Consider the following 72089-nt stretch of genomic DNA (forward strand, 5'->3'; position numbering starts at 1 on the left):
TCAATGATAAAGAAAAAATATTATCTGATTATTTCATCCCAGATGAACATTGAAGCAACTAAATATGGCTACAATATGAATATGTGTTAAATAAAGGAACATATTTCGAAAGGAATTTGAAAAGGATTGATATAGGTAACTATCCTAAAGTCTGCAAAGTAGATATTATGACGTTTCTTATTAAAAATACTGAGATTTCATACGTGTAATTATCGCATAGTGCGGCAATTTTCCTTTGATCTTTGCAGCATGTTATACATAGTAACACACATTATTACTACAAAACTGTGCTGATATCTTACAAAACTGTTGCGATATATATCAACACGGAGATCTCTATGGAGTTTCATAAGAAAAAAAGTGTTCCAATATATATCAGCACAGTAAAACTGTTCCAATATATATCGGAACACTTTTTCTCTATTGAGGCCCTATCAAGGGAGTATAATTTTTTCCTTTCAAAGAAAAGATGATTTTAGCTCCAATTTACAGTTCACAGAGAGAGAATTGTCACAAACACATACATTTATAAAGTAAAAGAATAAATAAACTAGAATATTTCAAAAACTTGATAGTTATTGCCAAATTCAGAAATACATGAAATATATGAAATTCTGAGATTTCTCAAATGTTTCTTTTTCTTTGATTTTTTTTTTTACAAACAAAACAACAAGTTTTACAATATGTCTGGCCAATGAAATGCAACGATTTAAAACCAATGCAGAAATTTGTTGGGTACTTTTATCTGGGGAACACATTTTCTTAAACAGAAGTTTTAGTGTTTCAGTCAGCGAGGCGCAGAAAGGGAATCAAAATAGTAAAAATAATAATAAACAAATTTTAAATGAAAATGATATATAAATTTTTAATGATAAACTATGCGATAAAACAGTTATAATATGTAGTGCTCGTGTGTTACCAGGATATATCAGAGCTAGGGGTACATCTCGTTATTTTTCTCTTCACATATCTGTCTCGGCCTACCGGCCTCAACGATATGTGCAGAGAAAAATACCCTCGATGTCCCTAGCTCTGATATATTATGGTTAACACACCTACTGACGATCTATAACTTTAGTGTAGGATTTTGAGCTAATCAGTGGTGCGGGGGTTTATGGGCTCGACAATAAACGGCTAGTAACCCGGACTTTCCCGGGTTAAGTTGATATACTACTGGTGATTTATTTAAAGAATTGGGGACTTTTAAGTGGTTTTTGGGCCCCCGTGAGCCCGTGGAAAAGTTCCCCCGTCCACCCAGGGGGGTGCTTTTTCGACTACCCTAAATCAAAAATTTTTTATAAAAACTGCTTTCTAAAATTTTGGGACATCCCGTTTTTAAAAAAAATTTAAAATCCCGGTAATTAACGTGAAGCCAGAAAATGATTATTTATGCCTGAGATCTTACTCGACGATATAAATTTCTTACTGTCTACGTGTAATGGGGTTTGGAAACCAAAAACTGCCTTCACAACAAATGTAGAAATATAAATCGGTTTTTTAATAATAATTGTACATAGCTAATTCGACTTTTTTAATACACCGACTTTAAGAGCCGGGTGAGAGAAAATTACGGTGGGAAAATTAAAAATTTAATCGGTGGTGTGGGGGTTTTTTGAGTAATTAGCGAGGGGTAAGAACCCATAAAGATAGCTAAGGTTTTTGGAAAGTAAACCCCGAAACAAAAACTGAGGACATTTAAAAACAAAATAATCGGTCAACTTACTCATGTGCACATGATCCGGTTTTTAGGAAACTTGAAGTACTGCAATAAAAATTTTAAAATGTCAAAACTGTAAATTATGTTTTTGGCAGTTCCTGTGGAAAAATGTGATTAAGAGCAAAAGAATGGTAAAGTGATGGATGGTGTTTTTCTGGTGGGGCAGTGATTGGAGGGTTTTTTTTTTTCCCGGGCCCAAGGGAAAAACTTTTGGACCGTGGTGTGTTTGGTGCTTTTTGGGTACGTTTTTTGGCGTACATGTTGTTTACGTGTTTTTTTCTTTTTACATGTATGTAATATGATGGGGTTAAATGTTAAGGAAAAAAATTTATATATTTTTTAAGGGGAGGGAAAGGGTGAAAATAATTAATTTTAAAATTGAAAAGCCATTTCAAGCCCTTTTTTTTAAACCCAAAAGAATTTTTAAAAACGGACCCCTATTGAAAAAGTATGGCAGTTTGAAATTTAAGGAAAGGTGTCATGGAGGCGCCATTTTAGTGTGTTATACGTCATTTACACACTGCTGAAACTTTATTTAGCAAATGACCTTTTTAAATAATAATTTTCATACTTTTTTAGTGTAGGTGTAAAACATGATAATTTTTTTTATTTACTGGAAAAAGTAATAAATTTTTTACTGAAATAATAAATACAGTTCAAAATGTTTCAAAATTTAAAGAAGCGCCATTTTGGTTTTTTTTGCCATGAAAACAAAATGGGCCTCAATTTTCCAAATATTTAAATGCTCATAACTTTCTCATTTTTATTCCGATTTTGAAAATTCTTTCACTTCTTTAAATGTTTGCTTACGAAATTAACATGAGAACAACGTTGCCTTTCCCTTTAACTTATTTTTGAAGCAAGAATGCCTTGAATGGGATATTTACAAAAATTTATTAATCCAGTCAATCAAGCCCTTGAGCTAGAAAATGATGGTTGTAAGAGCATGCTCCGAATTAAATGTAAGATTTCTTTATTTTGACGAGTACAAGTTGTATATTTGTATGAACATTTACACCCTATCTGATATCCGCAGTAATTTTCTGTTTATTTTACTTGCAAATGACCGATGAATATGTTTCAGGTTTCTGGTCGGGCTGCACTACGTATGTTGCCATCAGAATGACAGTGCGTTATATAAGAGATACTCTTAAAATGACTTTGGTGGAGTAACTTTCTTGTGCAATACGTGTTTACTTGTAAATAAATGTGAAACAACAGCTCCTGTTCCATTTCTTTTACTATCTAATACTCATGTAGTGAATGTGATATCAGAAGCAGTTTTGACCAAAATTGGTCTACCACTTTTTTATGATTAAAACAACAAGCACAATACCCATCCACCATTGCAACTTACAGCATTACTATAAGAAACAAACGCCGCACCATAAATAACTCATCGTTTGCTGTTTCTAGAAGGACTCTTCATATAAATCGGCGTTCCATATTTTGTGCTATAGGACCACAATGTCATATTTAGTGGGCTAACATGTAAAAACTTTGATACGAGGGGTGTTTGGAAAGTTTCGGGACAAGTACCGTTACATTCTTATTTTTAAATACTTTACACAATTCTTTAAACAAACATAGCTCCATTTACCTTTTACTCATTCTCAGAAGCAAATTTACAAAATTAAAAATAACACGCTAATTATTATTACCATAGCAACGTTAGGTAAACGTGAGCGGGGCAACTAAATGTGTAAATAATTGCAGAAAGTCTATGCCGTAATGTCGGACACAATACACATGTCAGATTTTCTCAAAATTTTCCCCTAGAGTACTTCACACACTTCTCGTGTCTGTGAACCAAAGATTTAAAGCAGCTGTTGAAGTTTTCTGTTGGTATTCTCCAAATACACTCCCGAACAACCATTGGTAGGTCTTCGACGTCGTCGAAACGTGAGCCTCTCAATTCGTCCTTGATGGTGGGAAAAAGCCAAACGTCATAATGATGCTAGGTCTAGAGAGTACGGGGGATGTGGTTTAGTTTTAACATCTAGCCCAGCTAGTGTTGTCTTGGTTACGACAGAAGTATGGGATGTTGCGATGTCATGGTGAAGATAGAATTTGTCGACAAGCTCCACCATCAAGAACGAACCGTTAGGGGTCATCTACTCTACTTGTCCAATCATCCTATGAAGTTTCAACATTCTGGGCCAAATGGTTCTCGAGATACTGACCAGAAATTGTTTTCCATGTTCAGGGCCCTGTGACCTTAACGTTTGATCTAGTAACATCAAAACTAATAGCGGTCATCTACTCTGTAAGCCCTATCACCCTATGAAGTTTGAAGGTTCTATGTCAAATGATTATCCAGTTATTGAACAAAAATTAAGTGTAAATACAGGCAGATGGTCCCTGTGACCTTGACCTTTAGTTTAAACAATATTTATTTTGAATCAACATACACACAACATGTACAACAAAAGTTTACAGGTCAAATACATGGATTGGAGAACAAGATAATAGCTTATATAAATTCCTTTTCTTGACCTTTGATGGAGTGACCCTAAATACAATAGGTGTCATCTACTCTGTAAGTCCAATCACCCTATGAAGTTTGAAAGGTCAAATGGTTCTCAAGTTACTGACCAGAAATGGACTAACATGTTCTGGCCACTGTGACCTTGACCTTTGATGGAGTGACCCCAAAATCAATATGGGTCATCTACTCTGCATGCCCAATCATCTTATGAAGTTTCAACATTCTGGGTCAAGTGGTTCTCAAGTTATTGATCGGAAATGGTTTTCCATGTTCAGGCCCCTGTGATCTTGACCTTTTAACAGAGTGACCCCAACATCAATAGGGGTCATCTTCTTTGTATGTCCATTCACCTTATGAAGTTTCAACATTCTGGGTCAAGTGTTTCTCAAGTTATTGATCAGAAATGGTTTTCCATGTTCAGGCCCCTGTGACCTTGACTTTTGATGGAGTGATCCTCAAAACAATAGGGGTCGTCTACTCCATAAGCTCTGCCACACTATGAAGTTTAAAGGTTCTACGTCAAACGGTTCTCCAGCTATAGACCGGAAATGAAAGTGTGACGGACAGGGCAAAAAAAAAACATAATAAGAATGTCATGGCACTTGTCCCGAAACTTTCCGAACATCTCTCGTATACTGAACCTAAAACAATAGTGTTAATCTCCTGACTACAGACAACCATACTATAAAGCTTAAAGTTAGTAGGCCCAAGAGTTCTCAAACTGTTTCATTCTCGAGGTCACCATGACCTTGGTCTTTGACCTAGCGACCTTCAAATCATAAAGGTACATTTACTTATCATAGACAATCATCCTATGAAGTTTGACGGTTGTAAGTCAAAGTATTCTTAAGGTATAGAGCAGAAGCAATTTTCCGTTTCGAAGTCACTGTGACCTTGATCTTTGACCTACTGACTCCTAAAATAATGGGCTCATCTATTAACCACAGGCAATCATCCTGTGCCATTTGATTGTAGGTCAAAGCAACCTATATTGAACAGAAACAGTTTTGAGGTCTTGGGACATTGATCTTTGACCTACGGACCCCAAAACAAGAGGGTTCATCTAATGAGAAAAGACAATCGCCCTCGGCAGTTTGACTTTAAATCTCTTATTTTCAGTCTCGAGTATAATGTGACCTTGATCTTTGACCTGACCTACTGACCTCAAAACACTAGAGGTGATTCATTCACTGACCATAGACAACCACCCTATGCAGTTCAAAAACTGTAGGTCAAAATGTTTTCAGTCTTGGTCATTGTGACCCTGGCCTACATATCCACAAAACAACACTGAGAGTTATACTGTAAAGTCTGTCCAAAGTGAGACCAAGCATTCTGCAGTTATTGTAGAAAAGCACAATGTGTCTCTCAAAGCATAGTATTAATAGGCAAGAAGTGAATAGGGGACAGGAGCGAAAGTCAAGAGACAATGACCGTTGGATTAATGACTGAAATACAATAGGGACAATCTACTCAGCATGTTGAATCATTCCATGAAGTTTCAACATTCTGGGTCAAGTGGTTCTCAAGTTATGAATTGAAACTGATTTTCCATATACTGGCCCCTGTGACCTTGACAGATTTTGATAGAGTAATCCCCAAAACAATAGCAGTAAATCCTATCATCCTATGAAGTTTGCAGGTTCTGGGTTAAATATTTTTCTTTTTTTCCGTGTTCTGGTCCCTGTGACCTTGACCATTGTTCAAGTGGCCACAAGAAACAATAGGGGTCATCTACTCTGCATGCATGTCCAATTACCCTATGAAGTTTCAACATTCCGGGTCAAGTGGTTCAAAAGTTATTTATCAGAAATGGTTTTCCAATTGATCAGACATGAAGTGTGACAGATGGACAGGTCTCCCCCAGTGGGAGTGGGGGTACACTGATATAGCCTCCCTAAATTTTTTTACAGTGGTATGAGAAAGCCAAATCGTTGTTTTTGTTGTGTAAAGATGATAAAATCTGGTTTACAATATTTTCTTTTTTTTAATTTTTATGCAAAATAGAAATGTATACATTTTATATTTATTACAACAATTCCCATCTAGGGTCATTCAATCCATACGTCAACACAAAATATTTGCATATATAAGAATCCTTTTTCACACAAATTAACAATGTGCAAAACATCATGGCAAAATCTCTCACTTGCTTGAAAGTACACAAGCAACACAACAATTGCCCTTTTCTAGGACAGGTATGTTTAAAAAAGACAGCTGATCTAAATATATACTTCTTCTACATAATGTAATTAAATATAAGTCATTTACGCAAGTCCGATACAAAATGTAAATATTACGTTCATTTATGTTCAATAATGTGGAAATTAAATCCTCAAAGAGTAAAACATTACACTACTGATAACCCAAATTATCTTAACGAGTTGGCATTGATCAATCAGGTCAGAGATTTTTCCATGTCTGTAGTTTTTCCAAGTAGAAAGAAGGCCCCTTTTGTAACATCTTCTTGCATTGAGTTTTATAGTATCAAGATGCATTCACAAAATAATGTTTAAGTATAAATGTACCAATTTCCTTTAAAAGTAAGCTACTTCAGATGATTCTATTCAAATATAAGAAAAAATAAGCCAATCAATTTGTCTCTTACAAAAGAAAAGTGTCCAAAAACATAACAAATCATGTACTGATGTTTCAAGTATTCCAGTGGAGAAGTACAGGTCCTTAAAATCATACTGGTACAAAAATTAACAGTTGACTAAAACCTAAAACCATTTCAAACAATTTCTTTAATATATAAGAATGTCACATTACATTGACAGAAATCCAAATACTAGTAAGACATGTACACCTTAAAAACAACTTGCTTCTTAGACTGTCTTCTTAGACACGCCCCCCCCCCCACACACCAACAAACAAGAGGACCATGATGGTCCTGAATCGCTCACCTCTTCCCACATGACCCAGTTTTGAGTATGACATCGTTTTTTCTATTATTTGACATAGTGACCTAGTTTTTGAGCTCATGTGACCCAGTTTTGAGCTTGACCTAGATACTATCAAGATAATAATTCTGACCAATTTTCATGAAGATCCATTGAAAAATATGGTCTCTAGGTTTTTCTATTATTTCACCTATTGACCTAGTTTTCGAAGGTACGTGACCCTGTTTTGAACTTTACCTAGATATCATCAAGGTGAACATTCTCACTAATTTTCATGAAGATCTCATTAAAAATATGGCCTCTAGAGAGGTCACAAGGTTTTTCTATTTTTATACCTACTGGCCTAGTTTTTGACCGCACATGACCCAGTTTCGAAACTGACCTAGATATCATCAAGGTGAACATTCAGATCAATTTTCATGATGATCCATTGAAAAATATGGCCTCTAGAGAGGTCAAAAGATTTTAATAATTTTAGACCTACTGACCTAGTTTTTGACCGCAGTTGATTCAGTTTCAAACTTGACTTGCTAGATATCATCAAGATGAACATTCAGACCAACTTTCATACAGATCCCATTTAAAGTATGGCCTCTAGAGAGGTCACAAGGTTTTATTATTATTTGACCTACTGACCTAGTTTTTATGGCACGTGACCCAGTTTCAAACTTGAACTAGATAACATCAAGGTGAACATTCTGACCAATTTTTATGGAGATCCATTCATAAGTATGGCCTCTAGAGAGGTCACAAGGTTTTTCTAGTTTTAGACCTACTGACCTAGTTTTTGGCCACACATGACCCTGTTTCGAACTTGACCTAGATATTATCAAGATGAACATTCAGACCAATTTTCATACAGATCCAATGAAAAATATGGCCTTTAGAGAGGTCACAAGGTTTTTCTATTATCTGACCTACTGACCTAGTTTTTGACGGCACGTGACCCACTTTCGAACTTGATCTAGATATCATCAAGATGAACATTCAGATTAACTTTCATACAGATCCCATGAAAAATATGGCCTCTAGAGTGGTCACATGGTTTTTCTATTATTTGACCTACTGACCTAGTTTTTGACGGCACGTGACCCACTTTCGAACTTGACCTAGATATCAACAAGGTGAACGTTCTGACCAATTTTCATGAAGATGTCATGAAATATATGGCCTCTAGAGAGGTCACAAGGTTTTTCTATTTTTAGACCTACTGACCTAGTTTTTGACAGCACGTGACCCAGTTTCGAACTTGACCTAGATATCATCAAGATGAACATTCAGACCAACTTTCATACAGATCCCATGAAAAATATGGCCTTTAGAGAGGTCACAAGGTTTTTCTATTATTTGACCTACTGACCTAGTTTTTGACGGCACATGACCCAGTTTTGAACTTGGCCTAGATATCATCAAGGTGAACGTTCTGACCAATTTTCATGAAGATCTTTTGAAATATATGGCCTCTAGAGAGGTCACAAGGTTTTTCTATTTTTAGACCTACTGACCTAGTTTTTGAAGGCACGTGACCCAGTTTCGAACTTGACCTAGATATCATCAAGATAAACATTCTGACCAACTTTCATAAAGATCCCATGAAAAATGTGACCTCTAGAGTGGTCACAAGGTTTTTCTATTTTTAGACCTACTGACCTAGTTTTTGACCGCACGTGACCCAGTTTCGAACTTGACCTAGATATCATCAAGATGAACATTCTGACCAACTTTCATGAAGATCCCATGAAAAATGTGACCTCTAGAGTGGTCACAATGTTTTTCTATTTTTAGACCTACTGACCTAGTTTTTGACCGCACGTGACCCAGTTTCGAACTTGACCTAGATATCATCAAGATGAACATTCTGACCAATTTTCATAAAGATCCCATGAAAAATGTGACCTCTAGAGTGGTCACAAGCAAAAAGTTTACGGACGGACGCACGGACGACGGACACTGCGGGATCACAAAAGCTCACCTTGTCACTTTGTGACAGGTGAGCTAAAAATGACAAGGAAACAATTTAAAAGACATTTTTTGATACAAACAAGAGCTGTCTCCATAGGATGACATATGCCCCCGATGGCACTTTGAATGAGTAATTATGGCCGATGTTAGAGTTTAGGACCTTTGACCTACGGAGCTGGGTCTTGCGCGCGACACGTCGTCTTACTGTGCCACACATTCATGCGTAGTTATTTTAAAATCCATGCATGAATGACAAAGATATGGACCGGACACGCCCATCAATGCACTATCATGAAAAATGACCTTTAACGTCTAAGTGTGACCTTGACCTTTGAGCTACGGACCTGGGTCTTGCGTGCGACACGTCGTCTTACTGTGGTACACATTCATGCCAAGTTATTTGAAAATCCATCCATCGATGACAAAGATATGGACCGGACACGCCCATCAATGCACTATCCTTTAATGTCTAAGTGTGACCTTGACCTTTGAGCTACGGACCTGGGTCTTGCGCGCGACACGTCGTCTTACTGTGGTACACATTCATGCCAAGTTATTTGAAAATCCATCCATCGATGACAAAGATATGGACCGGACACGCCCATCAATGCACTATCCTTTAATGTCTAAGTGTGACCTTGACCTTTGAGCTACGGACCTGGGTCTTGCGCGCGACACGTCGTCTTACTGTGGTACACATTCATGCCAAGTTATTTGAAAATCCATCCATCGATGACAAAGATATGGACCGGACACGCCCATCAATGCACTCTCCTTTAATGTCTAAGTGTGACCTTGACCTTTGAGCTACGGACCTGGGTCTTGCGCGCGACACGTCGTCTTACTGTGGAACACATTCATGCCAAGTTATTTGAAAATCCATCCATCGATGACAAAGATATGGACCGGACACGAAAATTGCGGACAGACTGACAGACCAACAGACTGACAGACGGACAGACGGTTCAAAAACTATATGCCTCCCTTTGGGGGCATAAAAAAACAAGCTATTTTTAACAGCAACATTCAAATTTGCTTTACGTCATCCACCTTTATATATATATATCAGCTTTACTTAAAGAATTCAAGAAAAATATCTTTAACCACATTCATTGTTTTAATCAAAAACTGCCATTGACTGAAATAAAATCAAGTACTAAAAGGCACCCCTTTCAAAAAGAGTATATTTTTTGGAAGAAAGAAGATTTATATACCGGTACTATGGCACTACCGTATCACTATTATTCATACAAATGAAACAATTGTACAAAGATAACATTACTGACCTTCACAAATTTTAAGAAAGAAGACATGTAATAACAATCAATAAATGATTTGCTAACATACTCTCCACACGCAATTTCCGCCATTTGTGATTGTTAGGAAAAGACGTGCGCTTGAATTAGCTTCTGGTCCAAGAATGCAAGAATTGTATTAGAAAATGTTATCACATAGGAATTCCCTATTGCCAACATGGGACAACTATTTAAACTTAATGGTTATCACTATGTTTCTAAAATATAAGCATTGTCTATCTAGATTGCCAGGAATTACATACTGTCTAATACACGGTGCCATTTCTTTTCTAAAAAGAACCTTTCGTTTCAAATGTCCAGTAAGATACAACAATGAAAAAAAAAATACAAGGGTTTTTAGAATACTATTCAATAATTAAAAAAAGTAACATAAAAACCCCTGATATATTCGACCTAACACTGTGACAATGATGTTTCAAAGGTAACCATTTATGTTTCATCAACCTAGTCTGTAACACCACTTTTCATGATTCTGCAAGAACCAGATATAAACTACATGCTGAGGCAGTAGTAGGATCTTTTGGGTTTTTTTTTTGTTTCTTTTTTTGTTGTTTTTTTTTTTGTTTTTGTTTAAATATCCTTAATAATGTTGACTTTTGGTAAAAAATATAATTTCTCATTGCAACAATCTGGCAAAAGAACAATTTCAAATAATTTTACAAATTGCTTTCACGGAAATATTGCTTTCTTGCTAAGATACAAGTTTTATAACAAACCATTCTCACTTAAAGTTAAAATCGATTTCTTTAAACATTCTGGTGTCAAAATCTGCTGAAATTTACCAATCAAAATTGCCTCTTAACAATAAATCCAAATTTAACAAGATACTTTGATAAGTACTTTTTATATTGAAAGAGATATCAAGGAATCTAGCTGATCAAACTGTGGTTAATGATAAAGTGATTCACCATTTTAGAAAAGATGTTTCTTTTTCTCTTTTTAAAATGGATCAGTTCATTATCATTTTAACAGCAGCTTTGTTTGTCTTCTAATATCTGTCTCTACATACAACTCTATTTGCAAAAGTGTCATAGAAATTGTGTTTTCTCTAGACTTTCATCACAAAAACTTGTATGAGGTCCAAATTTTTCAAACCAATCCAGCAAAAAAATTCAAGTACATGTATATGACCCTTTACAATTTGCAGAATTTAATAATAATACCCTTAGGTTTTATCAAATTATAGAAAAAATCTTGATCTGAACATGCATAACAACCTATCTCTCCATACAGTAACAAAATATGAAACCTCATTTACCCGACACTGATCATGGAACATTTCTCCCTCAATACTGACACTGTAACAGATATATCTGAGTCAAAGTTTTCTTTTCGACAAATCTTGTAGACCCACTTAAAACTGCTGCATAGATGCACATCATTATCAATAACAAAAACCTTCTCCATGAACAATAAAGAAATCACTCATAACTCTGTACAAAAACACTGTCATCACAATAGACTTCCTATGATATGCAAAAATGAATGTATATTAACAGATGGTATGAGAGTATACAACTGTTATATTACATAATTACACTGTCTAAACAAATTATTAGAGTTTTTGCAGCAACTGCAAATATAAACATCACTAAATTCATACTTTTTGTTAAAAAATTTTGATAGAAAGAAAGTTCCACCAAACATAGACTCAAAATGAAGTAGCATTTCCCAGTTCTCAAATTTTAGATTTACTTGGTCGCCTATTGGTAAGAAGTATCAGGTACATGCATTCTTCTTGAAGAAATATATTAAACTTAGTCTATATCTTTGTCTTCTATCTGTTAAAATGAATAACAGCTTCTAAAGTTGCTGATGTACCATAAAAAAAAATTGTCAGAGCATAATTTAACTGAATCTCTCCAACAGGTATATATTATAAGCTTATTAATTCTTGCCAGGGATAGATATTACTGTCTTTCCTTTTCTAAAATGGTATGAATTTAAGTGACATTATCCTACTAGTCATCCAGGAAATACCCAAACCGATTTCCTTACTGATCTATTTTTAACCTGATAGGCAAAAAACAAGAGGGCCAAGATGGCCCTAGGTCGCTCACCTAAGAAACACTCCATAACAGTGTAAAACATGTTTAACCTAGTGATTTCAAGGAAACAAATATTCTGACCAATTTTCATTAAGATTGGACCAAAAAATTAGTCTCTTGCGATAAAACAAGCATTTTCTTAGATATGACCTAGTTTTTGACCCTAGATGACCCATGTTCAAACTCGACCTAGATTTTATCAAGGCAATCATTCTGACCAAAATTCATGAAGATCAACTGAAAAATACAGCCTCTATCACATACAGAAGTTTTTTCTTTGATTTGACCAAGTGACCTAGTTTTTGACCTCAGATGACCCATATTCAAAATTCAACCTAGATTTCATTAAGGCAATCAACCTGACCAAATTTCATAAAAATCAATTGAAAAAAACAGTCTCTATCGCATACACAAGATTTTTCTTTAATTTGACCTAGTGACCTAGTTTTTGACCTCAGATAACCCATATTCAAAATCGACCTAGATTTCATCAAGACAATCATTCTGACCAAATTTCATACAGATCAATTGAAAAATACATCCTCTATTGCATACACAATGTTTTTCTTCGATTTGACCTAGTGACCTAGTTTTTGACCCGAGATGACCCATTTTCGAACACGGCCTAGATTTTATCAAGGTAATCATTCTGGCTAAATTTCATGAAGATCAGTTGAAAAATACAGCCTCTACTGCATACACAAGGTTTTTCTTTGATTTGACCTAGTGACCTAGTTTTTGACCCCAGATGACCTATTTTGAACTTGGTCTAAATTTCATCAAGGTAATCATTCTGACCAAAATTCATGAAGATCAATTGAAAAATACAGCCTCTATCGCATACACAAGGTTTTTACGTGATATGACCTAGTGACCTAGTTTTTGACCCCAGCTGACCTATTTTCGAACTTGGTCTAAATTTCATCAAGGTAATCATTCTGACCAAAATTCATGAAGATCAATTGAAAAATACCGCCTCTATCGCATACACAAGGTTTTTCTTTGATTTGACCTAGTGACCTAGTTTTTGACCCGAGATGACCCATTTTCGAACTCGGCCTAGATTTCATCAAGGCAATCATTCTGACCAAAATTCATGAAGATCAATTGAAAAATACAGCCTCTATCGCATACACAAGGTTTTTCTTTGATTTGACCTAGTGACCTAGTTTTTGACCCGAGATGACCCATTTTCAAACTCGGCCTAGATTTCATCAAGGTTATCATTCTGACCAATATTCATGAAGAAGAATTGAAAAATACAGCCTCTATCGCATACACAAGGTTTTTCTTTGATTTGACCTAGTGACCTAGTTTTTGACCCGAGATGACCCATTTTCCAACTCGGCTTAGATTTCATCAAGGTTATCATTTTGACCAATATTCATGAAGATTAATTGAAAAATACCGCCTCTATCGCATACACAAGGTTTTTCTTTGATTTGACCTAGTGACCTAGTTTTTGACCCGAGATGACCCATTTTCGAACTCGGCCTAGATTTCATCAAAGTTATCATTCTGACCAAAATTCATGAAGATTAAATGAAAAATACAGCCTCTATCGCATACACAAGGTTTTTCTTTGATTTGACCTAGTGACCTAGTTTTTGACCCGAGATGACCCATTTTCGAACTCGGCCTAGATTTCATCAAGGTTATCATTCTGACCAATATTCATGAAGATTAATTGAAAAATACAGCCTCTATCGCATACACAAGCTAAATGTTGACAGACGACGGACGACAGACGACGGACGCCGGACGCCGGACATCGAGCGATCAGAAAAACTCACCTGAGCATTGCTCAGGTGAGCTAAAAAGAAGATCTCACGCGTCTGCCTGTAAATAACAGCATTTTCCCCACACCTGGAACAGTAAGGACAAGATACACTGCAAACCTTCAGTTTCTCATTCTGCACTGTACCACAGGCTAGTAGAACCCTGTCTTACACAAGCAGGCATGTAATATCTTTGTAAAGTTAAATATCTACTCTGGAAAGTAACCATTATGAAACATTACCATGCTTTCCAGTACCATAGGTTTCCGATTGTAAGATTACATATATAAAGCAATGTTTCAATTCTTTCATATATAAGTTAAGAAATATGTAGTCAAAATTCAAACAAAACTAGATGAAGCAGAAAGACTACAAGACAATAAAATCATATCTAAAATACCAGTCTCTAGCTAAATATTACTTTAATAGATTAAAAATGTTATATGGTGCACATATTGGGTTATATTGTAAAAATAGCCATATGGAACAAGTATAAAGTTTTCTAACGTGAGAACAAATGATTTTCAAGACTGTCAAAAAGTCTGCCAATCAGATTTCATAAACTGACCTGACATTAACCAATCAAAATACATGAAACTGATTTCAAGTAAGTCAAAAAGGCAGCCAATCAAGTTTTACAAATTCAAACAGAAAAATAACCAGTAAAAATGCCAGAAACCAAGTATGGCAGTGAAGTAGCCAATCAGATTCCTTGTATTTATTACAGGCAGCCAATCAACAAGCAAGAGACTGATATCTTAAAAGGTTCTGCGTAGCCTTGTATCTACTAAACTACCATCATTGCAAAAAAAGCATAAATAAATAATAGCACAACTAGAACCCAACAACAAAATATATATCCATAACAAAATCAAATAATTATTGTAACAAAATCAGCTGTGATGCTCACAACTCATATAGTGAAGACCAAAGATGCCCACTCCCCCTTGATTTCAATGTAATTATTTCTTGAATTTTCCAAATTTTTACCAAATGGTTTGTGCCATGTCAATTATATCTGATAAGTCCTTGCACAAAGAAATTCTGAAAGTGTTGTTTTTGCATACAAAAATAAATATCTTTCTTCTAGACTGGTTCACAATGAAGGGGTAATGTTGTTTTTCAAAACTATATGGCTTATAGGAGTTGAAATTGACCTTAACTTGTAAGAAAAAGTAACCATTATTAGAGAAACCTGTCCCAATCATACTGGCTGGGTTTACTGCAAGTATACAAGATCAAATATACACATTAAAATGATCATGTCTCTAATCTTTGATTCACATATCATGTAACAGCAATTTTTGATACTTTCTGTACAATTTCAAAACACCTAGATAAAAATCATGCATAGTCTTAATTGGCAAAGTCCTGAATTTAGACAGCCATTAAAGATCAAAACAAAACTGTAATAATTACGATAATGAAAAGGTTTACAAGTTTTCGTCATTGGTATTTTTTAAAATGACATACACAAGTGAGTCACTAAAAATTGATGTTATGCAATATGTGAAGGACACATAATTTTGTATAAAAAGCACAGAACTGTGATAAAAACATGAAAACCAGGTCAACTGGCCGTACAATATGAATATCACAATGTAAAACTTCCAGCTTTATAGTAAAATATATTATAATATCTTTAACACTCCAAAATAACAATGACAAAGGAATTGTACACATGATTTGGTCTAGATTGTGTAAACATATATGCACCGCAAAGAAATTATTCACATCACATCCCCAGTGTGAATAAAGCAAACCCTTCAACAAATATCACTGGCAATGAACTATAAAAACTACATTTTTCATCTGACATAAGACTAACCATACCATGTGAAATCTTTGTAGAATATGCTTTAGTGGTGGCCATTTTACATGTGTATGTGTACATGTAGTAAATCCCTTTACAGAACAACAAATGTCTGCACAAATTAAGAAATGGGGTCAATTACACATAAAAGTAATGCATTAAATTGTTGGTCTTTGGCATTAAATTAGTATTACTCTTTTCCCCAAAGTAATGTATTAAATTAATATTAGCAGTTTTTCCCAAAACAATGCATAAATTAGTATTAGCATTACTTTTTTTTCCAAAATGATGCATAAATTAGCATTATCAGTTTTCCAAAGTAATGCATTAAATTAGAAAATAGCATACAATGGTATGCATTAGCATTATTTCAACTTCCTTATTTCATAGCATCATTAACTATATTATGTCAAATATGGCATCACATGTACCAACACTGGGTAACTGTAACTTACTTTAGTTTAAGATCCAACATCACTTAAAGGTTTATCCTTTCAACAAAATCCTTGTAATGACATTATACATTTCAACTACTTAGGGTGTATACAGAGGTTTTCTTAATATAAAAACACTTGTCTTTTTCTCTAAAGTAATGCAGCAGTAATACTAAGCATACCATTAGTAACAATGGCATTAAATTAGCATTATCTTAAGGCTAAAACTGTGGCATTATTCATTACTTGGCATTACATTAAAAATGATGTGTTTATATGTGATGTAACAGAAAAAAGCCAACCCTACTAAAATTGTCTGCAGACTTGAATCTGATAGCTTGCGCCATGTAAACCTACACATTTTAAACATTAAGTTTGGACTCTCCGGTACTTAAGTTTGAACTCTCCGGTACTTAAGTTTGAACTCTCCGGTACTTAAGTTTGGACTCTACGGTACAGTTATTTAAAAGAAAACATATTCTGAGATTATGAGAAAAGCTTGCACTCTCTCGTATTCTGAAACTTCAGACATTTATTGAAATAAAGAAGGAAATCTTACACAAACCCATACACATATAAAACTGCAACTTCTTTATTACTGATAAAACATATAAACTGCTGGTATATGTCATTACAATATATACATTGTATCTAAAATCACAGTAAAGTTGATTAAATGTACTCTGCTCTCTACTTTTATTTAATGATAGCAATCTGCCTTATCTAGGTTGAAGCAAAACTAGTTTTACATCTGAAAAAATATAGACTTCAATGTAAATCTGATTATTTTTCTTTTCTATTTCTCCTTCTAAATGTAAAAAAAACCCTCAAAGGTAGAAAACATATCTTATAACTGTTGTAATAAATATTGTAATTTTGTTTTTGTTGGTTTTGAGTTATGCTGACACAATTTTGGTCAAATGATATCTTTCCCACATAAAGGAGGAACACGACAGGTGGCACTAACCACTTTACAATGGGAACCAAACACAAATTACCATAATTATTTTACCTAATCCACCGAAGTCAGTACAATTAAACATGTTTTGTATTAAACATTGTAGGCTGTGCAAAACAGGAAAACGTTTACCTTTGCACATATACTATTGTGCAAATTTGTAGATTAAAACTAAACCCATACAGTGTGCATATCATGCTCAAAAACTTTTTTTTTTGTTTTGAAAAAAAGTAAAACAATGTTCTTTTCAAAGGATATTTTTTACCATGTTACAGGTAAATAATTCTGTGCGTTTTAAATCTTCTAGTCCAAGCTACATTTAACAAAACAAAATCATATACATATACTGGCCTAAAATGTGGAGTACTTTTTTAAACAGCAATTTTTATTTTTGCAGATCTAAACTAAAACTAAACTAACTGAAATATTACCCTCAAATGTTAGTAATAAATAATCTGAAAACTTAACTACCTTGAATAACATTTGGTGAAACATATGATGCATTAATTAAAATGCTACTGTGTTTAGTGTTTGATATTTGTTTCAGGTTAGCGACATATTTTGATAAACTATAAAAATATGACCATGTATGTGACTGACTATTGCATGTATTTTGTAAAACACAAAGATTTTTTGTGCTACTGAAAGTTTTCTTACCATTTCCATCTGATGAGATCACCCTTATGTACTTACTTACAATTTTATAAATGTTTGGTAAATGTGTAGTCCAGGAATGATTTAGGACTAAAATGCTGGAACATTTCCATACAGTCAAATCATACTATTTCAAGGACACAAAATTTTGTAGTTTTGGTTGAAACGGCTATTTCTCGGAAATTTTTGGAACATAAATTGAATTTAAAATTCATTTTGTTCACTGGGATTAAATGTTGTGGATTAACTAGACCATGGAATCTAAGTTCTCCATAAATATTGATAACTTTACAATATTTACACTTGGTGCCTTTAGATGTCCTGACTAATTTTTCCTTAAAAAGTTTCCAGTTACTCAGCATTTGTAACTTCACAGAAATAAAGTTATCTACAAGTGAAAATGGTTATCTTTTAAGGTATGCATAAATTAAAGAGATCATTATGAAATATCGTAACTGCTGGATACTATGTAATTCAGAGCTGTATATAGTGGGGTTTATATATCCGTATTTTGTACTACTACCATGAACAGTGATCACTTGATTTTTAAATGAAAGAAAATGTGTACTGTAGGCGTACATTTATTAGCGCGGCAAAAATTTAGCGCAAACGCAATTTTTGGTGAAATATCTAATTAATGCGTGGACGTGAATTAGCGCTCTCGCGAGACCGCTAATTTCTAATTTTAGTGCTGTCCGAGATGAGGCTCTCGGAGGTTTACGGAGATTCACGAAGATTTTCAGAAATAAACCAAACCGTCGGCAATTTTTATGTAATGTGTTTCTGCTGTTATTATACATCATACTGATTATGAAATCAACATTTTTCACTGTTAGCGGGCTAAAGAAAGTACGATTTATTTTAAATTATTTACTTATTAGTGTTATACCGTAAATCTTTCGAAAATGCGGTAATTGGTCAGTGAATATATTGTGAATACTAGCTACTACTAGTAAATATTTGAGTAAAAAAATCAGTAGAATAAAACCTGTCCATGCTGCCTGGCTGGTTGATGCACACAGAAATGGGAAAAAAAGAATCAGTCATGACAGGGTGGCGCCTTACAGGTCTAATGGACGCAATCGAAAAAATCCGTCGGCTAAAAACTTTAAAACATGTACCAAGAATGACTTTAAGATAGTGTGCCGTGATGATACTTGTATTTTTTCAATGATACTTTCAACAGTTTTCTGTGATGTAGCTTTATGTTTACGTACAGTTTATAAAGTGTAATATTGCCTACGTAACTGTATTGTCTTCTTGTATTTAATTATAACAATCTGCGTGTTTTATATTCTGTATACTAGTTATAATTGCTGAAATAAAACGAGATTGTCACACATTTTAATCATTGAATCCCCTTTGTCCAACATGCATTTTGTCTTAATACAAACGTTCACACCTTTCCTTAAACGAGCGACTGCAACAACGGACATGCCCGAAGGTGATACGAAAATCGATAACAACTTGATCAAATGAGAAAAAACACAAACTACAAGCTTAAATATTTTATTTTGCATGACCATATATTTAAATAATAATATGAACAATAAACAGGAATATCATACGAACCTTAAAATATTAGCAAGCAGTGTAACTAGTGCAAACTCTCGAGAGTATTTATTTGCAAAAGTTCGAAGAAAACATCATCCAATGAAAATGTACATGAAAATGCTTGAACAAATTAATGCGCGGACATGAATTAGCGCACGTTTGATAGGGCTAAAAGCGTTGTTATTAGTATACACCGCTAAAATAAGTAAGCCTACAGTATACATTTCAATACATTTGACCAAACTGAATTGAAATATATTGGCAGTCAGTCGAAACCAGATGTGTTTTCAGCAGGTGTGTGTCTAGGACATCATAGAGCACTAAATGCCCTTAATACTTTAGATCTGGTATCATGTCCTATTTACGTGTTTGTAGTATGAAGCTATGATTTTAGTTGCTAATAATACTATAAGTTTGATGAAGCAAGTATATCTGTGTATGTGCTTATCAGTATGGCTAAATATTATATTTTAGTAACTTACATTGAAAGTTGAGACAAAATGAGATATTTTGATTTGTAAAAAATCTTAGACCTTTTAATAGTGATATATAGTTTCTGTTGCTTTACATCAAAGTAGTTAAAATAATTGATTTGTAGTAGCCATCGGGACTGTATGCCACTGCATTACCATAAACATCTCTTTTTTGAGTGACAAACTGGATAATGTCTAGGTTCACTTTTAAGTTTAAATTTGTACTGATATAATAATTTGGCTATAAACTAAAAAATATGTGTATCTTGTATCTGTTCCAGGGTGATATCATTGACTGTCACACCAGTCCAGAACCAACCAATCAGAGGCTCTAGTTACACAAGTGGTTCCAAACTCTGCTTTGTATCCTCTGGCCTCCGAGCAACAAAAGAACAATCTGGAGTAGATTTTCTATGCAACAGTTTTCTAACTTCAAAATATTTTTAAGAACTTTATCGAGAACTGAGCATTTGGACAGGTGTATGTTATAGATACTGAATTCACTATAACATGTCACTGTTTTTCCTGTGCTCACACTGACACAAGTTCTCCATACATGTGTACCTTCTACAAAACAGTATATGCATGTTTTGTTGAACTGTTGTTTTTTTTTGGTACAATTTCTTCTGATACTGCCATACACATGGCCAGTCCACTTTTTTTTTACTTTGCTGATAATACTATATTTCTGCCATGTTTGTCTTCAAAAGAGATTTCCACTGATAGCTCCAAACTTCAGCTTACTGAGGTTCTTAGGCATTTAATTGAAGACAGTCTTTGCCATATGGTGAGTTGACTCTCCTGTATGGAGTTCAGTAAGAGTAGTGTCCCCTGAACATGTTATGAGATATAGTGATGGTCTCCCCTGACTACTCTCACACCTCATGTCCCACTCTGCCATCTTTAAGGAGTTCCTGGACTTTATTGTCCTCAGATTGGCCGCCATCTGAAGGTATCACAGGGACCTGCATGTTGACTGTAGTAATGTATGCCAGTTTCTCCCTGCAAAATAAATTACAAAGGAAGCATTATATTGGAGTTTAAAGTTTTTTTATTATTATATTTTGTTAAAGCCAAGTCACTAAACAAACTTCAGACAGTAGAGGAAAAAATGTGACACTCGGCACGTGTAAAAATTTCCATCAAAAACTGGTAGATTTCAGCTTGCAAGACAGAATTTACATTTCATCTGCAACTCATGGGCCTTCAAATCAAGTATTAGTAAAAAAAACTTATATCAGCTAATCATACTCTTTGAGTGTAAGAGTCCAAGTAAAATCTGTTATAGATGTATGCTCGTTAAAAATGTTGGCCATATGTAAAAAACAAAAAGCTCTTTTCATCAACAGTTGGATCCTATCGCAACTAAATTAATAGAATTGAATAGCTTACAACAACTAGTAGCACACTTGCCACAGTTTTATTACAGCAGGTGGCTCCTATGTAGTTACAGTGGTGGAATTTATGCAGAACGACTGGATAAATATTGATGAAATGTAACATTTCAGTTTTGAAATTGTTATTTCTACCATATATAAGTGCATTTATACAATTAAAGCCATGGGTGACACTGGAGCACAAAAGAATCTTTTTCTGAAAACATGAGTTTATTTAACCTGGTAAAAAAATTATCCACTCATTCTGCTTAAATCAATAGCTTAAGAGGTGCTGGAACCACCCACTCTGATAAAGCCATGATCAGTGTGGTAGATAAGAGTTAATATATAGTAAAATTCAGGGTTTATACTACAACTGCAAGTAAAGAAATAAGCAGTGGAAAATATGATCTGAATATATCTGGCAATGTTCTGCAACAGAAAATCAACAACAAGGCTATAAACTGAAAGGGAGACTTCAGTAAACAGCAATATTTCATCACACACCATATATATCAAACTGCATCATACAACTGGCAGTCCTGACAAAATGTAAGACACAGAGAGTGAAGTTTTTCTGGTCATCAGTCAATTTCATCCACTCATGAAAATCCTCATACTTGGTACACGTTACAAATGCAAGACTAATTGTGTAACTGATTTGAAATGTCTAAAACAAACGATCAAAGATGAATAGTTATTTTTCATCTGAAAACTTCCATGCCTTGTTTATCATGCAAAGGACAGCTAAAGCCATGTACAAAGTTTTCTTTCAGGACATCAAGCTATTAGACATATTATATACAATTTTCAGCACTCATGAACACCACACAAAATGTTCAATTTCAAAGTAGATAAACAAGATTTACCACTGGATCTTGATAATTTCTGTAAAATTACAGCATGACATTAGCATCCTTTACATATTTAAAGGACAGGATGATATATGACCATTATGAATCGTATAGACTTGGGATATACTGACATAAAGATTTGGAATGAAAGAAACCTTGCACAATATTAGCAAATAATTTCCCTAAGAAAATGTTTTTAACCTTTACCCTGCTAAATTTCTAAAATGGACTGGTCAGTCATTCAGTATCGGCAGTATTACTTCCTATTCAAAGACGTGTTCACTAAAAATTTACTGACTGAATAGCAACTAGTGCAGACCCATGCAGGCTGATCTTGGTCTGCACTGGTTGCAAAGGCAGAATCACTTGCCACCAGCAGGCTAAAGGTTAAGTAACTTCTATCCCCTTACAACCATTTCGCAAGCAAAAGTAGTCAGTCTAACCAGTATCACTAAACTGGAGCCAACTTCATATTACAATGGGGATTTGAAATTATTTTAAAATACCTGTAAAACTCATGTAAAATTTCAAACATATCATGTGTAAAGCATGGTTGTAAGAACATATGAGCCATGCCATGGGAAAACCAACATAGTTGGTATGCAACCAGCATCGATCCAGACCAGCCTGCGCATCTGCGCAGTCTGGTCAGACTCCATGCTGTTCGCTAATAGTTTAAAAGCGAACAGCATGGAGCCTGACCAGACTGCGCGGATGCGCAGGCTGGTCTTGATCCATGCTGGTCGCATACCCACTATGTTGGTTTTCTCATGGCACGGCTCATATTTCCTTTCAGCAGAAATGTCTCTAAAAACCTTTTTGTGTTTCTTGCAGTGAAATCAGTTTCCCCTTTATTAGATGTAGTTTCTTCCCATGTAATGTAAGTACAAATGTATACACATTTTCAGAACTGAGATACTTCAGACGCTTCTTCAAATATTCTTAGAAAATCTTCACATTATGTAATTTGTCATGTCAGTGCTGACCTGCTTCTTTATGTCAATGCAGTTAACAACTTTTTTATGATGTGACAAATCATTATATGATTATGTCTATATATATATGTAATAATCTTCCTCTTAACACCAACAAATACTTAAAACATTTAAAGTAAATTGTCTGTAACTCAGCTGTTATATACAGTTGTAGTCACAATCCAAATACATACACACAAACTTCATTCGCTGGAATTTTGCGGGACTGGAAAAACTTGTCTGAGTTATCAGCACTTCGAGCCTTAAAGCAATATACATTACTGGTATCTAGAGAGTTTGCCATGATCCGACAATACGTTTAAAGGAAGGGTGGTGTTTGAATTATCCTAGTTCAAGCGAACAAAAATAGACTGTATCTAAAAAATTCCATGCTGAAAAGCCTTCCAGTTCTTCTATATAACTAAATATTCATACAGTGTTATACATTTATGAATGTGTGGCAATTTAAACCTAGTATATATACAAACTGACAAATTTATTTTCTGTTTATAAAGATCCTACAGTAAATGTTTTTACTTTCAAATGTGAAATCTTTAAGAAACACGCTAGCTTTTTCATCAACAACAGGGAAATTTTTTTTACCTAAATGAAGTAGTGAGTGCGTTGGGATGGTTACGTTTTAACCGGTGTACGTCTCGTGTAACTCTCTTCATCAACTGTTCAGCCCGTCTTTCTTGCTTTGTCATTTGGCCCATTTCCTCCCGTTGACGCTAAAATAACATGAAAAATAAAAATTTCATATGCTTACAATTTTTGAAGAAGATTCATTTCCCTAACAAAAAAACACATTTAGTACCAAACAATATTTTAAGCACATTTTTTTTTAAAAAGAAACTTAGGTATTTAATCACATTAGTCTGTTTGGGTGTGGGCTGAAGAATTTTAGGAAGGAAACTCCAAAGTTTTGACACATCCTTTTTCTGTGTTGAAGCTGACTTCAGAGGGAGAGTAATTTCAACAAGAATGATGTGCACGCCAATCATAATTTAATTTCTAAACCTCATTTTGAATATTATCAGCTGTTAAGAATCAGGGCAATTCATGTGGTTAATATACTTCAATGTTTAACAATATATTGATTACTTTAAAATTATTATCACCCTGAGTGACACATCAGCAATTATTTACAGAGGACATGTATTAGATAAATCTAAAAGAACTGAGCAGTAGTCACATGAAATTGCAGTATTCTGCAAAATGTACATTATACGTAACAGCTATTCAACTCTTTATCTAACAGTAGTAAAATATTTACCATATCAACAGAAAACACCATTTGAGCCGTGTCATGAGAAAACCAACATAGTGGCTTTGCGACCAGCATGGATCCAGACCAGCCTGCGCATCCGCGCAGTCTGGTCAAGCTCCATGCTGTTCGCTAACAGTTTCTCCAATTCCAATAGGCTTTAAAAGCGAACAGCATGGAGCCTGACCAGACTGCGCGGATGCGCAGGCTGATCTGGATCCATGCTGGTCGCAAACCCACTATGTTGATTTTCTCATGGCACGGCTCATTTATTGCAATACTGTAATACTACAAAAGACATCTGAGAAAAAATGAAGCATGCTTCAAATCATGCTACAAAATGGAAAATTCATAGCTGGTTGCTCAGTGCATTCAAATTATCATGCTTATTAACAATTTCATTTAAAAACATTTCACATAAAACAGATATAACTGCAATATAAAATCATGGCATATGATACAAGTTCTGTTTGTTTCATATATTACACAAATTCTGGAATACTGCATCACCTTGACTTTAGTCATGTGTATGTGTATAAAATCTATACCATACCAGTTAATGAATCAATAGGAAATGGATTTTTCTGATGAAATATATGAATCAAACATTAAGTTTAAATTAACAGTTACATACAGCATACAAGTTAGTACTAGTACAATCTAAGTAATGCTTCTAAATAAAGGTTTGTTTTTTCAATTTTGTCCCTGTAAGTTGTTGATTTTTTTATTCCAATTATGTATCAGGCTATGAGAAATAAGTCTATGTAGATGCCCACTATTTCATATTTCTGATTCCTGTCACTTTTCAAGAAACTGTGGATACTTGTTTATTTCTCTATGTATCAAGTATCAACATCACTCATTCCCTGTTCATCTTCAGATGCAACCTTGTGGCAAACAAGCAAATTCAGTGAACTGGTGTCCCCTGCATGTTTCATCCTTGCATAATTTAAGTCATGAAAGTTTATTAATTGGCTACTTGGTTTATGGTGGAATTTAAGAATTTTAAAGCAATTAAAGTGCAAAAACTCCTAAGTTAGTTAAGATATCCTGACAAAAGCTGCATGAGCACACCTGCCGGATGCACACACAGACCGACAAACTGCTGGACAGACAACACAAAGTCCTGTTTCTTGAAAAGGACAGTTATCTGAAAACTTTTGTTTTTAAAGTGTGAAAATTTACATAAACTTTTCATTACTTGCTTTATTAATTGTTGTAAAAATATAACATAAAAAGACAGCAAAGCAACCTTTTATAAATAAATTTTTGAATACAAAAATTAAGAGTTGTGAAGTTAAGATATCGAAGTTATGAGAATGAACTTCATTTTTACAATATTCTAGTTATAAATCAATGGTCAGGTAACCAAATCTCACTCTACACAAGACATATGGAAGAAGTTTCTTTCATAAATTTGTCAGTGATATTAACATCTGCCCAATAACAGCGTTACAACAACCCTATAACAGCATCCGACAAGATGCGACAAGATGCTATAACCTGATGGAACTCCACCTCAGTGAGTTATCAAGGTATTACTATATCAAAGAATGCAATTACAATCCCATATAATTGTCTTATAATACTGATTAGTTCTAACAATTCAGCAATTCCTCAAAAAATTGTCAAGAAATTATGACTTTTTTCACCCATTTCCACAACTCCCAAAATTATATTTACAAGCTTGTTTTAAGATGCTATAAAAAACCAAAAGGTTCTGCAGGAAAAGTATAGCATCAGTATTATAAGTTAAGGATTTATTTATCAAATAACCAAGGCCTTTGTGAGGTTTATCATCTGTTTTACAAAGGTTCAGAGCTGAGATGCATAGGAATTGATATTAAAGTATCTGAACTAAGAAATGTGGTATATTAGACAATAAACTTCAACAAGCTCTTGTTTATTTTCATTCTAATATGCTCACAGAAATATTATTACAAACATAATGAAGAACTTCACTTGGAATAGTAGTTATGAATGGGACGGATGTCATGCGGCAATTTGACATGATAATGTTTCCCCACAGGTCCGCACATCAACCATTATTTATTTTAGAATTTACAATGCTTGACTTCCTTGTTTGTTTAACTGATAGACAAATGGAGCTAAGATAGTATTAAAGATACATGATAGCTAGACAAACAAACAGACGTGTTATAACATTAAATATACATGAATAATATGGTATTTTAATACTGTTGTTGTTTCTTAGTAAGATATAGTATGAAGTATCAATTAATAAATCTGCTTGCTGATTAACTATGCAGGAATTCAGACATTTCACAAAGGGTACAAAATAGGTACAACCCATTTTCCATGCTGAATATGTATACGTGCTTTGCTTACTTCCAGTATATGTTCTTGAAATAATTTCCATGTCTGAGAAAATATGTATGGTTATGAAAGTATTCACAATATACTTCATTTTTACTTGTGGGGTACAATTTCTCAATATTTGTTAATGAATCTATCTTTTTTTCTTCAAAAATTTAACACAAAGTAATTCTTTAAAAGATATAAATCATTAAAACAGTTAAAATAAACCTGTACCTCATATTCTCAAGTTAACTGTCAGATAACTAGCGATCTTCAATAGTTAAATTACGAAAAACAAATTGCCACAACCTTCAAATTTCTTCATATCTCCTTTCACCAATTTTTGTAACAAGATGCCTCATTATCGAAACTGCCAATTACTAATCAATTCAAACCGTATAAACAAATTCCATTCAACAGGTGCTGCTGTATACTTTCAATCTCATTAGTTTTCTCTAAAGAGAAAACATAGTTCATTTTTTAGTTACTAGCATAATTATTTATGAAACATATTGCCTACATTGTTTTTCAATGCACTATGTATTACATACCATTTTATCTGCTTCACTAAGCAGACTCTGAAAGTGTTCATCATCTGATAGCCAGGCAGGCAGCTCTGTCTCCCCTATAAAACATGCAAAAATATAAGTGTGGACACTTTAAACATTCTCAACAAAAACCTACTGAGCACTGTCTCTATTCACTGTCTGCAGACTGAATCTGCTTCCTATGCCTATCAAATTTGAAAATTCCAGCTTTGTAATAAAGAACATATTACAGAGCAACTGTTTTTATTCTTTTTGTAAAGATGAAGTCCTCTCAATATTTCTAAAACTTGTTCCTTTATATATTTTTTAACAGTATGTTTTATGTATCCCTTAAAGCTCTAATAAAATAAATGATTGAAACTAGAAAGCCCTATTTGGAACTGAAATTTACCTCCTCCCCCCCCCACTCCCTCAAAAAAAAAAAAAACCCAATAATTTTTCATGTTAAACTGTCATAAAAATATGTGCCTTGTAGCCAAAATGTTTGCTTGAATAGTTAGGGAGTTTGAAAAACAAAAGCAAGGACAGCAGAGATAATTAGGACTATATACCTCTAGCTCTGGCCTCTTCTATTTTCTTTGTAAGTTCTCTCAGTCGTGAATTCTCGTCATTCAGATGTAACAATCGTGTCTGTGATGCCTGGAGATCCAGCTCCATATCCAATGATGTTCGAGTCACAACCTTACCCCCTCTTAACCCAACACTGCTTGGGGTCTGTAAGATCAGCAAGAAATATTTTATTGCATGGCAAGTTACTTTCTGAAGAGGAACTAACAATACACCAGTTGAAACTTAACCTCACTATTAATCTACACTACATAGCCAATTCAAACTAGACTAGCAACCATTGATTATATACAGGACCCAAAGTATAGCAATGGAATTTTCCAGATTTATAACTTCATATACATATTTTTTCTAACTAAAATGCCATTTTTCTCTGTTACTCAAACAAACAATGATACTTAAAATGAGAGAACTACTTACTCTTTTCCATCTAAGACTTCTCCTTTGTAGAGAATTCCTCTGGAAAGGTCCTCGTTTATACAGTGGCATGGAACTGTCACTATCACTTCTGTTCAGCTGGAAAATAGAACAGTTTTGAACAGAACAGAACAGAAATCAATTTATTATTTAACCAAAATACTTCCTGTATTTTATATCCGCATGGTATAAAATAAATTTGGAGTAATCACAAAGTATTTCTCTTTTCAAAGAAACAAAATGACAGCTTGAATTAGCAAAAAAAAAAAACGACAGAAATCTTCCTATATGACAGCAAAAGACAACAAATGGAAATCTACATCACATTTATTTATAGCAGTACAAGTAAAAGTACCTTGCATATATAGTGAGCCCCAGGTCCACAAGCAGGTGAAAATGTTTGTGACCTTCGTATACCACTGTTACGACCTTCAGAACCCTGTGACTTTCTACTTGATTCTGCAACTTGCTGCCGTACATTAAGAGTGTTTGTCTCCTTGTCACAGGTCTCTGTACGTAAGGGATCATCCTGATCTGTGGAGCCCTCACTTGAACAGATACCCTCCAATGTCTTCTCAAACCCTCGTATAACATCTTCAACCATATTCAAACCTGTATAATCCTGGAACAATAAGGATGCACAACAGTCAGAAGAGCTTTACCCTGTGCTACCAATTTCATGAATTTACTAGAATATCTCATATTTCATTGTACAAAGAAATTTATCAGAATAGATACTGTCACATGACACACATGTATGATGATTGGATTTATTAGAATGACTAAAAATTCTAACAGGGAAGAGTGCGTTATCTTGGTAAAATATGAAGACTTTTCACATTTCAACTTACTTCATATATCCTAAACATTACTTTAATAACAATATTTTGTATATTACAGATAAAAAGTAAACAAAAATAAATCAGACTTGTAATTCTAGAATCAGTTCCCTAAACAAATCCGCAGCCGCTCATAAATACGAGTAGAAATTAGCTCGGCTAAGTGAAACTTGATGTAGTACTTGTCCTGCAGGATGAGTGCGAATTTTTACCATAAATATAACAAATTCAATACATAGTTGATTTGATGATCACTTCCCTTAAAATTGCTCAATTCCTTTAAGGTACCACATTATGATCGCATTATCTGGACGCTCAATAGTCAAGAACAAGATTCCAGTAAGTGCTGTTTTTAACAGACTTTAAAATAGACGCTGGCTGTTTTCTTTGTGAATTGCAGGATGAGTACAAATTATTGCAGGACGAGTGAAAATTCTTGGCAGCTTGTCCAGCTGGACAAGTTGCTTTCAAAGAATTTATCAAGCTCTGCATTCATTTATATCTGAAAGTGTTTACCATGTCATCATCATCTTCTATTTCATCCTCATCAGGATCTCCCATACCGAATTCATTGCCAAGTTTGAGTGTATCGTCAGCATGATCACTCATCTCATCTGGACCTTGGTTCCTTGTTAGCGTGGAAGTCTGGGAAGAGATGATGGTCGACTCGTCACTACTTTCTTCCTTCAATGAGGAGACTACAGGGTGCACTCTGTAATGACTGTAACAGAAAAACAAGAGCTGTCAGTGGACAGCGCGCTCGACTATTCTCAGTGCTTGATAGTATAATATAAGCAATGAGTAAAACTTTAACATTACAATAAGCATATTCTAAGTCGAAAAGGGGCCATAATTCAGTCAAAATGCTTGATAGAGTTGCCTCCTTCTTTTTACAGTCTGGGGTCATGATTGTAAACAAGTATGCAAAATATGAAAGCATATCTCAATGGACTTTGCAAATATTTGGGGTAGTACGCAAACTTTAACATTTATTCTAAGTCGAAATCGGGCCATAATTCAGTCAAAATGCTTGATAGAGTTGCCTCCTCCTTTTTGCAGACTGGGGTCATGATGGTAAACAAGTATGCAAAATATGAAAGCAATATCTCAATGGACTTTGAAAATATTTGGGTTGGTACGCAAACTTTAACATTTATTCTAAGTCGAAAAGGGGCCATACTTTAGTCAAAATGCTTGATAGAGTTGCCTCCTCCTTTTTACAGACTGAGATCATGATGGTAAACAAGTATGCAAAATATGAAAGCAATATCTTAATGGACTTTGAAAATATTTGGGGTGGTACGCAAACTTTAACATTTGTGTGACGCACACGCTCATACTAACGCTCACGCCGACGCCGGGGCGAGTATGATAGCTCCCCTATTCTTCGAATAGTCAAGCTAGTAACATTTTCAGCTTTATGCAGCTACCATGAACTCTACCAAAAATTGAAATAATGCAGTCATGGAATATGAATGTTGTAAATAAAAATTTTGGCTTGAAATTGTTATATACATGACGAAAACTTACTGCAAGCTATTTATTAGTGCTTTATTACATGACAGCAGAAATAAATTCTAATTATTATTTCAAAGTTTGACTTTCATCCAGCAAAATATATGCTTAAATATAGACATGGAGCACAAACTATGACCCAGCAATTTTTAATTTGAACGAAAGCTGAACTAACCTTTCTTTCTCACGGTCTCGTAGTCTTGCTGATGATGCTTCCAACAGTCTAGTAACCTTGTCACTGCTAACTGAAGACTCCTTCTGAAACATACAGGTCATATAATCTTTGTCTCATGAAAAATTGATAGGAATATGATATATTCAGTTCAAATTTTTCTTCCATGCATTACTGTCCTGAAGAAACACAACACAGCAACAATCTAGCTACAAAGTCCTTATTTACAAAGGAAGCAATGATTGTGTGACAAAAGAACTTCTTTTCAATACATAAAACCTTATTAAAACTCTTATCTCGACTAGAAGACAATTTAATAACAATTTACTTGTTTGTTTGTATCAACTGGGCTACTTCCCTGTCCCTTTAATATAAATTTCCTTCTACTTTCATAGACAGAACTTTCTGTTACTGAAGAAAAATGGGTACTTACAAACTGAGTGGTCTCTGTCTGCCGCACTGTTTCTGTTTGACTGTAGGTGATGGTAACATTTTCTCCCATAGTATCTGCACTACTAGATGAAGATTTTTTACTAGGCACACTGGTGTTAGATTGTATGGAGTTCGTGTCAGGTTGCATAAATTTAAAGCTAAGAACATTGTACCATCTAATAGATATCACATCCTTTGGATCAAAGTCTGCTAGACTTACTGAAGCACAACCCTGAAACGTAATGATAAGAAACTCAAGACTGAAGTCAGGAAAAGCACATAACTCTATTTTCTACACCGTAAATGCCTGTATATGACATGAGTTGTTTTTTAATGAAATTCAGGAATAATCATTTTTCCATGTGTACTACAATCATGTTTTGCTTTTCGTGACAAACCACTCATAACTGCTTTATGACTTTCGAGGTCGCCTATTCTTGTTAGTTCTTTTTATATACAGTTAAAACTCAACATCTCAAACTCATTTATCTAAAAATTCAAAAGGTCATTTTCAAGTCCCGTCCCGGAAATTTGTGCACAAAATATCATTTTAAGTCAAATTCAGTTATCTAGAAGTAAAACACGCATGATCCCTTTAAATTTGAGATACCAAATTTCAACTTGACAATTTTTAAAACAAATAAATTTTCACTAAAATGTTCTCAAAATACCACAAGTTGTGACTAGATCTCTGCAAGAACCAGATCACTCAGCCATAGGTAGAGGACACACTACAGAGAAATACTTATACGCAGTGATCAGAAGTAATAAATTTTAACTTAAAGTTATTTTAAGTTATTTCACTTCTTCCGTTGTTTCTTCTATGAAACTGTATTGAAGTACTGGTTTGTCAAATATGCAGATGTTTCTGTGGAGTGTCATTATTAAATGAGGATGAGCTGACAAGTGAAATCATATATAAGAAACTTTTGCACTCATTTCCAACTTAAACATCTATAAATAAGGGAAAGACATCCAAGTAAACTGATAAAAATATTTACTTACAAAACATTCATCTGGTCGATTGTCTTGAAGACACCAGATGTTCACTTGGAGGGTCTTGGTAAATAAAATACGTTGTGGAATGCTGATACGGAAGAGTTCACTAAACTTTGGGTTCTTTAGATCGGAAGAGGGTTCTGTCACCCAAGACATATCAGGGTTGGGAAGTAATGCTGCCTTTATACATCTGTTGAATAAAAGAGAAAAATACTCTCATAACCTAAGTATTAAACTACATGTATAACTAAAACCAACACATACTTAAGTATGAGGTAATTTATCTTCTGAATAATTTTTTACTAAAAATATCACCTTAACTCCATATTAACATTAATGCTACAAAGCACCTTGCTTGTTAAACAAGGACCTAGCTATAGGTTCAGTTTTATTTTGTTGGTAATCAGCTGACTTTTTTTTCATAGTTTATTTGGTATATTTCTCAATTTTAACAATACTCAAGCAAGTTGAAACAACAATAACTTACACTTTGGATGATTCAGGGAACTGTAATGCTGCAAGATTTCGTGCCTGTTCTATTCCAACATTAAGTAGACTCTCTAATGTCTCATATCTGGAGGAATCAAGAGGAACAAGTTATTTCCTGAACAGCATATCATAACATGATGTTAAAGTTTGGCAAAATGACAAAAATATTTCTCCATTCCTTCATTTGAAGTAAATGAATGAAGTTTATTCTCTTGTGTGACATAACTGAGAAGATTCTCTGTAATAGTTATACGTAAATAGATAACAAGAGCTGTCCGTAAGACAGCACGCTCGACTTTTCTCAGTGCTTGACTCTGAATTAGAGCTTTGCCAGTAAAAACTTTATAAAACTTTAACCAAAAAATTCAAAGATAAAAAGGGGCATAACTCTGTCAAAATTCAAACCAGAATTATGGGGATTGTTTCTCCTGGTGTAGACTTTGATAGTATATAACTACTTAAAGTTTCAAGTCAAAAGCTTTGATAGTAACAAAGAGATTTATTTGACTTATCAAAAACTAACCAAAAAATTCTAAGTTAAAATGGGGCAAAACTCTGTCAATTTTCAATCAGAGTTATGAGGACTGTTTCTCCTGATGCAGACTTTGACAGTAAATAACTATTCAATAGCTTTGATATTTTTGACTTTATCAAAAACTTCAACCAACAGCGACGGCTACAGTGACGCCGGGATGTGAGCAATAGCTCTACTTTTTCTCCGAAAATTCGACCTATAAACTGTAGAAAAAAATGTCTGTAGTTAAGGGCACTTGTACATTTTAAAATAATGATATATCCATGTCTATTTGCATAATTCATAGGTCATTGAATGTTCTTTTTTTTCAAGGTATACATTATTCAGTGTGATATACAGCTAAATTATTTCTATTAGATTATTTTACATCGATTGTTAACAGCTCGTTTGGTAAAAACAGCAGTTTTTCTATAGGTTTTTACAAATACTGCCAAGCACTAACTGATCTGCTCTGGTCTTGCAATACATCTGCAAATGCACACACATTGTGGAAATTACAGTTTACCAGTAATTTTGAATATCTGATGACATGTGCCTTTAAGCATAGAAGAACATACTTAAGTTTGATTTGTATTTGAGCACTCTCCATTCCCATCTCCAGCACCTCATCCAACATATGATCTCTGAAAAATACATTGTAACTAAGCCTATGCTGTCAAGTTTACTTTTCAATTTAAAATCAACCTTGGGTCACTTAGAAAATATATAAAATTCATGTGTTCAACACAACCATTGATAAATGAATCATAGAACATAAAGAACAGGACTCCACCAGTATATCTGGTTATCAAATGCAGGAGTCTTAATTTAATATGTTTTATTTAATTGAATATTTCAAAAATGAAGTAACATATGATAATCCATCAATAATGTACCTGTGTGACAATCGATTTCTAATACTGTGAAATACATGTAATTGTAATTATGGGAACAAATTTCGTGGTTTATTGAATTTGAGTGGATTTCAATTTCAGACAACAGAACAAATGGGAAATTGTGTTTGTTTGCATCAATGCAGAAACAAAATCAATGAAAAATTGCTCCCCCACCAATACTTAATACGTAATGATTTCATGTTACATTTTCTTTAAAGTAACTTACAGTTTTCAGGTAAGAAGCTTTACTAACAATATCCTTGAAATTCTTCACAGATGCATCTCACAGCATCAGGGTCAAAATTTTAAAGGTTTGTCTAAAATTCCAACATGTGAAAATAGAATTTCCCATTATAATTCTATTCCAAACCTTCTTTTTTAGGGTTAAATACAAGGTCCTTCAGCCAGGGTTGGCGACTACCCGCCCAAGGTGGGTAAACCCGCGCGAGAAAACCAGGGTTTTCCCGGGTTGGGCAATACTCCTAAAAATGAATGAAGTGGGCAATACTGGGCAATTATAAGTTTTTCCATTTCTTTTTTAACAAAACAATTGAGTTTCTATCTTATAAAATGTAAGCTAATTCTTACATTAAGCTTTACTTACTTTGAATTAAACCATTGGTGAAGTGATAGATAGCTGTCAAAACAGTTTCATTAACAAAATTATGGTTTTTTACACAACAAAATATTTTTTATGTGAAAGTTAAGTAAACACCTTTCAACATTTCTAGTTAGATCTACCGGTAGCTAGGTAACAACTAGATTTTGCTTAACATATATGATAGTCTACCAGTCTAGTTCTTTATCACGAAGCATTCTGTAACTGAACACAAGTTTTTAAGTTTTTTCGATCCCAATTCCGTTTCTGAGTTTTGTCGGAATAATACCAAAATTTGAAAACACCCTTTCAATTGGCTAACGCCGTAAAAAATTTCAGTCTATGACCTTTCATACTCTCAATTTTGGCTAGTGTAGTCTTTACATTTTGCAATCTTTTTTTAATCATCTACAGTAACATTAGAACAATTCCACACAGGGTCCTTAGGTTTTATGGTTATATGATAGAAATGACAATTAGGTCTAAACTGATTTTCATGAGCAAAATGACTAGATTTAAGTTGTTCACACTTCTAGCTTTAATCCCCTAATCTTGCTCAATAATTGCTCAATCATCATCATAATAATGTTTATTCAATAGATTTTTACAGATATTAAAGGACTAGGCATGCAGGTGTCACTGCTATCACTATATGGGCTGTTAGTCAACTTATGTTGAAATATATATTGAAGTTTGAACTTAAAATTATATTGCCCAGTAAAACCCGGGTTTTCCCAGTATTACCCACTAGGCTGGGCAATATGCTTAAAACCCGGGTTTTTGCCAACCTTGCCTTTAGCTGATTGGGAATCAACATCCCAAGTCTGACTCGTACAAAAATATCTTTTATTGAGCAAGATGACAATCAAGATGAAAAAACTTTTTAACGCAAACAAAATTTAAAGATAAACTGATCTCGGAGGACCACAGCTTTGACTTTAGTCAGTTAGAGGTCTGACATAATAAAGAACAAAAAAATCTTTTAAATACCGCAATCGCATGAAATTTGATAACAAACTATCAAGTTTATACAAACAATTCAACTCTGCTTACCTCTTCACCACAGCTTCAAACACTCCGCTATCCCCAGCAACAGATTCATCACTAACAGCTGCTGAAACACTGCGAGTATTCCCTCCTGATAAATTATTGCCCACACCAGAACTACTTTCACTGATCGGACTAAGCGGTGGGTTCGATGCAACGTCCAAATTTTCAGGATACTGAATCCGTTTTGAAATATTGCTATTTAACACTTGGTCAGAGTTTACACTAGTTTCTAATCCATGAGAATGCACAACAGAATAGCCACTATTGGTGTTAAAGCTCATTTGGCCACCTATGCTGGAGGAGTCTGATTTTGAGTGAGTGGGCATAAACGAAGCCTCTAATGCCACTTTTGATTGGTTGCTGTTGACTTGAGGTACAAAGGGAGTAATGTTTGCATTATTTACACTGCTGCTAAATGGAGGGGTTGGGGCCATGCGTCCCTGGGGGACATAAGGGGGTGGAGGTTTTGAAATATTTGGCACATTAATGTTCATGTGCTGAGTGTATGTTGGCGGCGGACCGGCTTCGTATGTCGGAAATGGACTAATGTCATACGGTGAAACGGGAGGTGATAACGATGTTAATGAAGAATGAGGCGATGCAGTCACTAACGATGATGGTATATTCACACTAACACTTGCACTTGGCACATTAGAAGTTAAACCGGAAGTGAGGTCCTGATTACTATGGCCTAGCACACTTTGTAAATATCCTCCGGTGGCAGCAGCCATAATGTCTGGTGCTACCGACACAACAGGGTTCTCGTGTATCGGAGATATACTAGAGCTATGTCCCTGTAACAGTTTTTCTACCCTTCGATGTAGCTCTTGAAGATTAGTACTGCTGGAACTAGGTGCTCCATACAAGTCTGTTAAACTAAGAGAAGATAGAGAACCTCTGCTGCTTTCTGATAGAGACCCTAGTGAGCCTAAACTGCCAAGACTAGAGCCCGAAGATATAGACAATGTGCTCATCGACATACTGGAAAAAAAATGAATAAGAATGAATTTACATCATAGATGCTGGTAGTTTTGTAGTATTACAAAATACGTATTGTTAATTACACAGTTAACACAGATAAATTGGATATGGAAACTTGAATAAATTCAAGTGATTAATTTCTAGAAGTTTTAACTGAAACAAAAAAAACTTCTACATTCAAAGCATAATAAATTCAAACTAGAGTTGTCACAGGAGTGACGAATTATACCCCCACAATATGGCCTTGTCACAGACTTAAGCCAATGTCAAAACTGAACTTGCTTGACCTTTGACCTACTGACCTCAAAATCAATACAGGTCATCTGCTGGTCATGATCAACCTACCCGTTAAGTTTCATAATCCTCGGTCCAAGCGTTCTCAAGTTATTGTCCGGAAAAGGTTTAAATGTTCCGGGTCACTCTGACCTTTGACCTTTGGAACTGAAAAGAAATAGGGATCATCTGCTGGTCATGACCAACCTCCCTATTAAGTTTTGTGATCCTAGGCCCAAGCATTCTCAAGTGATCATCCAGAAACTGTTTAACTATCTCGTGTCATGGTGACCTTGACCTTTGACCTACTAAGTTCAAAGTCAAAACTGACCTGTATTTTATTATGTTACACTTGTGTACAAAAAATTATGATCCTAGACCCAAACGTTCTTAAGTTATCACCCAGAAACCATTTAACTGTTCAGAGTCACTGTGTCCTTGACCTTTGACCTACCGATCTCAAAGTCAAACTTGACCTGTATTTCATGATGTTACACCTGTGTACCAAAATTTATGACCCTAGGCCCAAGCGTTCTCAAGTTATCATCCGGAAACCGTTTCTCTGTTCAGGGTAACTGTGACCTTGACCTTTGACCTACTGACCCCAAAGTCGAACTTGACCTGTATTTTCTGATGTTACACCTGTGTACCAAAAATTATTTAAATCGGTCAAGCCTTTCATGAGTTATCATCCGGAAACCATGAAAACCAACGGACCAACAGACTGATTGACAGACCGACCGACAAGCTCACTCCTATATAGCCCCCAAACTTTGTTTTGTTGGGGTATAATTATCAACAAAACAATATTCTATAATATATACTTCCATTTTTTTCACACAACTTACCTTTTTAGCTGTGATTCTAACATGGTAGTTTTCTTGGTGGTTTCGGCTAAATCTTTCAATATTTCAGTTTTTCTTTCTTGATGTTTCAACCTGTAAACAAAACAATGTTCCATTTATTGATCGTCTCTTAAAAGTGTGACCTGTCTGAATATTTTGTTTATTCATAATACTGTTTTTCTTTGATGTTAATTTTTATGTTAAATACAAAAAAATACATTAACACTTATTTAACTCCTTTTTTATGTCATTTTTAAGATAAAAAACTTATTACACTGTGTATGGAATATTTTTTATTGTTCTGTTGAGTTTCTCACTTTTTCTGCAACAGGTAAACTTTAATTATAGTCACACCAACATTATTTAGGTCATATAGCGACTTTTTCAGTTTCTGATGGTGCAGGAAGACAACAGGTTCCCCTTCAGGCATGGGCAAAACCTGGGTAAAACCTCCGACCTTCCATAAGCATGCTTGATGTCTTTCTAACATGAAGAATACTACATACCTAGCAAGGTTTCGAACCAACAGTGGGGAGGAGAAATAATTCAAGTCCATTCTTAACCATTCAGTCACTGAGGCCCCAAAATCAAATATTTAACCGACAGAACAAAACATTAAATGAATACCATGAAAAGTGAACAATATTTATTTTAGTGACTACGAAAAAACAATTACCTTTCTGCAATTTGTTTATTAGAGATTTCTTTGGCATGATTGAGGTCTATTCCTAGTTGTTGTATGCGTAAATTGACATTCTCTATCTCCTCGGGGGACCGACCTTTTGGGTCAATGCTACGTAACTCTCGTAACAGCTGTTCCTTCTCTTGTACAAGAAGAAGCCTGAAATTTGTATAAACATAAACTAAGTTATTATCATATAAAGCTAATTAAACACATGTACTTAAAAGTAATATCAAGGAAAATTCATACAAAGAATCAAACACTGGAAAATCCTACCAGGTTCCAAATCATATTACATTCAAGTATATTTCCTAAAACAAATTATAGAATGCACAGGCCTCCTAGCAGGCCTGAACAAAAATATAGGTTTTTTAAAGGCCTTTTAGTGTAAAATATTAAACAAGAGGGCCATGAAGGCCCTGTATCGCTCACCTGACCTATTGACCTAAAGATCATCAAGATCAACATTCTGACCAAGTTTCATTAAGATATGGTCATAAATGTAGCCTCTAAAGTGTTAACTAGCTTTTCCTTTGATTTGACCCGGTGACCTAGTTTTTGCCCCCACATCACCCAGATTCAAACTTGACCTAAATATCATCAAGATTAACATTCTGATTAAGTTTCATGAAGATACAGTCATAAATCTGGCCTCTAGAGTCTTAACAAGCTTTTCCTTTGATTTGACCTAGTGACCTAGTTTTTTAACACACCTGACCCAGATTTAAACTTGACCTATAGATCATCATGATTAACATTCTGACCAAGTTTCATTAAGATATGGTCATAAATGTGGCCTCTAAAGTGTTAACTAGCTATTCCTTTTATTTGACCCCCGTGACCTAGTTTTTGACCCGACATGACCCAGATTCGAACTTGACCTAAAGACCATCAAGTTTAACATTCTGACTAAGTTTCATGAAGATATAGTCATAAATGTGGCCTCTAAAGTGTTAACAAGCTTTTCATTTGATATGACATAGTGACCTAGTTTTTGACTCCATCTGACCCAGATTTAAACTTGACCTAAAGATCATCAAGATTAACATTCTGACCAAGTTTCATTAAGATATGGTCATAAATGTGGCCTCTACAGTGTTAATTAGCTTTTCCTTTGATTTGACCTGGTGACCTAGTTTTTGACCCGACATGACCCAGATTCAAAACTGCCCTAAAAATCATCAAGTTTAACATTCTGACCAAGTTTCATGAAGATATAGTCATAAATGTGGCCTCTAGAGTGTTAACAAGCTTTTCCTTTGATATGACCTGGTGACCTAGTTTTTGACCCCACCTAACCCAGATTTGAACTTGAGCTATAGATCATCAAGATTAACATTTTGACCAAGTTTCATTAAGGTATGGTCATAAATATGGCCTCTACAGTGTAAACTAGCTTTTCATTTGATTTGGCTTGGTGACCTAGTTTTTTATCCTACATGACCCAGATTCAAACTGGACCTTGAGATCATCAATATTAACAATCTGACCAAGTTTCATGAAGATCCAGTCATAAATGCGGCTTCTACAGCGTAACAAGCTTTTCCTTTGATTTGACCTGGTGACCTAGTTTATGAACCCAGATAACCAAATATCGAACTCGTCCAAGATTTTATTAAGGGTAACATTCTGACCAAGTTTCATTAAGATTGGGCCAAAAATGTGACCTCTAGAGTGTTAACAAGCTTTTTCTTTGATTTGACCTGGTGACCTAGTTTTTGACCCCAGATGACCCAATATCGAACTTGTCCAAGATTTTATTGAGGGTAACATCCTGACCAAGTTTCATTAAGATTGGGCCAAAATTGTGACCTCTAGAGTGTTAACAAGCTTTTCCTTTGATTTGACCTGATGACCTAGTTTTTGACCCCAGATGACCCAATATCGAACTCGTCCAAGATTTTATTGAGGGTAACATTCTGACCAAGTTTCATTAAGATTGGGCCAAAAATGTGACCTCTAGAGTGTTAACAAGCTTTTCCTTTGATTTGACCTGATGACCTAGTTTTTGATCCCAGATGACCCAATATCGAACTTGTCCAAGATTTTATTGAGGGTAACATTCTGACCAAGTTTCATTAAGATTGGGTCAAAAATGTGACCTCTAGAGTGTTAACAGTCAAATTGTTGACGACGGACGGACGGACGGACGGACGACGACGGACGCCGGACACAGGGTGATCACTAAAGCTCACCTTTGAGCACTTCGTGCTCAGGTGAGCTAAAAACAAAGAGTAAATAAAGGCTATTTTTGTCGGAATTCTCGTTGAAAACACATAATATATATAGGTATTTACTAAAAAAAAGTTAATTTATATATGGAAACCCACACTCTAAAACCACATATATCAGAAATAGGCATGTTTGATATTATCTCATACTGTTTGAACTATACATTATGATTGATATACATACCTAGCTTAATGGGTATAACTACTTTCACTGCACATTTATATCACCTATTTTTGTATATGGTTCCTGTTTTATACATTGTAGTGTCTACATCAACTTTGCTCTGAATGCTGTACCTTCACCAGACCTTGTCCACTGTTACCATAGTGTAAACATCATGTCACCAGACCATTTCAAGCATTCAGCTCCATGGTACCTTATGCTGAATACATAGAACACCCATGGTCTGGTAAACACTACTGCAAACATCTACATGTATGTGGTCTGGTGAACACAACAGCATTCTGAAAAGCTCAAGATGAAAGATACACAAGCAGTATCCTAATAACAACACTTAAAAGGGGGGAAGAAATACAGCAGTATAACCATTACTTCTTTTAAACTGGCACGGCAAGCAGTCTGAACAAAAATATAGGTTCTGAGTGAAAATTACAGGCTATTTGGCTGTTTTAAAGGTTTTTTCAGAAGATTTAAAGGTTTTAAAGGTTTGCTCTGAAATTAAAGGTTTTTAAAGGTTTTAAAGGTTTCACTAGGAGGCCTGAATGCACTTTCCCTCTACCATGTATTATGTTACACACATCATTATGAAAGTCTTTTGATGAAATAGGAGGAAAAATTAAATTTGCATCATGATATATCTATGACAAAATTTTTACCCAGAAGTATAACTTTACACTCTATTTAATATTAATTTCAAAGAGTCATTTGAAAATTTAGATGCTTCAGCTCCTGTGAATTTGAAAAGATTAAAAGAAATAGTGAGTGATATACTCTTTCTCAAATGATTTGAATATATACCTGTCTTTGTCCGACTCGTTCTGGCCAGGAACCATATCATCCTCAAGATCAGCAAGCATGTGTTTAAGCTGAGAGAGCCGGTGCTTGGCTTCATCATACTGGAGACGAAGACGTGTGATCTCTGCCAGGTACCGGCTGCTTGTCAAACCAAACTTTATTGAAAGAACAAAATTTTAATGTATACAACCTTAAAACATAACATTTTATTATATGTTTGATGTCATTGGAGTGAAATAAAGCTATAATATATTCATACTTTTGGTATTTCACTTGTGTAATAAACTTTTGATGCTAATGTCATTTTAAGAACAGAAGATATTTGTCAAACTCACTTTTTCTGTAACAGGTAAAACAAAGAAGAAATTTTGATATTTTAGCAGAAAAGGCCAACATATGATAAAATGAATGTATCATATTTGTGTCTTTCCAAAATGAACTTATTAAACTTGTTGCAAAAAAAGGTAAAAATGATCAGTAGAGCATTCATGATTCATACAGACTTCTCATTTAAATATTCGGGGACTTTTTAGGGATATTATAGCAATATTTAGGGCTGGAAACATAGCTCTGAGATTTCCGATCGACTCGTTTGACTTGTATGAGTTAAGACTGACCACAGTTTTAAGTGTCCATAGAGCCTTCGCTTACAAAACATCATTTTTTGTAGCAAAATCTGTTACACTGTCATTGGATGAAGAACTCCAGACTGGCTGCTTATTCTTTGAAGGTAGTGGGGGCGGGATTGAAAATCTTTCGATCAGGAGACGCACAGAATCTGATCGCTGATGCAATTTATGTTTTTTGCTTTTTTCATGCAATTTTAAAGCATCTTCCCTCATTTTCCCTAAATCAATCAACTTTCTGCAACATTTACAGTACGCCTTGTACTTATCTTCTGCTTTTATCACCCAGCTGTAAGATGATGACCAGTTTGGATTATATACACACTTGTCCATGATGCAAGTCTATTCAACAAAGTTTTTTTTAGTATTTCTTAAAACAGCGATGCAAAATCTGTGACAATTTGATGCCATTAATGAAGGGCCGAGTTGGTTGAGACACAGCGGCTAACAAACTGCATACACTTATTTCCCCAAACAGATGTACCTTTGCACCAAAACTGCAACAGCATCAATATCCCATACAAATTACTACAGATTATTTCACTTGAATACTGCTTCAGCTCGGCTAAATATTTAGTTTACGACTAATAAATACACTTTTCTAGCCTTATAGTTGCCGTGCTCTTGAAAGATCCCTTCCTCCTGATATATTATAGTTTTATGCACGATTTTATGTCATAAAATTACCAATGAACTCATTTGACCTCAACTTTCCGCCACTGCTGCCGCTAAGCCTATCTCGGAAAAACAGGCTGCTAGCAACATACCCCAGGTACGTGCGCATACCAGGCTACCAATCAGATGCTCAGCCCCTCGCTGAACACGAGACCAGCGTACGCCGTTCACATGTTGCTTTCGCAAACAAATATGCCCATCATTCAATAATTGGATGTCTTTGGATTTTATCGCTGATATGTTACTGTTCTTAAAATAGAAAGAAATACTAAAACTTGATGGATACGAGGCAATCTGCAGGTGTGGCTACTCAATTTAGGGCCATTTTAAAGAAATTTAGGGCCAAAGATTGATAGAATTGGGGATTTTTAGGGCCTTTAATGCAAATTAGGGACTTTTAGACAACATCCAGAATTCCAGTCCTTTTTAAGGCTAAGCGAACCATGACATTGCATTTTATTACTTTATTCAATATGAAAAGACACTCATATAAGATTCTTCAAATCTAACTCTCAGAAGTCTGACCAGAAACTGTACCCTTTATTAAATTTTGGATTTGTAATAATTAGCTCACCTGTCACATAGTGACAAGGTGAGCTTTTGTGATCACCCTTTGTCTGTCGCCAGTCCGTCAACAATTTCTTGTTTTATTTTGGTGTTAGCATACATATAATATCGTTCCAGGCAAACACAGAGTGTGTCACTCTATTTCAAATTTTTTCAGATAATACAAAACTTGATTTGAAATTACCATGATATTATGAAATCCTACTCTATGGTTCAACACTGTAGAGAATGTTTTTACAGAAAAAAGCATACCTCTCCACGGAGATCTGTTTGAGAAGCAGTTGTAGATTTTTCAAGTGAAAGTGACAGGGTTGACACATCTGGGGAAGAGCCTCCAATCTTAGTTCTTAGGAAATCTTCCTTCAGTCTTGCCAAAGCCTGAAATAAATTCATTTTTATCTTATACTACGTTCTTTTAAAAGTAACAAAATCAAGTCTTTATCAAGAAATCACTGAACTCTATTTTCCTTAAATCTTTACGACTGAGATCATTTCCCAAAAAGATCATCTTCTTCAGCTTTAATATGCAAAAGGTAATGAAGAAACTAACAAAACTAGAGAAAACAACTGAAAATAACACATTATCATCATTAGATTACACTGCTGTGCAAACATTTTACCTCTACATAGTAAACAATATTTACTTTTTCTCACAAGCAAGTAGCTTGAGCAGACTGTCATGGAAACAGACCCTAACTGGTATGTAGATATCAAGGTATACCTTCATAAGTTCAAGCCTTTCTCTTTCTCCAGAATGAAGACTAGTTTGAATGGTTCTCATTTCATCCATAATTTCCCGGGCTTCATCAATGCTGTACCCTGCACCTTGGCCGGACAACTTCTGGTCAACCCTAAAACATTATGATTTGAAGTATTAACACCAGTCCTCAAATAGTTGTAACATATATCTACAATCCTTATCATAAGTTATCAACACATAACTTTATCCATGATTAATGCAAAATCATTAATTAATTACTTCAAATATATATGACATTAAAACTTTCGGTATACTGAATGCTTATACATTTCACTACTATTAAAGTAAATCAAAATATATATTTTGACTTCAGTTTCTTGCAAGACAGAGAAACATATCAGTATGGACAAAATTCACATCCGTGCAGTTTCAACAAAGATTAAGAACAGCCTCTCACATCTTTAAACAAGAAAAGACCAGAGCTGTCACAGGAGTGAAGAATTATACCTCCACAATACCGCCTTGTCACAGAAGTAAGCCAATGTCAAACCTCAAAATCAACAGGGGTAATCTGCTGGTCATGATCAACCACCCTATTAAGCTTCGTGATCCTAGGCCCAAGCGTTCTCAAGTTATCGTCCGAAAATGGTTTATCTGTTCCGGGTCTTTGCGACCTTGACCTCAAAATCAATAGGGGTCATCTGCTGGTCATGACCAACCTCCTTATCAACTTTCGTGATCCTAGGCCCAAGGGTTCTCATCCGGAAACATTTTCAGTATTCCAGGTCATTGTTACATTGACCCTTGACCTACTGACTTCAAAGTCGAACTTGACCTGTATTTTATGATGTTACACCTGTCACGACCTGTGTACCAAAATTTATTATCCTAGGCGCAAGGGTACTCTAGTCGTTATCCGGAGACCGTTTAACTGTGCCAGGTCATTGTGGCATTGACCTTTGACCTCAAAGTCAAACTTGACCTGTATTTTATGATGTTACACCTGTATAGTATACCAAAATTTATGATCCTAGACCCAAGCATTCTCAAGTTATCATCAGGAAACTGTTCAACTGTTACAGGTCCTTGTGACCTTGACCTTTGACCTCCTGATCTCAAAGTACATTCTGACCTGTCTTTTATGATGTTACACTTATATACCAAAAATTAGTTAAATTTGTCAAGCCTTTCATGAATTATTGTCTGGAAAACATGAAAACCAACGGACGGACGGACCGACCAACAAACTTACTTCTATATACCCCACAAACTTCATTTTGTAGAGTATAATAATCTAGTTTCCATCATTCTCACTTGTTAGCAGGTAAATGATTACTAAATCTTGACCAAACACAATAATTTAACAACTTACATAGCCAGGGTATCAAGACCTTTCTGTTTGTACTGCATCTCGGCATGTATCTGAGCAAGCTCATGTCGGAGTCTGTCAACACGTTTACGAGCCAAGTTCACATCAGCCTTCAGCAGATCAGGATCATACTTTGTACTCCCAACACTCGAATTGGAGTTCACTGTAGCAAATAAGTTTTATTTGTTATTAGCAGGTTTAACTTTTGGCTGTGTCCAAATATATCTCCTTAATACACTGATGTCAGTAAAATTACACTTTTCCTGAATTTCAACAGTTCTACATGTATTCAACAGATGCAAGTAAATGACTATTACTTCCACTAAAAGAGAGGAGAATTAAAGTATGATAGACTGTTTCATCATGTGACTTTATCCAGTACAGCATATACTGCCTATATCCGGCCAAGTTTTTTAGCTCTACTATTCATGAAGATCCATTGACAAATATGGCCTCTAGGCTCTAGAAAGGTCAAAAGGTTTTTAGAGGCAATATTTTTCAATGGATCTGAGTCACAAGGTTTTTCTATTTTTAGACCTACTGACCTAGTTTTGGACCGCATGTGACCCAGTTTCGCCCTTGACCTAGATATCATCAAGATGAACATTCTGACCAACTTTCATAAAGATCCCATGAAAAATGTGACCTCTAGAGTGGTCAGAAGCAAAAGTTTACGGACGCATGAACGCCGCACGATCACAAAAGCTCACCTTGTCACTTTGTGACTTGTGAGCTAATAATTACATTAGAAAATAATACTATTCAGGAACATAACATTAATTTAAGTACAACTTAACTCCACTATTACTCCTTATTTCTCAGTCAATTTTTACTTTGTAAGACAGCAGACAGTGTATGTTCTCACACTTTTACAGACTAGGGAGTTTTTTCACAAATAAATATGGCACAGAACTCACATAATTACTGCCTCTTTTACCTCTTATTTACAAATACTACCAATCTGAAGTATTCAAAATCTTGAGAAAAAGACACTTTCACTTACAGCTAGTTCTTGAAGATTTCCAGCCAGTTAAAGTATCATGTAGATATTGGTACTCATCCTGGGCAAGCTGAAGACGCTGTTCTTTTACAGTGTATATTTCCTTCTTTGCCTACATGAAATACAATCAGTTTTTAATGCTGCTGAATCATAAATCTCAACAATATGTCAACTTGGACAATAAAACATTATATCGCAGCCAACTATAAATTCTGGGGAAAAAACATTTTTGGTCAATTTTCAGGTAGTCTTGCTGTACTATCATTTTTTGTTTTCTTGAAAATAAAACCAAATAACATAGCATTATAATTGTTGTTTCCTTTTAAAAATTTAAGTATTTTTATGAATAAATAGTAAGCATTTGCTTTCAATATCTTGGAATGGCATCTTTCAAAATGACATAACTTCTCAATTCAAACCACTGACAAAAGGTGTGAGCATCCTTTGTTACGATCTGTTAAACTTTATAGATCGTATTATTAATAGCAAGTAATTATTGACAATAAGTGTGACGCTTGTGTCAGTTTTCTTGTTCACAGTTTGATCTCGATTAAAGATAATAGTCAACTCTTTATTAGTATTATAATATTTACAATTTTTGATATTTCTTTCTCAAAATACTATTAAATTTATATAAAATTAATTTTGTTTAAGGAAAAATAAGCTACTATTATCTTATACGGAATGTAATGGCAATCATAGTTTTTTGCCTAGACAGTTAGCGCAGAGAGTAGTTTCCCTTTACCGAAATGGTGAAAATTGTAAACAAACTTGTTCTGAAGCTGGAAAATCGTCCATACCTGTGTATAGTACACACCCACGATTCAGGGCGGTCCTAGGGTACAAAAACTGTGCATTATACACAAGTATCTATGGTATTGAGCTCAAAGCGTTTTCAGTCTTCAGGTCAGAGGCTCTGGCCTGTTTTCTACCACCCCGTAAAACAGTAGAGGTCATCTACTGAGCACTGGCAATCAACCCATGAAGTTGCTGACTGCTTTCAATTAGTTATTATGTGGAAATCATTTTCAGTCTCAAGCTCACTGTGACCTTTGACTTTGTGCCTCAAAGATAATTATTATAAATAGTGGTCATCAATTATCCATACCTGTGTACAGTACGCACCCATGATTCGGGGTGGTCCTAGGGTACAAAACCGTACATTATACACAAGGGTGTTCATACAAAACTAAACAGACAAAATCAACTGAACTCACATGAGTTCAGCTTACCTCAAGATCATCCTTGGCTGTTACAAGATAATCTTTCAGCATCACCTCCTGCTCTTTCCTCCATTGTTGACGGGGGTCTTCTAACTGATTTGTCTCTGTTGTAGATTTGAAATTAAAACAAGTCCATGGATTGGAATTATGTGCCAAAAAAAAAAACATTATGAAATACAAAATACGTATTTTCTGCATAAACTGATTAACCATTTTCTGGTGCATTAACTTTATTAATTGCTATCCAATGAAATGAACAGGTTTATATGTTTGAACTCAAGATAGCTTTGGCAGAAAAAAATATTGGATTTTATGGTAATACCAGACAGACCTGTTACTCTATGTGGATGATATATGCATGTTTACTGGACAAGAAAACAGCTATGAGTATGACCACTTAAACTGTATCTGAATAGAATACCTCAACATCTTTCTTTTTAATAATATCTCTTCTTGAAGTTCATACCTGATTTTTCAATGTTAATCAGCACTTAAATGTTATCCTGTCCATACTACAATTTACTTAAGATGTAGGACACAAAAACACATGTCTACTTACGGTTAGTATGATCTACATAGTAGACACCAATCTGAGGGTCATACACCTCTTCCCAACCATATGGTAACTCATCACCTACACAATCTGAGAATGTCTGTGGTTTTGTGTATCTGTAACAAATAAAACACAAATATTCCATAGTTTTAACATATTAAGACAGGTTACAATTATTCCCTCCAAGTCTAATCGTAAATGCATTTACAAGGACTTGTCTTCCTTCCTTCAATACAATCATGTATTCACTTGTATTTATAAGTAATGAGCCTATAAGGTTAGACTAGTAAATATGTTTTTACCTGCTAATTTACAACAAATAAATTTCTGATATCAATTTACATTTTTTTTGTCTCCTTTCAAGGCTTTGTAAAAAGTTTGTAAGCATATATGCTTACCTAAATTTACCTGGTAAAATGAATACATAAGGAAAAAAAACAATGCGAAGTTTGGGTATCATCCCAAGACATGGTATAATTCACCCTGTTTTTTAGTTTTTTTTCCTATTATTTAATTAAATACTGCATCTTGTAGATTACTAGTATCTTGTTTTCAGTTATAACCTTTATTGATAGTTGCAGCACACAAACACAACAGGTACTGCAAAAGCATTGTAGATTTCTTTTTACATTGCACAGATCTTAAATCGTGGTTGTGCCTACAAATCACAATCTGCTCTGTGACAACTTAATAATTAAGTTATGTTGTAAAATGTGAAGTATGCCCTTTCTGATCAGCATGATTTATAATCAGACACATGACTGTCTCATAGACCGAGTGGTAGGGCAGCTCGCTCTGTCGATACCTAAAAACTTGATCTGGATTACTCTGCAGCACTAACGTAACATATCCAGATCTATGTATATGTAACATGCTCTACAATAGCCAAAGCTTATCTTGTTGACATCTACCCTTCCCATAGGCTATGGACTCCAGAGGCCATGAACTGTGCTTCAGACAGATACCAGTCACAAACTGGAGTTCTTTCCTGTCATCATCACTTTGTGGAAAAACCTCCTGCACAATGCAGTAGGCCTGTCCGGTGTCCACACCTGAAGCCTTCACGGCAACACTAACAGATATCACACCTCTATATAGATGGCTTTTACTTTTTAACTTTTGTACATAGACTATGATAGTGGCAAAGCTCTGTCTTGCCGATCTGCTGGCATGCAGTTTTTAACCATTTTGAGGTAATACTGAAGTTACAGGGACACAATAAAGTGTATGTCATATTCCTACAGGGACCAATTAGTTTCATTTTTGTGCAGGGATATAAATTAGCAGGGGCCCAGTAGCCCATGGCCCCTAGATTTTGGACTGGGCCCCTAAATTGTTGGAGAAAATGCCCATATACCTAATGTTAACTTAAACATTTATTTTTGACAGTCTGGGCCCCTAAATGAAAATAGCTAGTTTGTCCCTGTTGTGGCTTACACCATTTTGCCGCTAGCAAATGGGTTGGCATTTTTTGGCTTCCTGGGAATTTCCAGTGCATTCCAATGTGCCTTGATCGTACAAGCAAATCGTACGTTTTCATGATATGACCTTGCCCTCAATAAACATTTGGAATTATGTAGACAATACCAGGCAGTAAACATACCATAAGAAATATTATGTTACCTTAATTGGTGTTTTAACATAAAAAAATGAGAAACTTGTTCTGTTTACTTGCAGCTCCTGCAATTGTCATACACAGACAGGGGTCACGCTGTCGATCGCCACTTGAGCCATTTGCGACAAAAAATTAAATGTGGCTCCGAAAATTTCTGATTGGCGAAAATGGCCCGAAGCTATATCTGTCTGCAAAACTACGAATATTGCCTGTTTTACGAACCAAAAGGTGTGAAAAATCGATAATCTGTGTAGACACAACATCCGTTATTGAAAGGGAGGGAGCCAATTTGAATTTTTTTTATTTGATCAGGCAGTTAATTGGCGATAATTAGATTATTGAATAACAAACTGGATAATTATATTTATAATCATCATTTTGTGCACTTGATGCGATTTTATGAGCAGTCGGCCGTTAGACAAATTTTCTATGATTGCCGAGGGTTAGTTTGGGCAAAAACAAATAAAAATGCTTTAGACAAGCAGAAATTGTAAATATTGAATAGTTATGATGATAGAAAAGCAATAAAACATAGGTATTTTATCAAATATTTAATTCCAACTTACGTTTTTCGAATTTGTCACCCGTTTTCGCGACTGTGATTTTCGGATATTACTGTCATTTCTGACGAGATATTTTAGTGCAATCTTAATAAAAAGCCAATAAAAAGTCTACATTTAAGAAAATATGACAACTGTTGCAAAAGGAGCTCTTATTTTGAAGTATTTTTCGAGAATAAAACTTGCGAAGGCATCGAACCCCAGCCACTTACAGGCAATGTGCAAAATAAGACAGTTTTTTTTAAACCATTTTTTTTCTTTTTTTGACATCTTTATTTTAAATGTGGTTTTCAGAATTTTTTTATTACATTGCAGATGTTTATAAAAATGATTATTTTAGAAATTAACACAAATTGATTTCTAAATAGCTTTTTAAAGGGTTACTAAGAAATATGTTATAATTAACTACATTAATTTCTTGAGTAGTACTTTGGTACATATAATGTAGTCCTACAAAAACGTCAATGCTATGCGCTTCGCCGTTGTTGGCCTCATAATTTTATCTTCGGAAAAAGCAGTGGCTCAGAGAAAAAAATTCCCAGTGTGACCCCTGACAGAAGAGTAAATACTCCAAAAATGCCGCATATTTTCGTAAGCATGAATAGAAGAAGCTCAAGAATACTAGAAAATACATTTGATTTATTATCTTCACACACAATTAAGCTCATACTTGCAATTTTGGATTTTAAATGGATTTTTACTTGCCACTCATGTGACCAGCGTATAATAAATTAGCCCAACTGAACACTTAATTTGCACAGGTCTCAGTCTGTAGGCATGTAGTGATACCAAATTGTCCTTGTAAAAACTGACACAAGAACCCAGGTCTGGATCAACTTCTGTCATCTTATTTTATTTTTCATCTAGGATGTTATTCAGTTGCAGTTTGAATTCTTTCCAGAACAATTTCCACAAATACTCTTTTTTGGCAAGGCAGATGGCAGTTACTTCCCTTGAACACTGAACGACCGTGACAAAATTGTTCGCATTCCTTCGAGTTTTCTGATAAAACTATGCAAATATGCAAAATGAATTCATTGCAGCAGTAATCCCTATGTACGTTTACACTTTATAACGTGAAAATACTGAAAAAATCGCAGAAGAAAGAAACAAAATTCACTAAAATGCCGAGTTCGGCACTGTTTTCTTGCCGTGACCGACATTCCTATCTCGAATTTTTTGGTTTACCTGTCTCTTGGATCAATCCATGTGGTTTGTTGAGTGGTATGGTTTATATAAAACACTTTTCCATCAAAGTCCCGACCCTCTTCCCAGCCTTCCGGTAGGGGAATTTCCCCATTTTTCCTTCTTGGCATATTTCATGAGAATTTTTTGTTGTGCGACTCCATTTTGATTAATTAATATGCATGACGTCATAGGAGATTCTAAATTTGGGCCAATCAAATTACCGAAAATTGCAATGGAATGTGTAGACTGGCATTTGTTCGCTAAATTGTAGACGTGCTTTGGCTCGTAAAATGTAACTTTTTTTAAATGGATTCTAAATTTGAAAGCATGAACAAATCCTAAATGCAGTTTTTGTAAACATAAAATTAGCACGTTTAAATGTATTAATAATACTTTGCATTAGGTTAAAATAGTACTCAATGGATACATGTATGGCTGAACATAGGCCTAGTATAAATGTGTATGCCCTATTAAATATAAACACTTGGAAGTTTTTTTTTAATTAGGCCTACTGCGTGACATTTAATTATGAATGTAGCTCAACATACACAATCAATTCATATGTTTTGTAAAATCATTTATATTTGACCAGGATTTTCTACATTTGGAGTAAATAAAAAATATTTCAGTAAAATAATTTAGCTATTGGATATCTTTTAAAAAGGACCACACGCATATTACGCGCGTGCATATATTTTTTGCCGATTCACAAGTCTGATTTTAACAACTGTATAAAAAATATTGATAAAATATTTGGTATTAACCTTGTATTCACTTATGTTTAGACTAGCTGCTTAAAACAATCAAACAGCACTTTCTGATTTTTTCGGCGATGCCGTCTTAATTCGTTTTCGTTACCTATGCCACGTGACTTCAGTTTGCTAATCAAACTACTTGATAACGCATTAAAGATAATTTTTCAAAATGGAAGATTTATGCAACACTCTGCCTGATTGGACGAGAGTGTCAATTTCTTTCACTCTGTTGATTGTGCTACGCTGAGTGAAATGTAGACAAAGCGTTTATCCTAAACGACGCTGTTCACAGTTTTAAAGCTAACTTTGGCTCAGTATATTTAGCAAGAATATTGATATATCTCAAAATGATAAGTAAGTTTAATAAATATGATAAAAACCGGTTCAAATACCAAGATATATCAAATTAAAGAAAGCTGAATACGGTCTGCGTATCACATGAATAAGGGTGTGATAAGAGTCTTTTATGTAGAGAAGTGCTTTTTAAAACATTTTCCTTGTTACGATTGTCGTCTGTATATGAAAAGGTTTCTTGCTTTTGTGACTTATTCAGATTGCATATTAAAATGAATACTTGTTTGCTTTGATATATTTGTTATAAAGTATTTAACTGATTTATTATATATGAATATTTTTCTTTAGTATATTATGCAAATATTGAACTCAGTTGAAATCTGTTTTATTATATATATGCTATATAATGACTGAATCTCATTACACTGAAATGAAGGTACGCTGCATACAGTTTATCAATGTGATATGACTACGGTCAAACTTTGCTTATGATACAGAAATATTGAAATAATTACAATTGTATGTTTTGCTTGACCTTCACTTTTTATAAGTGTGACGTCATTGTCCAAAGATTCATGAATAGCGAATATGCATTTGTTAAAGGTGGATAATCAGACTTTGACCATGTAAGGGATTTGCTTGTAACTTTAACATCTGATCATTTACACTCATTTATGTTCACTAAACACTTAATACAAGTTAGATTATCACTGGAGGTATTTTTAAAATTTGATTTTCCTATCCTGGTTGCCCAACCAAGATAGAGTTATTTTATCATAAGTATAAATTTGATAAGCATACTTTGCTTAAGGAAAGGTATTAATATTAGATATATTGTAATATATTTGTAAAATATTTTCGTTAACAATTATGTATTTAGTTGGAATTCGATAGAAACGCAAGTTTGAAAAATTATTATTATCTCCCTTTGCCTATCTTGGTTGCGCAACCAAGATAGATTGGAAATAAATGAATTCAGAAGCTACACACAGATTTAAAGCTTGCCGTTTGGTTCAGATTGTTAAATAATTGGTATGTCTATCAAATGCAAACGTAAAACTAGAAATTGTATCGAAATAAAATGAATTACTCAGCTTTTTAAATACTTTTATATTAAAGGGGAGTAATTACAAATTTTTATAAAAAATAATAAAACATTCATTTCTAATAGGAATCTAACTCTATGTAATGGGTCTTTTTGTTCCTTAAATAAATCTCTACCAGAATATATAAAAAGTAAAAAATGGCATTAAATGTTGTTTAAATGTGATTGACCACCTTTAAAGCAGGATCATTTGGCCTATTTTAGAAATAAATAAAGATAATAAATAAAAAATATAGCATCTTCATTAGGCCCGCAGCCAACTTTGTTCAGCTGGGACATTTAACCCCTTTTAGGGGCTGCTAGAGCTAAAACTAGCAATGCCTTTATACAGCGTCTCATGAACAGCTTGGTGGATCTTTGTCATACTTGGTCTGGAGCATCATTATAAGGTCCTCTTCCAAATTTATTTATATAGGAACTTGGGCCCTATAAGGGACCACTATAGCTAAAAGTAGATATGCCTTTCTTCGCATTAACCACTAAAATGTAATGGATTTTTATCAAACTCGATGTGTAACAATATCGTAAGGTCTCCTGCTATTTTGTTACAAATGGGGATAGGGACTAATTTAGCTAAAAATATAAACGCGTTTAATGACCTCTTCTCATGAACCGCTTCATGAATCTTCATCAAACTACTGCTGTAATTATTCGTCGAAGGATAAACGAAACAAAATTGCAACCCTACGAAACCTTTGCGAAAAATTAAAAGAGAACCGTTTAAATTGTTAAAGTGCGGTGTTTAGTTTTGCAATTTGAAAAATGTCAGATGATAGATGAATGTTAGATGAAAAATTCATAAAATTTCTTTCCTTATTACAATTCGCCGACCATCATTTTTAAAGATATTTCTTGTTTTCTCTTATCTCTGACTCTGTTGAGATGCGCCGGTTTTCTTAAAAAATATCAATATGATTATGAAGAAGGAGTTATTTCTATTTAAAATTACTTGATCTCAAAAAACAGACTTTGTAAGTCTAATTAGATCTATGTTAGAATATTAGTCATATTTTTTTTTCACTTCTTCTGAGGAAAAGAAGTGTTGGGCCGAAAGAAATCATCACAATATTTTTATGAGTAACTTAAATGAGAAGTGTCAGCATTTATTAAAACAATCAGAACCGATCTACCGTGTATCGAAATTCTAGGTGTTATTATTGTATCATTTACGTCATAAATATAAGCTTGCATGTTCGGGTAAAGTATTTTGCTCGGGCACTTTTTTTTTTTATTGAACTCATTTAAGTGTACAATGGAGGCATTAAACCTGCCGTTTGTCTTGATAATATACAACTACTCAGAGAAAAAAAACAGAAGGAAAGAAAAACAAAGGGCAATGTTTTCTAGAATTCAAGTAGGCCCATCAGTCATTCTATAAGTAACTATTTACATAGGACAAATTGGTCAACAGGCAACAATCAGATATATTTAGAAAGCACCCTTGTGATGTAAGCCGACTAAATTAAACGAATACCTACATCTACCAAAGTAGTATTCTAAGAAATAAATTTTATTTGCATGTAGGCCTACTGTAATACGATCAAACATAATGTTTTACCTGCAGAGATCCCTGTAGCACAACTTCGTACTATTGTTTTTTGTTTGTTTGTTGTTGTTTTTTTTTTCAGGAAAGATTATCCTTTTAATTGTATGAATTAATTATTATTATTTCATTTGTAAATGGGGGTAGAATCGACCAGATCTAGCAGTTCCATCAAAAGGTAATCATGTTAACAAATGACCGAGTATTGCAGCGGCAAAACAGAAGTCCCCTACCGGTATAAAACTTTGTTAAGTGCTTATCCCTTGCGGTTGTTGGCAACAGTGTTAAGACTAAAAATGCTTCAAGGTATTTAGGAACTAAGAAATTTCAATAGTGACCTTGACCTACAAGCATAGATCATGTACACAACACATTGTCTCATCATGGGAAACATTAAAAAAAATTGTGTGCAGTATAAAGATAATCTATCAATTCACACAAAATGGAGCAGAAACAAACACATTTTAACCCGACCTTCAATAGTGACCTTGACCTTTGACCGACAAATCACGGGCCATGTGCGCTACAAATAGTCCGATCATGGGAAATATTTCTGTGTAGTGATAAAAAGTTATGGGACAAAAAATTCTTTATTTGACCTTAAAAAACAGTGACCTTTAACCGACAAGCATAGTTCATGTGTTGACATTGTCTCATCAGGTGAAACATTTCTGTGCAGCACTAATATAATCCCACCAATGCTTATAAAAGTTATGGAGCTGAAACCATTTTTATACTTGACCTTCACTAGTGACATTGACCTTTAACCTACAAGCATAAGTCATATACGTGTATTATCTACAAATTATCCTCTATAAACATACCAAGTTTTATGAATACTTTTTGAGTAATGGCAGGATCCGGATTTGCGGACGGAGGACATTCCTGTTATCTCCTCAAGCAGGGGATTAATAACTGACATCAATCATACTGGTGACATAGTTTATGGACACATCCCATCAAACAAAAGACCTCTTTTTCGGCGAACGCCGTCTAAATTTGTTTTCGTTACCTATGCCATGTGACTTCAATTTGCAAGTCAAACTACTTGATAACGCATTATAGATAATTTATCAGAACGGAAGATTTATGCAACACTCTGCCTGATTGGACGAGAGTGGCAATTTCTTTCACTCTGTTGATTGTGCTACGCTGAGTGAAATGTAGACAAAGCGTTTATCCTAAATGATGCTGTTCACAGTTTTAAATCAAACTTTGGCTCAGTATATTTAGCAAGAATATTGATTATCTCAAAATGATAAGTAAGTTTAATAAATATGATAAAAACCTGTTCAAATACCAACATATATCAAATTAAAGAAAGAGCTGAATACGGTCTGCGTATCACATGAATAAGGGTGTGATAAGAGTCTTTTATGTAGAGAAGTGCTTTTTAAAAGATTTTCCTTGTTACAATTGTTGTCTGTATATGAAAGGTTTCTTGCTTTTTTGACTTATTCAGATTGCATATTAAAATGAGTACTTGTTTGCTTTGATATATTTGTTATAAATTATTTAACTGATTTATTATATACGAATTTTTTTCTTTAGTATGGTATGCAAATATTGAACTCAGTTGAAATCTGTTTTATTATATATAATTATGCTATATAATGACTGAATCTCATTACACTGAAATGAAGGTATGCTGCATACAGTTTATCTATGTGATATGACTACGGTCAAACTTTGCTTATGAAACAGAAATATTGAAATAATTACAAGTGTAAGTTTTGCTTGACCTTCACTTTGTTATAGGTGTGGCGTCATTGTCCAAAGATTCATGAATAGCGAATATGCATTAAATTTTGTTAAAGCGGGATCAGTTGGCCTATTTTAGAAATAAATAAAAATAATAAATAAAAAAAATCCTTTAATTGATTTTTTCTCATGTATTCTAATCAAACTTGATTTGTAGCATCTTTATTAGGCCCGCAGCCAACTTTGTTCAGCTGGGACATTTGACCCCTTTTAGGGGCTGCTAGAGCTAAAACTAGAAATGCCTTTATACAGCGTCTCATGAACAGCTTGGTGGATCTTTGTCATACTTGGTCTGGAGCATGATTATAAGGTCCTCTTCCAAATTTATTTATATAAGAACTTGGGCCCTATTAGGGACCACTATAGCTAAAAGTAGATATGCCTTTCTTCGCATTAACCACTAAAATGTAATGGATTTTTATCAAACTCTGTGTGTAACAATATCGTAAGGTCTCCTGCTATTTTGTTACAAATGGGGATAGGGACCAATTTAGCTAAAAATATAAACACGTTTAATGACCTCTTCTCATGAACCGCTCCATGAATATTCATCAAACTACTGCTGTAATTATTCGTCTAAGGATAAATGAAACAAAATTGCAACCCTACGAAACCTTTGCGAAAAATTAAAAGAGAACCATTTAAATTGTTAAAGTGCGGTGTTTAGTTTTGCAATTTGAAAAATGTTAGATGAAAGATGAATGTTAGATGAAAAATTCATAAACTTCTATCCTTATTACAATTCGCCGACCATCATTTTTAAAGATATTTCTTGTTTGTTATTACGGTGTTTTTCTATGACGTCCTTTTCAAGTCTCTTTTGCTTGTTTTTGAAAGGTGTTCTCACATCTTTAAAGGACGTCATAAAGGCGTCTTTAAAAAACCCTTCTTTATCGTACATCTTTTTGTAGTGTGAATTCCATCCATAATCCAACACAGTTAATCGACAAGTATTTTAAGCTTTGATACTAGTAATTAGCATGTATTTACTTATCTTTATTTCATAAATCCGTGATCGTATTGTGTCCATTAACAATGAATCATTGTGCATACGGCAAGTACATGTGCTTTTTTGTGCGGATCATCAGGTGCTGTATGAGCTCATTATATCCATCAAACACGACCACAGTGCATCATTTGAAATCGATATTTCATAAAATGTTCAGAGGAGGTCCCCCGTACCCCCGCATACAGGAGGTTTCCACCGTTCTCTCCCTTCTTCACTCCCTTCCTCAGGTATAGATTTTAGTAGTCTTGGTACGCCTTAAGTTAGTCAAAGGAATCAGAGAGGTTGCGGTCGGTCGTCTGTCCTGATATTTTATAACGTGTTCAAATTGTGTCTGTACTCATCAAAATTTAGACCCAACAATGCATCAGAGGCCACAATTTCTCACCTAATATTTAAAAAAAAATCCCATGTCCAAATCAAATCCCATACAACAGACCAAAGTTAGTGAATATCCTTTGACGGCCTGAGTGCTCGTGACATCCATTGGAACTCATCTATTATAAGCAGATGAAAGACGCTGTACGGACAAAGTTTGATGTGATTCTGATGTATACTCGATTCAGATGAAACTGTTGAAGTTTCGAATGTAAAATGATGCTTATACTCACTGGAATATCAACCTATAACGACAGCATTTCATCTCCTCGACTATCCAAACAATTAATCTTTTCTAAAGTTTAATAACATTTTCTTACATGTAGGTAAGGTTTACGAACAATATATCCATGATCACGGCCCGAATCAACCGCTCCTCAAACACAAGTGGATGGAAACTTTGGTGGTCAGCACAACCAAGGCGACTTGATCGTCATACATTTGAAGTAACGACAGTGTCTACAACTTTATTTGTTTTCTACATTAACAGTAATCTTTTCAAAAGTTGGGGAATGTAGTTTTGCGAAGTAATAGAAGCGCATATTTGGTTTTATCATAAGCGCCGGGACTTTTTTTCCGTTCGAGATGAGCATAAACAACATTTATGTTCCGGCAGACTTTTTAGTAAGCTATAGTTGAACATTCAGTGGTGTATATGTATTATATAGTTACTGTTTATTTGTCCGTTCGTCTCCTAATTAGCTAAAATAGACTTTCGAGTAGTCTGAAGTGGTCGGGTAGAGGAAAAGCGATGGACCAGAGGAAAAGAGATCGTCTTTTTTCACTTGGTGTAACCAATCACTTTACATCTGCAGCCAATGTACAAAAATGTTTATCGCAGTAACACTGTCGTCTGCGAAATCCGGCGCATCCTCTTCAAAGAGTCGGCATAGAACACCCAAGATGGCGGACAAACAAACAAACCCGCAAAGGTGGGAGGTTACTTTAGGGATGATAACAGGGCCTAAGTGACACTCCTAAAATAAGACGGGGACAAGGGCCGCAATCCACAGCGGGGTCAATGGACAGAGCTCTATAAACGCACTAAAGGCTTTGCAATACCTACTAGATTCGATCTAACGCTGTGTTAGCTGTTTGTTTGTTGTTGTTTTTTTTTGTTGTTTATTTTTTCATGAAATTCTGCTCAAACATCCAACAACTTAACTCATTTTTTTTTATAATGCTTGAACATAGCCCAAATATATTTCTGTTTATTGCCTAGTTCAATATAATTTCAAATCAACAAAAAAAGTGGCTGATCAATTTTACATGCACTTTGTTAATTAATCTAATGCTTGTACTACAAAACCCGTTTCGAAAGTAATTGGGTACTGTCAATTGTTGAAAGAAATACACGTGCAACTAGAATCAGGTGTGATGAAACGATAAATACTCATTATACTGTGTGTACACGTGTGGGGGAGTAAGAAGGAGAGGGAGGGCCGCGGGAAGAATCGTTTATGTAGCTAATTTCTGAACTCCTTTGCTAACAACAAAGGTATTTTCAACAAATTTTATGAACATGCTACTCTTAGTTTTCCTCAGTTATTATGAAGACCTGCAAGTGCAGTTTCTGCGTCACGGTACAAACCTCAGCAGAAAGTGTTCCTTAAAGTCGCCCTTTTCTACCAGTTTTAACGTAGTGTGTAACAGATAATGTAACAACAGACTGGTATATCTCTCAATAATACTAACTTCTAATCTCGAAGAATGCAGTAGGGCATCTTTTCTAAAATCTGTCCTATAATTTTGTAGTCTATCAGGTTATTCCGTATCCTTCGTTAATTGCATCCATATCCTTGTTAATTGCGTAGCACCATTGCAAGGCCAAGGTGATCAAAGAGGAAACGCTCGTACATTAGTCTGAAAATGTAACCTATTTAAAATATATACCTATTTTATAATTATCAATGCGACAGGTATTGAATTTAGGTCATCTATAACCGTCTGGCCCATAACACGGGCCCGTTTTCAACAGACGCTAAATTTTCATTTCGCTCTGGCACTGTCAAATAATAACTCTACTGCAAGGAAACTTCGCAGGAATCTTCATTCTGTAGCCGATGCCCCCTTCGAAGAAGGAGGGGTACACTGTTTTGCAGATGTCGGTCGGAATGTAGACCAATCGGTTTCCGGATGATATCTCGAGAACGCTTGGGCCTATGATCATGAACTTTGACAGGGAGGTTGGTCATAACCAGCAGGTGACCCAATCAGTAGGGCAAAGGTAAAGGTCACATTGACCCGGAACGGTTAAACGGTTTCCGGACGAGAACTCAGGAACGCTTGGGCCTAGGATCACGAATTGATTGGAAGGTTGCTCATAACCATCAGATGACCCCTACTGATATTGAGATCAGTAGGTCACAGGTCAAGGCCACACTGACCTGGAACAGTTAAACGGTTCCCTGACGATAACTCGAGAACGCTTGGGCCTAGGATCATGAAACATGATAGGAAGGTTGATCATGACCAGCAAATGACCCCTATTGATTTTTAAATCAGTAGGTCAAAAGTCAAGGTCACAGTGACCTTTATAGGCATACAGACACTAAATAGAAAAATGGCGCGAAAAAAAATGGTAGTCGCATAATGGCGGATACAAATAGTCCTCAGTTTTTTTGCTCTGCAGAGCTATTTTCCTTATTTTCTTTGCATTTTTTTTTTTGCTAAAATCACATGACAGATCTATGCTTGAAGTGTAGGTAGCATTTTCATAATGAAATAACAACATGACAAAATTTTTCATGGAAATGTAGATCATACACCACCAGTATAATTTGGGGTCTCATTTTTTAGCTGATTATGCAGTTTGTGTTTGACTGAAAATCATTTTTCTTGCATCAAACATGACCCCCACTTTTCTTTTGATTTTTAGTTAGCACTGACAATATTCTTCAAGAAAATGTAAGTTACAGACATTTAAAATGGATCCTGATGTGTGCTGCGGTCATTGGAAATAGGTCAATTTTATATAGAATAAAGAACAACAACTATTTAGTGTGTTATAACATGGAACAGTTAAACGGTTTCCGGACGATAACATAGAATGTGCCTAGGATCACGAAACTTAATAGGGAGGTTGAACATGACCAGCAGATGACCCCTATTGATTCTGAGGGCAGTAGGTCAAGGTCACATTGATTTAGAACAGGTCTACGATTCCCAGATAACTCAAGAATGCTTGTGCCTAGGATCATGAAAGTTGATAGGGAGGTTGATCACGACCAGCAGATGACCCCTACTGATTTTGAGGGCAGTAGGTCAAGGTCACATTGATCCAGAACAGGTCTACGATTTCCAGATAACTCGAGAACGCTTGGGCCTAGGATCACGACACTTGATAGGGGGGTTGATCATGACCAGCAAATAACCAGTCAGTAGGTCGAAGGTCGAGGTCACATTGTTAAACCATTTCCGGACGATCATTTGAAAACGCTTGGGCCTAGGATCACGAAACTTAATAGGGAAGTTGATAATGACCAGCAGATGACCCCTACTGATTCTGAGGTCAGTAGGTAAAGGTCACATTGACCCAGAACAGTAGAACCTTTTTTTGCCAAATAACTAGAGAATGCTTTGGTCTTGGATCACATTTGATACAGAGGTCACTTTTGACCCATAATTATTGATTCGAGGTCAGTACGTCAAACGTCCAGTGCACAGTAACCAAATAATTTCTGTTCCTTGTACAGTTACTGAATGCATCAAAGGAGGTGGGGGACTGCACTTCTACAGAAATTGTTCATGAATAAGTTGATAATGTATGTAGGAATTGTTTTCTTTTAAATTATTATGCTTCACGCGTATATTGTAAAGTTTTGCAAATAGATATTTTCTCTACTCCCTATAGACAACAGAATCCATCTTCTGATTTTACCAAATTTCTGCTGTAGCTACAAGAACTTTCTCATGACGATCAGCCTCATTGACCTTTACCTCACCCTAACACAATACACCGATGACAGGAAACCAGACCAAAGCATTTTCCAATGTCATTGACCCTTGACCCCAAAACCGACTACAGGCAATTTTCTTTTCATGCAGGCTATCAGAAAGTTTTCAGTTTCAATGTCATTACGACCTACTGACCTCAACGCAATAAGGCTCCATTACTGACTTGAGGCATTTGATTGCTCCAGTTCAGCCGTTTTCAGTCTGGTCACTGTGCCCTTTTGAACCAAACATTGTGTGTGGACAATTCTATGCTAATACATTTTCCAATTACAGCCGTAAATCAGTTTCAGTCCCTTATCACTTTAACTGTAGGAGTCATATAATGGTCACAGGCAATCATAACAGGAAGATTCATGCTGATCAGTCTCCAGTTTTTGATGAACTTATCAGTCACGCGTCACAGAGACCTTGAACTTTGATCCAAGAGACAATAGCGAGATATTGACCAGAATAGTCACAACGTTCTTGTGACCATGACATTTGATACTAGTAAACTGATTCAAACAGTATAAATCCCCCAGTGAATTTTGACTGCTGAAGGCTCAGACGTCCAGTTTCCAACTTTAACCGATTGACAGGAGCAATTACATTATACCTATTTTTCAAACGTGCCTTTTTAATGAAACTAGAAGATGCTTTTGTAAAAAAGCGCATGTCTCCTCCAATGCATGGTCGTATAGACAAGAAGTCAATAGACAGAAGTGAAAGTCAAAGAGTCACTTATGGTTGGCTGCAACAGGGATCATCTACTTGCCATGTCCAATCATCCCAATCAGTTTCAACATTTGGGGCCTGGAGGTTCTCAAGTTATGAATTGGAAACGGTTTTCCATGTTCAGGCCCCTGTTGCCTCGACCTTTTTTGATTAAGTGACCCCAATATCAGTTCATCCTATGAAGTTTCAACATTCTGGGTAAAGTGGTTCTCAAGATATTGATCAGAAATTGTTTTCCATGTTCAGGCCCCTGTGACCTTGACCTTTGATGGAGTGACCACAAAACAATAGGAGTCATCTACTCTTTAAGCCCTGTCACCCTCTGAAGGTTCTAGGTCAAATGTTTCTCAAGTTATTGACTGGAAATAAATTTCCATGTTCTGTCCACTGTGACCTTGTCCTTTGACAGCGACCTCAAAATCAATAAGGGTAATCCACTCTGCATGTCCAATCATCCTTTAACAGCTTCAACATTCTGGGTTAAGTGGTTCTCAAGTTATTGATTGGAAATTGTTTTCCATGTGCAGGCCCCTTTGGCCTTTGCTGGAGTGACCACCAAAACAATAGGGGTCATCTACTCCATAAACACTGCCACCCTTTGAAGTCTGAAGGTTCTAGGTGAAACGGTTCTCAAGTTATTGACTGGAAATGAATTTCCATGTTCTGTCCACTGTGACCTCGACCTTTAACAGAGAGACCCCAAAATCAATAGGAGTCATCTACTATGCATGACTAATCATCCTATTAAGTTTCAACATTCTAGGTCAAGTGATTCTGAAGTTATTGATCGGAAATGGTTTTCAATGTTCAGGCACCTGTGACCTTGACCTTTCATGGAAAGACCCTCGTCTACTCCATAAGCCCTGCCACCCTATTAAGTCTGAAGGTTCTAGGTCAAATGGTTCTCCAGTTATTGAAGTGTGATGGACAGACAGGGCAAAAACAATATGTCTCCCCCAGTGGATGGTGGGGGAAGAAGACATAGATACAGACAATAGCTTGCAGTGAAGGTTAAACCTTTTCTATGTTTAGCCAGTAGCTTCAGACTCAAACTTACATATGGAATTACTTGTGCCATTGCCAATTTGGTGAAAAGTCAGCTTCAACAGAGGTAGTTTAACAGATGACAAGGTACATTTTAGTGCTTATCTCAGTACATTTTTTTTTAATTTGCAGCCAAACAAAGTATCTTCCTTGTAAGAGCTTTTTTTAAATATACACAGGGAGCCATAAAGAGCTACACCTACCATTCCTGACTGGCTCGAACAATTCTGGTAAAATTAGGAATTTCCAAATTCTTCTATACAGCCATCAAAAGCTCTTGGTTCTTAGTGGTGTGTGGTGATAAAAACATATAATAACAACAAATGCAAGTTTTTTCTTGTTTTTTTTTCTTATTCTGCCAAGTACATTTTAACAATTTATGCAATAAATTCATATGGAATTGGTTGCAGTATTTCTGGTTTGTTAAACTTGGTCTTCACAAAATGGGCGGAACGTCTACCTGCAGGCTGAAACAGATTGGAAACGTTTGAATTATACTACTGATCAAGGGTAAATAATGAGAAAGATGAAGTCTTTACATGAACTTTAAATTAAACAATAAACTGAAGTACTAAGTTTGCTTTTTTTTTCATGTGCATCTCTGTATTTCAACAACAGTCCTGTTAAGCAAACTGGTTATCAACACATAAAACAACTTTGCACAATATTTTAACTATTACCCCCTATGCTGCTAAATTTCTGTAATAAACTTGTCCTTTTTTCAATTTGGACTGTAACATTAACTGTTAAAAGGCGTACAGATCATGATCAGACTGCACAGATATGCAGGCTGAGCATGATCTACACTGGTCACAAAAGCAGAATCAATTGTGTCCAGCATGATAACTGTTAAAGCTTAATTATACCTGTCTTTTCAGGTTAACCCATGTGCCAGACGTCTTAGCTTCCTTCTGTTTTTGTGAGTTCTCCTTGACACGTCTAAGGAAGTCCAGACGACAGTTGGAGTGTTTTACATGCTCAATCCTGAGATTAATTCTCTTTGGGATGATGCGGTTTCTAAAACAGAACGCTTGCGATTAGCAGTTGGTAAATATAAACACAAAAGTCAAATACAGTTTTAAACAGTCCTAAGTGGCTATTCAATGTCATGGGAAGTTCTGTGTTGGGGAGATCATTGAAATACCTGGTTTATTTAATACTGGTAGTTTCCTTCCTAAGTTCTATTCTTTCTTACAGTTGTTGTTTCAAAATTACAACAGTAACATTGATTACACTTTCTTCCTAAACATTCTACTGATTCTACACAACATATTTAGCGACAAAGCCGAAACCACTAACCCACATCCAGTACACTTACTGCAACCAGAGATTTATTTAAACTTTATGAAGATCAGTGACAACTGGTAAGTAATTTTACCACCATATGCTTGGTATTAATTTATTAGTCAGGGGTATTAGTTTTAAGTTCTCCAATCATAACAAAAGTATGTTACTTAAAGATAACTGAAATCTGGGTCATCATAAGTTGTTTCAGCAATCACAGATTCTAAACATTTTAAATTTTCAACTTATTATTTCAGTTATCTTTGCCAAAAATTTAAATTCCTTTATTTCTTTAATGCCCATTCTGGTAATAGGCCCTGTAAAGTGGAACTAGTTGTCTACTGCTGGAAATACCTCATTCAATGAAATGAGAAGCTAAAGTGCCTGATAAGAATTCAAGGTTTTATAGCCAACCATGTTGTAACAGATGATTCAAAGCTTTAGGCAGGCTTTTCTCCAATTTTGCTTCTAGATTTTTATCAAGATGTCAAGATTAGCTTAAAGTGAGCTAGGAAATAAATGCTGCAGACACCTGAAAAAAGAGCACCGCCTTGCGGGTGCTGACGCTCATCTGATTTTTTTTGTGTAATAGAAATACTGTCCTACCCATGATTTTCTAAGTCTAAAAAGGGCCATCATTCTTGCAAAAAGCAGGATAGAGTTATGTTTCTTGATGTACAGTGTCCACTTATGATGGTGAAAAACTGTTGCAAGTTTTAAAGCAATAGCTTTGATAGTTTATGAGAATAGTTGACTTAAACATAATACTCAACCAAGAAAATGATTTTTTAAGTCCAAAAGGGGCAATAATTATTGCAAAAAAGCAGGATGGAGTTATGTTCTTGCTGTACAGGGTCAGCGTATGATGGTGAACAAGTGTTGCAAGTTTCAAAGCAATAGCTTTGATAGTTTAAGAGAAAAAGTTGACCTAAACATAAAACTTAACCAAGAAATCTGATATTTTCTAAGTCCACAAAGGGGCTTTAAATCTTGCAAACAGCAGGATGGAGTTATGTTTCTTGCTGTACAGGGTCAACTTATGATGGTGAAAAACTGTTGCAAGTTTTAAAGCAATAGCTTTGATAGTTTAGGATAAAAGCTGACCTAAACATAACACTTAACCAAGAAAACTGATTTTCTAAGTACAAAAGGGGCCATAATCTTGCAAAAAGCAAGATGGAGTTATGTTTCTTGCTATACAGGGTCTGCTTATGATGGTGAACAAGTATTCCAAGTTTCAAAGCAATAGCTTTGATAGTTTAGGAGAAAAGCTGACCTAAACATAAAACTTAACCAGGCAACGCCGACGCAGACGCCGACAACCATACAAGTGATGACAATAACTCATCATTTTTTTTCAAAAAATCAGATGAGCTAAAAATGGGGGAATGCTGCACTGGCACCAGAACAGAAAGAAAATGCCTCTATACATGTTATACCCTACCCCTATGTATTCTATAAGAACCATGGTCATGAATGGGAAAATATACTAACTTGTTGCAATCGCGCATTTCATACCTAAGACATGCAGTTCAGTAAATGTGTACTATGGATATTAAACAAGTGGTAATTTATCTTCCATTGTGTTTCGGTCACATTTTTCTTAAATACATCTTATCTTAGAAAAACAACGCGTAGTTTATAGTTATTTCAACATTACAAAAAAAACTTGCATGAACTTCCCTTGTGAAGTTCCGTTCTAGATTACAAAACCATTCTGATTGGCTAATCATTAATGTGAAAATGTATGTCAATCGTCATTTTACTACACGTGTTCGCTAAAATGTGAAAATGCAGCGTAAATGTGCAAACTGAATAAAATAAACAGAACAGATGCAGACCAATGTACGATTCCAAATTAAAGATCATATACAAGATCAATTCATCATTTCGAGTTTTATTGTAAAAATGTGATTTTTTTTTATTCTGTTTTTGCTTGTTTACATTTCGCCAAACATGTGCACACCACCGTGACCTGTAGACCGGATGTTCATTACAGAAGGTCAAGCAAGTTCTTTCTGTAACGTTGACGAAAGCTTAAAATATGTTGATAATCTCAGCAATATGGAATATTGAGATGTGACTGGTGCACGATGGAAGATAAATTATCGCTTGTTCAATACACTAGGTACCCATTCACTGAACTGCTTGTTTAATATGAGAAATTTACGATTGAAACGGGTTAGTATATTTTCCCGTTCATGATCATTGTTCTTATAGAATACCTAGGGGTAGGGTAAAACATATGTACAGAGGCATTTTCTTTCTGTTCTGATGCCAGTGGAATGCTGAAGAATGTTTAGAAATTTCCCTAGACATGTGTATTATAAATGAAACATGCTTTGAAATCTCTAACTGACATATTCGGGTTATGAATTTGACAATACAAAAGTTTCACATCTGAATGTTCACAGTAAATTGAAATTGATGGGAACAATATTTTGAGAACAACAGATTGCGTACCCCACTTGTTTGTTGACAATAACACCTACAGCATGCTGTGTGACATTGAACACTCTACCAGTTTTACCGTGGTAAACCTTGAATGGCATACCCTTCTGTACAGCTCCATTGCCCTGTAATATACAAGATATGGAGTAGATAAACAACAGATTCAAACTATTTTGTATCTCTGAACTTGCTTACTTGATCTTTTTACCTTTAAGGATTAACTGTCTTAGATTACCTGTTGGTATTCAATACTGGGTAAACTGTAATGTTCACCAGCCAAACACTAACATAAACTTCTCATCTGACATTTGAAAGGAAAAGATCTGGAACTAATTGTTCAGTTCAACCTCAAAAGCAGGAACTTTACACTCACATATTCTGTGTTAAATGATTTTTAAAATAAATTTTACATACCTTAACATCAACAATATCCCCACGCTTGTAAACTTTCATGTATGTAGAGAGTGGGATGGGTCCATGCTTCCTGAATTTACGGGAAAACATGTACCTTGTACCACGGCGATAACCTTTTGTGTTGGTCATTTTGCCTTATTTCTGAAATGGAAAAAGAACATGTACAAACAGAATATTTGGTTACGTTATCATAAAACATGAGCAGTATATATATTTTTTTTTTTCAAAAAGAGGAAGAATCCTATCACTATTACAAAATCTGATGCCAGTGACCTTAACCTTGAGTCTAGATTAAAAAATCAGGATGTAAAGCTAATCATTAAAGTGCTAATTTTAGGGTTGAAGTTGACAAATCTTTGCACAAAAATCTGATTTTTAAGGCCCATCTATGGGTAATGAAACTGAAGAAATGGGACCTCATTTGCTTGTAGTACATTGTTCACCACAGGCTAAATTTAAAATGTGAAGATCCTGCTAGAAGTTAGAACCACACAAATTTTTATTAAAGATTTCTAGTAGAATTCGAAGTACATGTGAAAATAACGCAACACATTCTGAATAATAGGAAGATAAAATCATATAGTTGATATGTATCTAGTGTTTCCTGCAGGCCTTTTTAACATGGCGCAGCGCCATGCCCCGTTTGAAGTGCCGCCAAGGTGCCCTTCAAGCTGCCTGTTTGCGCCATGTGCCCTTCTATTTTATCAGGCTTTTGTATTTATCTTGAAAAGTGCCCTTTCAAAACCAGCCTGGATAGCTAATGTCCGCGGGGCATGTTCCGTGTATTGTACCATCAATTAGCGGCTTTGATCAACAGGTCGACACGTGGGTGCATCAACCGTGAATGACCCCGATTAAGAACTGACAGGATTATGCAATCAATTATTGTTTTATGATTCTTTAATTGGAAACAGTAGATGAAAATTTTTGTTTTTAGCACGTCGGCGGAGAAGCTACATTTAGCCTTTTTACGGAAGAGATGATTGAAAATGGTCAGTTAACACATGATTAAAGGATAATTATTTTAAAAGGTTGTAATCAATTAAAATGTAGATTGATTGTCGCACATTTTTGATGTGCTCATTAGGCCTTTAAAAATAAAATGTTGAATGTTTGCCCTTTGCCGATCGCTGACCAACCAATGAAAAATGACCAGACTCAAAATGTTTTACATCGATTTTATCTACAAGATATATTTTATTCCTTCACGGGTATCATTTATAAAAATAATATAAGATAAACATTTAAGCTTCAGAATGATACCAAATTCATTAAAATCGACAAATGTCTTGTTAATACGAAGTAGTACTTTCCAAAACACATTCATGACGCGCTGATCTTGAAAATTTGAAAACGTACATCGGTATGAAAATAACCGATAACCTAGCGATTAAGTTATAAAACCTGATCGAGATTTAAATGAATAAACTAAAAATGCAAGGCCCTAGTTTTGTTTTAGTAAATAATTTGTCAAAATGATTTTATAAGGCCGAAATTTAAGTTGAAGGTGCACGGCCGCATTCAAGCAAGCCGAAAGTTTGAGTTATTATTCGCAATGAACCATAGGTATTCACATGTATGTTTATTTTACTTAATACTGTATGATTAGATAGAAAAAAAAAAACAGATTCATAGTCAATCATTGATTCAAACTAGTGTATGTATCGCAGAAACTTGATAAAAATAGTGGCAGACGATCTAATCTAGCAAATTTCACAGCATGTACTTTTTACGTAGCATTCTACTTTCGTTTTCGTATGCCCAAAACAATAGAAAAATGTAACTTTCCATGTAGATTTGTCTTCTAAATCTTACTGACAACGAAGAACAATGGATTTAATCAGCGATACAGGTACACAGTCATTGATTACATGTAGATTTGACGAAATGCCTATGCTCTTAACGTAATTCAATGGTGAAATGGTATGTAATGATTGACAAAATAAAGTTGCGCATTGATAGTTGTTCAATAAAACTTGTTGCTTATTAAATTATCACCTGATATCTGTCTCTGAAAATGCAAGCAAGCAATTCATGTTGGTAAAAAAATAAGAATGTTTGAAAGTATGGTAAACATTATCTAAGGAATAATACAAAATATCTACCCCATATCTGAGATATGAAAGATTCTCAAATGCAATGTGAAAATAGTATGTAAAATGGTGTCTGTAAAATGATGCCAGCAAGCGTACTTGGACGAATGCCCTTTCAGTGCCAAACTGCGCATTAAAAGTGCCTTTTTTCAAGGGAAGCACCATGCCCCTTTTAGAGTCTGCAGGAAACACTAGAATCTGAAGTCATACATACCATAGATACCAATGTATAATGGGCACTAACCCTGATTTTAGATAAAATCCCAGAAAAGCTGCTTACTATACAAGGGTCCCTACAAGTTAATGTGGCTTAATTGATTATTAAACAATCAGCTTAAGTCGGCTAATAGCTATTCATAGCTAATGTTATTATGTTTGCAACCAGACTATAAATAAAAATTTGTATCTTGTATCTAGCTCCGTGCCGATTATCATTATACCTTGTTAAATAACAAAATAAATAGATGCATATTATCATGTCTTTTTTTCTTTCTTTTTTTTTGTGAATTTCAAATAGAATTCATTTAAGGGATAGATTCATTCATTAATCTAGCTGTTATCAACAGTTTATTTGACAACAAACTAATCGGCACGGAACAGTGTATTCATTTGGAGTTTCTTGGTTATTTAGGTTTTGAAAAAGAAGCTAAACAATCGAGTGAACGCTGGTATATGTAAACCAATTATATCCAAGTTTTAAGTGAAGACTGGTTAAGTTTTATTTGTTATTTCATTTTCAACAAAATTTAAGATATACATAATCCTAAATCTCTAGAAAAAGGAGGTCCGTACCCCTAGAAAACCCCTATCAGGATTGTCTAGAGGTACAGATCCGTACTCCTAGAATCAGATTCTAGAGGTACGGATCCGTACCACAAGACACTTCCTTGCCCAAATATTGGGCTATTTTTTCCTCATATCACAAGACCCCTTCCTCTCCTGCTAAAAAAAAGCTAGTTTAAAATATATGAAATGATGAATCATCAAAGAACTGTCTTGTGTGTGAATACGGCAAGAACAAGTAGCTCAACAACCATGTACAAGCACAATCCATGTGCTTATATCGCGAAAAGTAACAACACATCTAAGCAAGGGAGATAATTTCATGTGGTATGCCAACCATTCAACTAAATTTCAATATACGGGACATCGTTTCAAAGTAAAATTTGTATTAATTGCTTTTTCGAAAGTTAAATGAAGAGTCTGTTAAGAAATGTATAACAGTTTAGTCTATCTATGTTAAGTGAGGTCAGGAAGGAGGAAATTTTTGTATCGCACACCTTGCCTTGGCCGACCGGAAAA

At 35.0% G+C, this 72089-nt stretch overlaps 2 protein-coding genes across 5 annotated transcripts in view; both read right to left on the reverse strand.

Moving 5' to 3' along the window:
• Positions 1-6172: 6172 nt before the first annotated feature.
• Positions 6173-52156, reverse strand: LOC123556594 (protein KIBRA-like). 4 transcript variants are annotated; one of them, XM_053542865.1, is made up of 25 exons: positions 51989-52156; positions 48632-48741; positions 48082-48176; positions 46853-46961; positions 45853-46012; positions 44502-44631; positions 44033-44158; positions 41916-42067; positions 38700-38864; positions 38027-38116; positions 35928-36905; positions 33959-34024; positions 32865-32951; positions 32384-32567; positions 31380-31610; positions 30950-31032; positions 29776-29980; positions 28776-29042; positions 28424-28519; positions 27988-28150; positions 27440-27513; positions 26919-26951; positions 23906-24033; positions 22344-22362; positions 6173-21100 (listed from the first exon to the last, which is right to left on the reverse strand). In XM_053542865.1, the coding sequence occupies exons 1-25, from the start codon at positions 52114-52116 to the stop codon at positions 21029-21031; spliced, it is 3951 nt and encodes a 1316-aa protein (XP_053398840.1). In that variant the 5' UTR covers positions 52117-52156; the 3' UTR covers positions 6173-21028. The 4 variants fall into 4 exon arrangements, with proteins under 4 accessions (XP_053398840.1, XP_053398838.1, XP_045203363.1 ...); XM_053542863.1 differs by lacking the exon at positions 22344-22362 and having other exon boundaries at positions 30950-31029; XM_045347428.2 differs by lacking the exon at positions 22344-22362.
• A 12715-nt stretch (positions 52157-64871) lies between these two features.
• The window catches only part of LOC123556595 (60S ribosomal protein L21-like), a 7295-nt gene continuing 77 nt past the window's right edge, over positions 64872-72089 (reverse strand). The window contains exons 1-5 of the mRNA XM_045347429.2: positions 72068-72089; positions 68695-68835; positions 68293-68405; positions 65412-65562; positions 64872-65012 (exon numbers count right to left, since the gene is read on the reverse strand). The exon at positions 72068-72089 is cut by the window's right edge and continues 77 nt beyond it. Coding sequence (XP_045203364.1) covers positions 64923-65012; positions 65412-65562; positions 68293-68405; positions 68695-68823 — 483 coding nt within the window. The 5' untranslated portion in view covers positions 68824-68835; positions 72068-72089 and the 3' untranslated portion in view covers positions 64872-64922. The remainder of the gene's footprint in view (positions 65013-65411; positions 65563-68292; positions 68406-68694; positions 68836-72067) is intronic.

Source organism: Mercenaria mercenaria, chromosome 5 (genome assembly GCF_021730395.1).
Source record: "Mercenaria mercenaria strain notata chromosome 5, MADL_Memer_1, whole genome shotgun sequence".
Taxonomy (NCBI): domain Eukaryota; kingdom Metazoa; phylum Mollusca; class Bivalvia; order Venerida; family Veneridae; genus Mercenaria; species Mercenaria mercenaria.

Bases quoted from the DNA above. Each gene is read 5' to 3' on its own strand.
- LOC123556594 (XM_045347428.2), bottom strand. From the start codon at position 52,116: ATGCCAAGAAGGAAAAATGGGGAAATTCCCCTACCGGAAGGCTGGGAA. The intron at 31,033-31,379 runs GTAAGTACCCAT...TGTATGTTTCAG, and splicing joins AGACAGAGACCACTCAGTTT to AAGGAGTCTTCAGTTAGCAG. The intron at 26,952-27,439 runs GTATGTAATACA...ATATTTTCTCAG, and splicing joins TTAGTGAAGCAGATAAAATG to ACATGGAAATTATTTCAAGA.